The sequence below is a fragment of the Platalea leucorodia genome (assembly GCF_965183815.1).
Source record: "Platalea leucorodia genome assembly, chromosome: 3".
Lineage (NCBI taxonomy): Eukaryota > Metazoa > Chordata > Aves > Pelecaniformes > Threskiornithidae > Platalea > Platalea leucorodia.
Genome location: NC_138825.1, coordinates 113,146,998 through 113,219,086, shown reverse-complemented (window position 1 = coordinate 113,219,086; position 72,089 = coordinate 113,146,998).

Here is a 72,089-nt window from a genome sequence, read left to right as displayed (position 1 = left end):
AATAATAATAGATAATAGCATCAAGAAGTTCTGAAAGAAAGGAGGGAAAGATTTATGAATGACATCCTGTCGTCTGTGGTTTCATGTTCAACAGCAAAGACTTATAGCAGCATAAATAATCATGCACTCCCATTTTCTTGCACTCCATGGCATGCCATGCCCAATGCCAGCACAACTATTTGTAAGGTCATAGCATGGACCAGACTAGAAACTAAGTCAGTTAGTGGTTTTGGAGCTTTTTTCCTGACACAGAGCCATACAAATTTGTTGGGGACATGGACACTGGGATTGAGTGCAACCTCAGAAAGTTTGCAGATGACACTAGCTGAGTGGTGTGGTTGATACCATAGAGGGAAGGGATACCATCCAGTGGGACCTTGACAGGCTAGAGAAGTGGGGCCATTTGAAACTCATGAAGTTCAACAAGGCCAAGTGCAAGGTCCTGCACCTGGGTTGGGGCAATCCCAAACATGGATACGGGCTGGGCAAGGAGTGGATTGAGAGCAACCCTGCAGAGTACTTGGGGGTACTGGTGGATGAAAAACTGAATATGAGCCAACATTGTGCACTCACAGCCCAGAAAGCTAAACGTATCCTGGGCTACATCAAAAGAAGTGTGGCAAGTAGGTCAAAGGAGGTGATTCTCCCCCTCTACTCTGCTCTCGTGAGACCCCACCTGGAGTACTGTGTTCAGCTCTGGGGGCCCCAGCATAAGACAGACATGGACCTGCTCAAGGAGGTCCAGAGGAGGGCCACAAAGATGATCAGTGGGCTGGAGCACTTGCCCTGTGAGGACAGGCTGAGAGAGTTAGGGTTGTTTAGCCTAGAGAAGCAAAGGCTCTGGGGAGACCTTATTGTAGCCTTCCAGTACTTAAACGGTGCCTACAGGAAAGAGGGGGCAGGACTTTTTATCAGAGATTGCAGTGATAGGATGAGGGATAATGGTTTTAAACTGAAAAAAAGGTAGCTTAGATATTAGGAAGAAATTCTTTACTGTGAAGGTGGTGAGACACTGGAACAAGTTGCCCAGAGAAGTTGTGGATGCCCCCTCTCTGGACGTGTTCAAGGCCAGGCTGGGTGAGGCTTTGAGCAACCCGATCTAGTGGAAGGTATCCCTACCCATGGCAGGGGGGTGGAACTAGGTGATCTTTAAGGTCCCTTCCAATCCAAACCATTCTATGATTCTATGAAATGCTTAAATGGGAAAAACAAAGATAGTCCAGCACCAGGAAAGAGTAGATCGAAAGGAAAGAGATGGACATTACTCAAGAAACATTCACGAAAATTCAGGCTCAGATGCAGAAAGCAGAATAAAAAGGGTGAAAAAATAACCTAAAAAGCACTTTCTTGAAGTGAGACAAAGTGAACCTCAAATGTACAACAGGAGGATCCCAAGATCGTCTCTCCATGCCTTAGTAGGCATGTAAGTTCTTCATCACAGAAAAGTTGACCTAACAGTTGAACTGGCTGTTTCCTGAAAGTGGAGAAAAGTCAGGAGGAAAGTGGAGAAAAGACAGGAAATTCTTCCCATTCAGCCCGTTCGAAGTCAGTAGGAAGATGAAATGTAATTAAAGAACCCATTTCGGTGAGGAATGAGAGTGATCCAAGCAAGTTGTTATGTAAGAGTCTATCTCTTTCCTGGAGTTCATTGTGGTACACATATTTTACATGCTTTATAGTACTGCTCAAAATGATATCATGCTAGGAGTACACAGTACTATGTATGAATCTGACAGTCCATGTATGATTCACACCCCCTCCCCCAAATTTTTAAAATTACTTTCTTCTCAATGTAAATTTTCTCCATCCTGTTTGTGTAATCTAAACCATATGTTACGGCTTCTGAATGGATCACATTCAATTGGTTACACACATATATACACATAGCTATATATTATTGTATATATACACAAGCATTTTTTTCATTCAATTACTTAAAATGTAACTGGCAGATATTTTAATTACAAAAGTAATTTAAAAATAGCAGAAATACTGATATGCTTCAATCCCCCAGAAACAAACACACAGAAACAAAGTGAATCATATCTCAGCTTGGACCTTGAATACCACAAAAGCAGCTGAAGCTGCTGGCAGGTGCCTCTGGCAATCTGCATGCTCTATGCCTGGACATGCTGTAAGAACTCACTGCCAACCTGCAGGATACATGGGATATGTAGTGCTCAATAGTTCATCTTTTTAAGGATAACACCAGCTTCATCTGGCCTGTCTGCTAGTTGCTATGTGTATGGAAATCAAAGCAATGAGTCTGGTTTCTTTTCATCTCCTTCAAACTCCATGAAAAAAACAGGTCAGAGACCCTCATTTGATATAAGCTGAAGTTCAATTTCAATCCATCATCAGAAGATCAAGTCAGGTAATTATAGCACTGTGGTGGCATGATTTTTAAATCTACATTTAATGTTTCTGCTTATATAATTTATTGGAGTAAAACAGATATCAAGCTTGAATGCATATCCAAATCCCACGACATACAAGCATTTCTTTCCTATCACAATAATAGATACAATGCACTATAGATTATATAACAGATTTAACATAAAGTGCAAATGTCAGCTCTACTACTGCAAATAGTATCTTGCTTTTGTTCTGTTTTATCAATTATGTTTAGTGAGTACCAGGACTTGACAAGGCACTTCATAATTTTCTTTTGGACTATGTGTGATGCAGTGAATGTCAAATTCATGACATTGGGCATGTGTGGTTGTCATGTGCTGCAATCGTGTCATTAATTGTTACTTAATAAAGTGTTTAGGTACATACTTTGTGTATGTAAAGGTTTTTTAAGAGTATTTTCTATATTGAAGGTATTTCTAATGTTAATTTTTTTAAAAAGAAAATGAGATTTTTCAGAGCAATTTGGCATTAGTTCACCTATAATTTTTGTTTTAAGAGGCAAATTAAAATGCATCACAATGTCATCTAAACAAACCTTTCTCAAAGCAGCATGCCTATTTTGAATTTAACACAGAAATGGCTTCAAATACCACTGAAATACATTATCCTTCTGACTTATGTGGAGTAGCTATTTAACAGTCCGTAGAAGAAATGTGCAGCATTGTAGAGTAAGAAGTAATGAATAATTTTGTCAAAGATTGTAGCTAACACAACTTTAATTCCAAAGATGAGACATTATTTCATACCTGTGAAAGATCAGAACCTTCACCTTAAAGTTCTTATAGATTATCCAGTCCTAATTACTCTTATTTTACCTTCATCTTCTCAAACACCCCTAATAATATGCTCACTACTACTCACAAGTACTGATAAAAGTTTGAAAGCATATTCCAAACAAGCCAGAATTGAATTTACTGGTTTTCTTCTCAAGGATCTTTTTCCTTTCTGGAATTAACTGGAGAAGTCTTGGCATCTGTTATTTCTATTTATTTATTTATTTAAAAATATTACTTGATATTTATTGTCTGCTTTTTTTTCAGAATTTAGCAGTGCAAAAAACCTCTTTTGGCTTTTAGTCCAGCCTTTAAAAGCCAGATTCAGGCAAAAACCTCAAGATGGAGCAGTTACCTGAGGAAAGAGAAAGTTAAAAATGAAGATGAAATTATAACTCCATTCAAGTCAATGACTTCAATGGGGCTGGAATTTCATGCAGAGTGTGGAATTAAACATTTATTTTCCTGAAAAAGAAAATATACCCCCCTCCCAATGTCATTTCACTGTGTAAAGACAGTACCTCTATAGATTAAAGGCAAACTGCTCTTATCCTTCAAATACCTAATGAAAACACATTTCAGTGACAAGAAAACAATTTCCGCAAATCAGTACTGTATAACATTATAAGCTCTGCATTTAGTAATATGTGAGTTACACTGCAGAAAATAATGTTATATTAAAGTACAGACTAATAAAAGTTGGTGCCTTTGCCTCTAACTTCTGACAATGAGGGTTATAAGTCTTTTTAAACATGAGAAGTTTCAGTTTTATGATTTCCACGTAAGCTGCCTGATAAAAAGCACGCATTATAGCTCTCTTTCCCCATGTTATGCATAAACTCCAAGGCTCCTCACATCTTGGGGAGCTGAGCAATATTTTCTTCAGTCTTTCCAATGACTTGGAAAAGTTAACCATCTTTCCTGGGATGCTGTCAAAATCCCTTAATATCTAAGACTCTAGACCACAGGGCATGACAAAGAAAGACAATGTTTTATGTTGGAGAGACAAGAGAGAGAAGATTTTAGTAATAGCCTTATGAGCATAAGAATTGAAAGTTATGTTTGCGCATTGCATTTTCTTTTCCACAGTGCTCAAAAATGCTGCACATAGAATCATAGAATCATTTAGGTTGGAAAAGACCTTTAAGATCATCAAGTCCAACTGTTAACCTAGCACTGTCAAGTTCACCACTAAACCATGTAACACATCTGTACGTCTTTTAAATACCTCCAGGGATGGGGACGCAACCACTTCCCTGGGCAGTCAGTTCTAATGCCTGACTACCTTTTCGGTGAGGAAGTTTTTCCTAATATCCAATCTAAACCTTCCCTGGTGCAACTTGAGGCCATTTCCTCTCCTCCTATCACTTGTTCCTTGGGAGAAGAGACTGACCCCCCCTTGCTACAACCTCCTTTCAGGTAGTTGTAGGGAGCGAGAAGGTCTCCCCTCAGCCTCCTCTTCTCCAAACTAACCAACCCCAGCTCCCTCAACTCCTCCTCATAAGACTTGTGCTCTAGACCCTTCACCAGCTTCATTGCCCTTCTTTGAATACACTCCAGCACCTCAATGTCCTTCTGGTAGTGAGGGGCCCAAAGCTGAACACTGTACTTGAGGTGCGGCCTCACCAGAGCCAAGTACAGGGGCACTATCACCTCCCTGGTCCTCCTGGCCATGCTATTTCTGATACAAGCCAGGATGCCATTGGCCTTCTTGGACACCTGAGTACACTGCTGGCTCATATTCAGCCAGCTGTCAGCCAACACCCCAAGGTCCTTTTCTGCCAGGCAGCTCTCCAGCCACCCTTTCCCAAGCCTGTAGCATTGCGTGGGGTTGTTGTCACCCAAGTGCAGGACCCAGCATTTAGCCTTGTTGAACCTCATACAATTGACCTCAGCCCATCGACCCAGCCTGTCCAGATCCCTCTCTAGAGCCTTCCTACCGTCCCGCAAATCAACACTCCCACCCAACTTGGTGTTGTCTGCAAACTTACTGAGGGTGTACTCAATCCCCTCGTCCAGACCGTTGATAAAGATATTGAAAGAACTGGCCCCAACACTGAGTCCTGGGGAACACCACTCGTGACCAGCTGCCAAATGGATTTGACTCCATTCACCACCACTCTCTGCGCTTGGCCGTCCAGCCAGTTTTTTACCCAGTGAAGAGTACGCCTGTCCAAGCCAGGAGCAGCCAGTTTCTCCAGGAGAATGCTGTGGGAAACCATATCAAAGGCCTTACTAAAGTCCAAGTAGACAACATCCACAGCCTTCCCCTCATCCCCTAAGCAGGTCACCTTGTCATAGAAGGAGATCAGGTTAGCCAAGCAGGAACTGCCTTTCATAAACCCATGCTGACTGGGCCTGATCCCCTGGTTGTCCTGTATGTGCCGTATGATGGCACTCAAGGTGATCTGGTCCATAACCTTCCCCAGCACCAAGGTGAGGCTGACAAGCGTGTAGTTCCTTAGATCCCGCTTATGGTCCTTCTTGTAGAGGGGCGTCACATTTGCTAACTTCCAGTCAACTGGGACCTCCCTGGTTAGCCAGGACTGCTGATATATGGCTGAAAGTGTCTTGGTAAGCACCTCCGTCAGCTCCCCCAGTACCCTTGGGTGGATCCCATCCAGCCCCATAGACTTCTGTGTGTCTACATGGTGTAGCAGGTCACTAACCATTTCCCCTTGGATTATGGGGGCTTCATTCTCCCCGTCCCTGTCTTCCAGATCAGGGTCTTATTAAAGAGTGAGGCAAAGGAGGCATTAAGTACCTCAGCCTTTTCATTGTCCTCGTCACTATGTTTCCCCTCACAACAACTAAAGGATGGAGATTCTCCTTAGCCCTCCTTTTGTTGCTAATGTATTTCTAGAAACATTTTTTATTGTCTTTCACAGCAGTAGCCAGATTAAGTTCCAGTTGGGCTTTGGCCCTTCTTATCCTCTCCCTGCCTAAGCTCATGATATCCTTGTAGTCCTTCTGAGTTGCCTGCCCCTTCTTCCAAAGGTCATAAAGTCTCCTTTTTGTCCTGAGTTCCAGCCAAAGCTCTCTGTTTAACCAGGTCAGTCTTCTTCCCTGCCAGCTCATCTTCCAGCGCATGGGGACAGCCTGCTCCTGTGCCTTTAAGATTTCCTTCTTGAAGAATGTCCAGCCTTCCTGGACTCCTTTGCCCTTCAGGACTGCCTCCCTAGACTCTCTCAACCAGGCTCGTAAAGAGCCCAAAGTCTCCCTCTGGAAGTCCAAGGTAGCAGTTCTGTTGACCCCTCTCCTTACTTCTCCAAGAATTGAAAACATTAGCATTTCATGATCGCTATGCCCAAGACAGCCTCCAACCATCACATCACCTGCAAGTCCTTCCTGTTCACAAGCAACAGGTCCAGTGGCGCACCTTGCCTAGTTGGCTCCCTCACCAGCTGTGTCAGGAAGTTATCTCCCACACACTCCAGGAACCTCCGAGACTGTTTCTTCTCTGCTGTATTGTATTTCCAGCAGACATCTGGTAAGTTGAAGTCCCCCATGAGAACAAGGGCTCACTAGATTGTGAGACTTCTCCCAGCTGCTTATAGAATATTTCCTTGCCTATTCCTTCTGAAGAGTTTATAGCTGTGCATTGCAGCACTCCAGTTGTGCGAGTCATCCCACCATGTTTCTGTGATGGCAACTATATCACAGTTTTCCTGCTGCACATCTGATCTTTATGGTGTGAGTTCCAATTAAAAATAGTGAATGCTGAAGCTATATAAGAAGGTACTTTTATGATAGTGCTATTATATTTTCACAGAGTTGTATGGATATCTGGAAGAATTTTTGCACAGAATTTTGTGGAAAGATGCTCCACTTAAATGAAAGGGGAAAAAGAAAACTAAGGAAAAGGTAAAAAAAAGGTTGTCAAAACCAGAAGATATCCTCCTATGCCTATCATGCCAAGTAAACTTAGTAAGGCACTTCTAAAATCAGGTGGTTCATAAAACAGGAAAAGTGAAGCTAAAACGAAATTAGACAAAAAAATACTTATTGTAGGTGGAAAATAAGGATAAGTTTGAAGTGCATATCTTACGCAAATGCCAGGAAAATATGGAAGGATCTAAAAACATAGAAAAATAATCTGTAGAAAGTTCTACTTATTTGTGCAAAAAGCAGCAGATGTTTTTAACAACGTGCTTGAAGGAATAAAGTTTTCATACGCAGCCATATATTTTGTAAAAATTTTCCAGTTTAATAAAATATTTGCCATGGAGCCTTTGAATAAACACTTTGCAAAGTGTAACCTTGCTTCTTAAACCAAACAAGTGTGAACCCTATCATGTTTGCACAAAGGACACAAATAAGTTGAGCTAGTTAAAAAACAGCTGTTCCACTTACCACAGTATGTTGAGGGCTTTGAGTTTCTCTCTTCTTTATTCTATCATGCTATTAATAGCTGAACAGCAAACCTATTTAAAATAATAATCATGGCCAGTGGTGCACAGAAAAAAAACCAATGTACAAAACTGAAATATAGTAAATTCTCTTTAAACACGAGGAAAACACTTTCTTACTGAAAGTGTTATTGAACATTGGAACATGTTGCCCAGATAGCTTGTGGAGTTTCCTTCCTTGGAAATATTCAAAACCCAACTGGACACAGTCCTGGGCAACCTGTTTTAGCTGACCCTGTTTTCATCGGGAGGGTCAGACTAGACAAGGTGAGGTGCCTTCCAACCTCAGCTGTTGTGTATTTCTGTGGCTTTGAATATTTTAACATGTAAAATCCTTAAAGCAGCTGGTCTTTTTGGATGCTTAGCCTAAAGAAGCAACCAGTTTGACCCTTCTGAAAAAAAAGATGTATTGCTGGGTGAGAACTGCAAAATCTATGGGGATGCACACTTCAGTGAAGAATACCCCATGAAGTTTTTTATATGGTTCCCTGGGCCACTCCAAGTGTTGCCCCTAGTAACTGGGGGGTCAATTTCTTTCTCTTGGCCAAGAGTGAAATTGAAGCAGAGGAGAAGTATTACGCCCTGTTCTTTTAACAGGTTTCCTCGTTGCAATGCAGCACTAACCCAAGTAAAAAGGCAGCCTGGTTCTCACCTAGCTCCATCCTGTGCCAGTTAGTCAAGACTGAAAGCATCACTAAGCTCCACAGCATTTTTATTTTTTTTGCATGTAGAGCTAGAAGAGGAAGCACCTCAGTATGGGTTCCTGTTAACTGCAGCAATAATATAACTGAAATGATACTAGGGACTGATGTGTCTTTGTCTATTTATGTGTTTCTTGAGAGTGAGAGATCCTAATTTGCATTTTCAGGAATCTAGTAGGTTTTTTTTCTTTTCAGTTTGGTTAGTAATCCACTAACCTTGTGACTACCACCTACAGAGCCTGAAAGGTGTGTGTGTGTGTGTATATTGCACTGCTCTGCTGGAAGAATGGCAGTTCACATATGCTGAAAGCTCTGGCATTACAATCCTTGTCCTTACCGATCCTATTTAACCACTCTGACTTAGCAGATCAAAGTCATTTTTTTCTAAACTTCTTGGGCAACAGAGTCTCACTCCTGTCACACAGCCTCTCAAAAGCATAGAGTTTCAAATGCATCTGGAAATTCAAATGACCTATCATCTATCCCATTTCATCTATTTTTTCAAGAGATTTGCCTAGCTCAATTTTAAGACATTCAGGTAGGAGAGCTTCCTTCACTTTCATCTGGTGAATATTCCGCTGTTCAGACTGACCTCATTGACAAGGGATCTCTCAAGTCATCTCACTCCAGTCTTTTTTGAGTTTCAACTGGTTTTCCTAAATGTACTGCCTGCACTATCCTATCCTCCCCCAATCTGGCATTTCTAGCTTTCAAACAATTACAAACCATTACCCTGCAAATGATTACCCTACACAAAATAAATATAAAAAAATATTTAAGAGATCGACTGCAAAGTGCTAAACCTTTCCCCCCCTTTCCAATAGACAGTATTTTCCCATTTAGAGTATTGCCTGACACAATGTTGTACTTATATACCCTTGTAACTGCTTTCTGGAATTACCTTAGGTAGATCAGATTAGGTAGGTGATTGCTCAGAACCTCGCAGCTGAACAAAAAGTAAATTCTGTTCTCACGGAATGAATATGAAATATGCATCTCAGCACACTGAAGGGTAAGGTCATATTTCAAACATGTGAGCCTAAAGACAATCTCGTAAGTCCGTTTATTATAACTGTCAAGAGAAGCCAAACCCAAGACCACAGCGATTTTGCTTCCTAGCCTGTTTTCTGCTCTGTTCCCATGTGCAGTTTGGGTCTGAGCATGTATTCATAAGATCCAGATAGATACACATACACAAAACACACATCTGACCACACTGGCCAGAACAGGCAGAGAGAAGTGTCCCCCCAAAAAACTCAACAATATTTACATAAACATGAATGTTGAAGGCCTGATCCTGCCCTTCCTTTGATATTTGATCAGAATTGGAAGTTATGTGCACACACACACATTCTCTTGTTTCACAGGCATATCTACATTGAGAGATTCCTTGAAAATACCCTTGAAACTCCCTTGAAATCTTCTCAAAGCCCAGCTTTAACTCTGTCCAGTACCTCTGTCCAGCCCTCAGGCTTTTTACCCAGCCACTGGCTCAAACTCTGGGTCTTTCCAGGCCTGTGTTTTCTCCTACTCACCATCTAGTTCAGCTTGAAAGTTACTAATGAAACACATATGCACATACAGACTACAGAGTGCAGTTACACAGAAAATAGTTAGAAATAAGATTTAGTAAGACAGGACAGCCTGCAGTAATGAGGCACAGGGCTTGGCCAGAAAAGCATGCTGACCAGCTGCTGGTTTACACCCAGCTGGCCCCTTTTGTCCCCTTTCTCTCTAATCTACCATGCTTGTTCCTCCCTGATTCACTCCACTCCCTCTTTTTCTTTTTCTTTACCTCTTACATCTTTCCTTGTCTTTAAATCTGACATCTCATTTCAACATCTCATAATAAGTTTTGCGCAAGCCCACGAGCCCTCTCAAATATCCTGTAATAAGTAGGTGCTTTCCCATGAGACCCATGACAATCTGGCTTATCAGCTGCAAAATTCAGGCTGAACCTTGCAAATGCTACATGCAAGCAGGTTTTTCAACGGCCCAGGCATCAGTGACCTGAGAAGTCTCATCCTCATTGTCATCTATTATTTCCATTTACTAGGGTTTGTGTATCTGGGAGTTTATTGTTTTTCTTGCCTTTTGTTCTTTGTTTGTTTGTGTTTGTTTGTATGTGGAATAGCTTCTAACCAGATATCCTTACATCCTTATATTTGAGTATAATACAGAAAGACATCAAAATATCTATATTCATATTATATTTTGGTTAAATAAGACAAATGTAATTTATGTGTTTCAGTGTATATATTTAAAAATATTTTATTTGGAATCCAGTATGAATTAAGAGAAATACCACTGGAAAAAAACAACAGCTGTGAACCACACAGATTAATAGATGGCACATGAGTAATTTTTCCCACTCAACGGATAGCGGTACACATGCCTCTGAACACTACATACAGGAAAGACCAAAGCACTCTGTAATAGAAAGAGAGTTTTTTGACTTTTTGGGTATACCCCTTAATCTATTTTCTAAAATAAAAGTGGTTGCTTTATACTTAACTTTCATGAAATTTCAGTTAGTAGAACAGGGCTAATTGAAATTTTGTAATGTCATAATATATTACAGGGATAAAATAATTAAAAAAAAAAAAGAATGTTCCCAAAATGCCACAAGAAAAAGCATAGAAAGGCTCTCATTGAAAAATGCACACTCTGAAAGCTGAAAATTGCTATACATTTCAACAACAATTCTCCCCAATGTCTCACATAAAATCTATTGAAATCATTGATCTTCTATAAATCTTATGCCGAGAAAATAAAGGGAGTCCAAAAGAAAGTAAATGAAAAATATAGCTATACTTTTCCTTTAAAAAAAATAAAATAAAGAAACATTTATCAGGCTTGACAGTATGCTTTTGTACACAAATTGAACAAAAGCTTAAAATAAAATGATCATTTTCCATCTCACACCAGATAATAATAAATTTCCAATTCAAAGGAATATTTACAAAAGGATATATGTAGCTTGAAATTATATTTTTCTGCTGAAGATAAGCATTAATACTGCAGTCTATAATATGATCAAAAGTGAGCTTTTTACTATAGCATTTGTATGTGTCTCATTCAAAAGAGAAGCCAGCTTAGTACTGGATAACAATTTGGGCAGTCTAAATGTCTAAATTTCTAGTAAAAGTCTGTCTATTTATTTGATTCATTTTTCTGCCCATATTAGCTAACCAAAGATCATTTTAAGGCACAAGAAATGAATATGGAACTCAAAAAAACAGTAAGCAAGTCATTTTACTTGCAGGCAACTACAGACATAAGGACAGTTATAAATATACCCAGCAAACAGGAAGATACAGTAGCAAATTAATTCAAGACATTTTAAATTATCAGTGAAATCTATGTATCAATATAGTGCTTATTTCCTCTGTTCTTCTTTTACTTGCTACTTGCTTCAATGCAAGCTTATTCATTGGAAAAAAAAATCAGGCAGAAGCCAAGTTCCTATTTTCCTCTTGACTTTTTGTAGCATAAACCTAAGAGGGTGAGAATTGCATGTCTGAAAAGGAAACAAGGGGTGGGGGGTGGGGAAGAACTTTGTACAAGATGATATTACAGTTACCGTTACCAAGGGAAGGAGCATAGCTGAGCTAATCAGATACTAAAGTAGGACTTTGGGAAATCTGGTCTTATTCCCAATTCTGCTGCAAGTCTACTTGGTGACTTTAAACAAGTCACTTCCCTCTGAGCACTGGTTTCTCCATATACAGACTACAGATGCTCTTTTATGTATCATGTGTTGAGGTTCACGGATAGAAGTATTACTATAATATTAATAACCTTTTTTTCAGAAGGCCCTTATTTCAGCCATGGGCCAGTTAGTGCCAATTGACTGACTGGTGGGTTATAGCTATTTAACACTGACACAAGGGCACAGAAACATGCAAACAACCACATGAAAGAAATACTTATTGCCAAGATTATAAATACTTTCTGCAAAATATTTAGGAATACTTTGTGTGAAATCTACCCTGGAAATGTGTTGTTCTAAAAGAGCCACCTTAGCATAACATGTAAAACACACAGAAATGAGTGAGAAAAAAATTGGTCATTACTGAACTCTTGTTTCATCCTCAGAAATCGTAGACAGATGGGGCAAACATAACCCCCACCAGATGCTGAAAAATTGCAGAATTCCCCAACTCCTTGGAATGAGTTTCCCAAACAGCACAAATGCAGGATTTCCTTCTGCAAGGAAAGAAAGAAAGAAGATCTAGAAATATATTTTTTTTGTCCATTACCTAAATTCTCCTTCCAAGCATTATATTCCTATTAAGTAACAATTCACGTACGCAAGCAGTGTCGACAGTTTTGACACAGTTCATGCATGGAGCAGTCCCAATCACATATAAAATAGACTCATTGCCTAGAAGCGACCTCAAGAGGTTATATGATTATCCTTCTAGTTCATGGCAGGATCAGTACATGACAGATGTTTGCTGAACATGTTCTTAAAGACCTCCCATGACAGAGATTTCAAAAGCTCCTATGCACTTCAGTTCCCATTTTCTGTAATAAAAAACTCTTTATGCAGAACTTATATGGCAAAAGGATGGGATGTTTAGTCAAAATGGGAATATGAGGTTAATACGTGGAGAATAATTTAAGGTAAGACAGAATTTACTTCAGCAATTAATTTTGCAAGGTTGTTAGGTAAACTTGCCCTAAAATGTAATGTATTAACTAAACATATGCACAACCAGTATGTGGGTAAGAGCCTGTTTGTATTTATTCATTTACAATGGACCATTTTCCCTAGAAGAGAAGCAAGGAAAAATTTTAATAAAAACCTGCTTTTATTATCCCTAAGGAAGCCAATTTTACATTGCATAAGCTGAAAGATATATTAAAATAATTATTTTTATTGTAAACATTGTGCATCTAAGAACATTTTAACTTCATAAAGTCCAAATCACTCCAAGTTCTAAGACTTTTTAAAGTGTGATAAAGTATTTGTTCCAGCAAGAATCAACAGGCTTACATTTGACATGAAAATTTGTGGAGTGGAAATATGAGAAGCATTACATAAAATAGGCAAATAGTACAGGAGACAATGAGATGAGGAAAATGAACATCTTTCATTTTTAACCTTGCAGATTATGGATAAGATACAAGGCATATTAATCTTTCAAAGTAGTTCCTCAGTCATCTCCAGGAATGATTCATGTCATCAAATCTCAATGGCATGCTCTGTGATTTAATGCATTTCGTTTAGCACAAGGAGGACCTTCTCTCTCTGTCGACAAGGAAGTTATGACAGCTAGAGATGAGACATGTTGGGATTCACACCAACTCCCCTCTGCCTTAGCAATGAAACCTTGCCAGTCTTGCCACTGTGCAGAGGAAACAGCAGACACCTGGACCTAGAGAACAGGGAGCAAGTGGACATGAGTAGCTCAGTGATTCAGGACATACACCTGAAAAATGGAGTCTGTAAGTTTGACCCTAAGTCTATTTTTTGAATTGCACTTCACAGGGTTTGCAATGCAAAAGAAACTATGGAGCAGAAACCAGAACCCTGAGCTCACCTCAACCCAGAAAGCCACACTATCAGGCGTCTTTTCTCTTGCTTAACTTCTAGCCCCCATAATCTTGTTAATCCTGTGAATTCTTTGTTGGAACTCCAAAAGACTGCATGGATACCCTCAGCCTGCCTAGCCTTTCAGCTGCAGCAGGGTCCCAAAGGATTGGCTTGAATTCCCTCAGGTCAAGCAAAATGTATGACTGTTATCTCTTGTTCTCAGTAATTGCTCTAGTGGGCATCAGAGAGAATTATGTGTTTCTCTGACTCATGCAGCTGAGATAGCAAGAGCTAAGAGCTCAGATGTCCCTATAATTGGTTCATTTTACCAGTTGATATTCACTTAGCTTGCAGGTTTCTTGTACACCAGACTTGCAAGGAGCATTTCTAGGTGTCTCGTTCTCTTAGTTTGAATCACCATTCTGGAGCTAGGATGGTGTTCCTAAGCCTGGGAGACCCAGGGGGCTTTTACAGATGTAGCTCAAATGCACCTAACTGAACCCAGGTGGTTAAAAGTGAGGTAAAATGATAGTGGCTTGATGTGCTCTGTAATGCACCCCATGGTTTTTGTCCCCAAGTTCATATCCTGGTTAAATTCTGCGTCTGGAGCAAATCCTCTGTTCCTGGTGCCAGTCTTGGTCTCCCAGTTGCACCAACTGGACTTGACCTGTTTCATCACTGCACAAGTGCTGGCCTTTCTTTCCAAAGAGAACAGAAGTATGTGACAGAGGCAGTGCACAACCTCCACATCACCAAATAACCACCAAAAGTAAGTCTGCAGGGTACCCTGTGGCACCCTCCTGCCCCATAGTACCCACCATGGTTAGCCCTCTTCTCTCATCATCCTTCAGTCAGTTATAATTGTGTATTGGTTATTCAAGCCACTGATATTTGTTCTGATCTGGTATTGTTATACTGGTGGAACAGGGGAAAAAATTTTGTCCATTCTGTGTGGGAGGTACTGCACATAGATAGTGTCAGATACTCACCAGTTCACCTAGGACAGAAAATCCAGCCTCCACACATTTCAATTACTGGTACAAGAGAAATTAGATTGTTTTTCTTGTGCTTGTATAATCCTTTTATCTTGTTCTTGTTCAACTCTTCTTCGGTCTTTTTTTTTTTTGTTCCTTCCATGGTTATTCAGTTAGGCCTCGGGGGCGGGGGGGGGAGGGTTGCTCATAAATATTTAGAAATCTATTTGTTTGTTAGAAATGAGTTTCTTTCCAGCTACAACACTGAACAAAGTGAAACTGTCACAACCTGAACCTCCTACACTCTGTAACGATGTTCTGCCATGGCCATTATTGTAACTTGTCTTCCTATATTATATTGCCTCTTTCAAAACCCCAGATTTAGATGATTTCATGTGGTATAAATTGCTATATATGTTAGCAATTTTAGAATGTATGTTTCAGACAATCTGGTAGAATTAGTCTCTAAAAGGACTTCAGAGGGAAAAAAAGATGTATGTTCTGCTAAAACCTACATCCCCAAAAAGCCCACGAACAGCATATAAAAAAGCACAGCAAGGATTTATATAACCCACACGTCTCATTATGTATAGTTCCTTGAAATTAAAGTAATTATTCTGTTACAGTTAGCAATTAAAACGAACATACAAATGTTTAGAAGCTAGTGGAAACTCTCAGGTACAGCCGTTAATGTTTTCTGCCATATATTTACCTGTCATAAAATGTTTATAGCACATGGATGAATTAAAGACAAATTTTTATCAGAATTAAAAATAAGCAAAACAAACTGACATCTTGCTCTCCTCCAGCTGCAAGTTGAACTTCAAGAAATACAATAACCTAATGTTTAGTATTTTAAAAAATAACAAAAACAATAGTATTCTATTCTTATCAATTTATGGTTTAACACTGAGAGTAACTGGTTATAAGCTATATTCATAGTGGGGGAAAAACATGCTGAATTTTCCACTGAGGCAACCATCTCATTTTAGATTCAAACTTTTTTTCCATTTAGTGTGGTGGATAACTTTCATATTGGATACCAAGACAAGAATGAGTTACAAAAGTGTACTTAAGAACAGTGGTTTTTGAATAACTCCTATTCCTGCCTTTGAACCAGACCTAATTTTATTTTTCCTACTTACTGAGATTTAAGTTTCAAATATGCTGTACTCAGTATTCTTTTATCTACTTAGAAATCTCAGTGAGGTAGTTTGCTTTGCTTATTTTGGCCACTAACAGTGGAATTCACTTCGCAGTAGCCACTTAGGTAAGTAGTTTCCATTAGTTTTTCTAGGCTTTCTTTCTAAAGATGCTGTAGAGAAAAAGTGTGTTTTATTTGATTTCATCCTAAAACGTGTGCTGAAGGTGCATCTGATGGGTACCTGTGACCACAGTGAAAGCTGACACAGGCTTAGATGACTAATTCTAAAATGGTTACAATTAGGCGACATGAATCTCAGTTTGTGTGAGCCTTTTAGACAGACTTTCTCTACAAGTAAGCACAGGAGACAAACATACATGCAGAAAATAAAACTCTTACTTGAAAATCCCTCCCAGTCCTCCCTTTGGATAAGTATGGCAATACAACACTACCTAACTGAATTCGCAAGTGAACAACCTCTGCCACCTTTCATGTCTTCACTACTGGTTTGCTCTATAATAAGGCTGACTCAGAAAGGGCTGATTTTCAGGAAAAAGTATTTCTAGAGCTTTTGCCCACCATTTGTCAGAGAGGTACAGAAAGAGAAGAGTAATGGCATACAATGTCTCTTCTTTCCACAACATTACAAAAATCCCTGTTAAAAAGTTGTTTATTTTTAAAAACAAAACAAACCTTTGACCCACTTTTTCAAAACCTAGATGAAATTACATAAAGGGTAAGAGCCTAAGGGGCAGTAGAGTTTAGGGGGATCAGCGGCAAGACGTGCATAGTAGCAAGGGCTCTGAGGTAGGTCTCACTGTTTATCATCTAAATTGATATATCAAGAAGTAATGACACAATGTTGGCATGGCTTCTTGCAGTTTAAAACAGAAGCTACAGGCTACACATGAAAATACAGTAAGCTTTTAGTTTCTTTACTAGCTGCTTTAGTATTTTTTTTGTACCTTTATTAAATATTTATTTTTCATCTGTATCAATTTTACCCATGTAAATGGGTTCCCATGTAGCTCATCTTTTCTAATACTGGCAGGTACAGAGCAGACCAATACAGTATGCTGAGCTATTTTTACCTGTTACTGGGCCCTAAATAATGTAACCACTGAGCAAAGAAACTCAAGTTTCAGACTCTATGTGAGAAGTACATATGCATAACACACACAGTGGCAACATTAAGATGTGCTATTAGGAACTTAATGGGCACAAAAAAAAAATTAATTAGGCTACCCCATTGTACAATGGCAGCAACTATTTTGTAAGAGTATCCAAACACTGAAGTGACATGAAGTAGAACGTGAAAGCTTGTGGAAAGGGATGCTCATTGAACAAGTACAGTCAAGTTTCCCTGAAATATAGCGGCGTATTTGTCAATATGTGTAGCTCACAGTTAAAGGCACTGGTTTGTACCTGCAAAGCTTTAAAAAACCCCACAACAGGACACACTTCTGATCTTCCTAATCTACACTGCTGTGAAAGTGATCTCCAGAGGAGCTTCAAGCTAATAAATAAAATTTGCAGGGATTGATATCAGTTGTTCTTTCCATATCTCCCTGAGTTGATGCTCTTGCATTTACAGTTACGCCAATGCAAAACATCCCATGCATAGCACCATGGAAAGTCAGTATGCTCTTCTGTAAACATCAGCTATGCTAAGCCAAAACCAATGTAGGCCTTCCTTTTGGGGAATAAGAGGATAACTATAGACTTTACTCCACTATCTCCACTACGCCTATCAAGTAAGTGGTCTTAGAGAAGTTATACCTGGCACTGAAAGAGTGAACAGAAAACACCCTATGCTGCAAGCCCCACTGTGGCTATTTTCTTCATGCACATTCACATTGCACATACATTAAAGAGAATAATCCTATGCCCAGCCCCAGCAGATTTTGTCCCGCAGTCCAGGAAGTGAGGAAGATGCAGCTGGCTGTGCTGCTCAGCCAAAGGAGGGAGCCAACCATATTCACCTGCTGGGGCTCTCCAGTTGGCCCCAAAAAGATGCCTTTCATACACATGCCAAGATCCACCACAGACATATCACTTTCAGGATACAAGAGACACAGAACTCACTGTGTGTCTTATCTGAGGAACAGTGAGTGGAGACTTCTCTTCACAAGTGATACAGGTGACCAGGAATCCTCAAAGTCAAATCTTTCTGGGTGCCAAGTAAAAAGGAGTTTCAAGTCTAATGACTGAACAGCAGTATTCCTACTGTGATAAAGAGATAAACAGCGATGCATACTAAACTGTGTTATTTTCTCCCTTTTTCTTCCCATACTGTATTAATAACCTCATGAAAGAACATTAAACAGTGGGTTTTTCTGCATCCTGCTGTCATTATTTGCCAACCATCACTCCAAACGCTCCCTCCTCAGTCTGAGCAAGCCAAAAACTTCTCCCTTGATCATAGCAGAGTGAACTCCACCTGATGCGGAAGCTGAAGGAAAGCTTTCTATAACACTGCCCCTTCAGAATAATAAATATTAGAATCCTTTTTAATTAAATACTGTTTGATTTTTGTTTGGGAGATGATATGGTGAATGTCAGTGAGTCGTTATGAAGCTTAAATGAATTGAGCTTGTGCTACTGTAAGGATTCCTGTTTCTGCTGCTGGCAAAATTATTAAGAGAAAACACATCATGAACTGTGGCAGAGACATGCAAAATTATGTAAATGACGCAAAGGGACAGAAATAGAGAAAATCTTAATCTAAACCTTCCTTCTTTTTATTATTCTACCACCCTAATTCATTTTATCAGTGCTCCTATAATCTGCAATAGATGCCAGTCCATGAATTGTCAGTTAAACAAATAATTTAAAATAAATAATGTGAGTTTTCAAATTGGCATTCTGCATCCCAGTGGAGCTCTCTAATTAGCAACATATATCTTATATTTGGGGAAATATGCCAGCGTGGCATACAGTCAGTAAACAAAAATGCACTTAATAATAATTGGTGAGAATAATATGTGCATGGCAGACATATTTCACAGTATTACACATCTTAAAAAGTTAAGAATCAACTGATAGCTATGACTGAATATATTACAACAATAACAAAATACGTTACAATAATAACAACAAGAAGAATACACTAGTAGGGAAATGCAAAAAAAAAAGAAAAAAAGGTTATTGGACTAGGAAGAGGCTACTCTTCTTCCTACTTCTAGTTCAGAGGTAGGATTGACATTTGGAAACTATTGACTCCTAATGTCCTGCTCAACCTCTCTATACTACCCAATTATGAACACATTTATTCCCCTAATTTATCCTCATAATTTTGATTTGTTTTTATTTTTAAAGAAATATAATACTTCCCAGTTTCTTGGAACCTGGTGATAAAATGCATTCTATATAGAATACAATATAACATGAACTGACCTTTTAAGGCCAAATTCTGTTTCTGTTATTAGTCTGGCTCAATATTGTTGCAGTTATCTCAATGGCTCTGTCTACAGCATATGAAGCTATATGTTACGAGCTAAAGAACAGTGCAATGTATTAAATAAATGCATCTGACTGTGATTTTTTTTTAATTAAACTAATTTGCATTTGAAAATGCCAGTTTTCAGTGGAAAGCATCCATCCCACAATATCTATTTGAAGGACTCCTTAAGTTATAGTCTATTAAAAGCAACTTCAAACAGGAAATTATAATCTCTTATGCTTGTAGCAGAAAACTTAAATCACAAAGAAGAAAGATTTACATTAGAAGTTAGGAAAATTGTCTAATGGTAATAATAGTGAAGCTCTGACATGACCTAGCTGAAAACGCTGTGTGGCTTTTATCATCACAGGTCTTTAAAAGAAACTGGAAAAGCATTTGTCAAGAATGCTCCTGTCTTGGGGTAGAGGGCAGACTGGATGATTCACCAAAAGCCCCATCAACTCCTCTATGGGTATTTTATTTTATAAGAAAAAAGGGAAAGAACAGGTTGCCCAACTTAAGGTACAGTGAAAATGAAGACCTCTTTATACTCCGAGGGAGAAATAAACTCTTGTGGAAACAACCATCCTAGCGCTCACATGGACACTCAAATATCAGCTCCTTGGTACAAGTGAGCACTTGCACTCAGGAACAATGTACCTCAGATGTGTGCACCAGCTTTTAAGACCAGGCACTCACTGTGGTTTGGAGGTACAGGTAACGTTACCAAAGTAGCATATTTCGTAGCATAGAGCTTGGAACTGCCAGTGTCAATGATGCCATTTACCCTCACATCTGTTGCTTCCAATGAAAAAGTTTCGTTGTGGTTTTGACTTTTATGGACTTTCTTATGCATGATTTCAAATGCATGTGCACCTATAAAACCAAAGCAAAACATAAACATTAATATATTTTTGGTTTATTTTCCTATATTTTTCATGAAATGCAGAAAAAAACAATAGCTAACTAGCTCTCAAAATGTTCCCTAGATTGGTCACTGATTTCCTGGGCATAAGACAATGAAACATTAAACAATAATGCTAACAGGTGGAATAAAAATTGAACTATTAAGTTCATTAAGACTTTTATAATTATATTAGAAAATAAAATGACATTAATTGCTGTGCAAAAGAATCTTTATGTTTTCCATCACTTATTTGCTGACATTAGCCACTTTAAAAAATACAAGGAGTAAAGTAAAAATAGATAATGAACTCTTTCAGAATAATACTGCTAAAAAGAATTTTTAGTGCAGAAAACTCAATCAACCTTAAAGGGAAGGATGGGCTAATAAAAAATAAAAAAGTATCAGCATGAAATTTGATCATAGTGGGATGGTTGGATAGATTAACTATCATGAAGTGAAATTATAACATAATAAAGTGTTATAAGCAAGAACTTTCTGCTGGCAAATGTATTAAATTTCACCTTCTTTATCCATACATAAACAGATTTTGGTGACCTGACATCCTGTATTTCTTTTATGGCTAGTATAAAGCTTTGAAGTGTGCCAGAAATTAGGGTCACAAAGAAAGAGAAAAATAATAAAAGTGTGGGAGGACAGGTTCTCTCAAGAATGCATTTTCACAGCTCTGATCACAGAAGGTAATTGCTAGTTGAGCATGGCCTTGTATTTTTAACTTCAGAATGAAACAAAGAAACAGAAAAAGGTATTTCATCTTTGGTGAACTCCTGTTTATTTCCAATTTAGAACTCTTACAAGTAGCGCCAAACCCAAAACCATGATAATGTGTATGAACAACTTCTTTTAGTTGAGAAATCTTCCTAGTAACCTCCCTTGTCTTTTCACAAGATTTTTTTTTTTCTGTTACTGTTTTATTTATTTTTAGCAAACTTATACCACAGTAGCTTTTTTTTTTCCACAGAAAGGCAGATCTTCACTCATTGGATATGTGTTTAAAGTCTTGCTGAAATAATTTTAGATCTTCTGTATGAGAGGAGGTTTGTTTTGCAGACATCTTCTCAGCCAGAGAAAACAATCACTTCTACTTTAATTCTGCTGGAGTCATGCTGTTACACAGTCAGGATTTGTTTCTCTACCACTTTAGAGGTACTGTGTAGGAACTTCCCCTGAAACAAATTATAAAGTTCCTGTGACCTTAACGTCACAGATTGAAGGCCTGACAGTGTAACCTTATATACCAGGTCACAACAACATGCATCAGATAAACATGTAATCAGGTGTGAGAAGTATTTCTTGAATACAGAAAATTTTGAAGATTTCATATGCTGATTTAAGTATTAGCTAATGTAAATTGATGAATAATATGAAAAATTATGGATATCAATGCTGAGAAACACCATTGTTATCATAATCAAATCCAGCCACAGGAAATTGGAGAAAAAATTGGCCATACACTAAGGTTTGAAAAAGTAGTACTGTTAGTAAACAAACATACACATATACTCATAAGAGTGCAATTTCAAACCCATTGAGTATCCTTTAGCCATCAAAGAATACAAAGGCAATTTCATCGTGAAAAGTCTCCTTTCCTGAATCAATTTGCAATTTCAAATAGATCTGCCTTCATTATAATCAAAGAATGATACCTCTCTAAAGGAAAATACAAGTACTAACCTGAGCAGAATATGGCAATCATGGTACACCAGCAAGTGATAACCCCCTAGATCACAAGAGGTTTTTTTAGTCTTTGGCATTTTTTCCACTTTAAAAATAATGTAATAGTTTACCACAGAAAGGAATTAAATTTCATTCTTGAAAACAGTCAGTCATGGCACAGGTGGAGGCATACAGTTCTGAGGCAGTGGAATGTGTGTTAGCTAATAGCTGCTGCACTGTAGCGTCTGTACGAGAGGAAATAATAAAGCCTGGGGTTTTGTTTCATTTTTCAAAATTTCTATATACTGTTACTCAGCAATAACTCCAGCTTCTCCTTTTCACTTTACAATGTCACCTTTATCCATGCTGCTTCTGCTCCCCCAAACTCCCTCATAATTCCTAGCTACTCTTTCCCCTCAGTATTAATCTGCTTCTTCTGTCCTTTGGCTCTCAGCTGGAAGCTGACAGACAAACAGACAACCTAACCTTTAAGAAAATGCTGCTAAAAACAGTGCCTAATAAATCACCGACTTGTATGACATAACATTTGGTAGGAAGCTGGGCAAAGTTCTACACATTGCATTTAGAAAGATAATTCTGCCTTGGTGAAGGAAAAGTCTGTGCCACCTACTATGTCTTTTCTATCTTTAACCTCCCAGATTGCCTGATAGTTTATAATCATTAAAAAGAGATATGGGTAACTGAGTCATTCAAAAAGTCTGGGATGCATATTACTCTGCATGCAAGGCAGATTAGGAATTATTTATTTAAAATTAGGTGGTAAACCTGGAAAAACAGCCTGTCACTTCTGGAAGAACAATCTTGTCAAATCTTACAAGGAGAAATTTTACATTCTTACAGCTACCAACTGTTGTAGACTACATTTTGGTGGTGACCTGTATGTGGGGCTGGACAGGAAAATAAAGATATGCTGTCATCCACTTGCCCAGTTTAGGTTATAGCCTGTGTTTTGTGCACAGAGCACTGTAAAAAGGTAGCTTATTTGCCCACAGAATAAACAGAAACTACAATTTATTGAGGCTTTATGTCTTCTTTAGCTTACACTACTTACTTACCTTTCTTGCTGTACATACACTGCAAGTGGCTTGTTCCTGAGTCAGATTCTTCAGATCTCTTCTCTGTTTTTTTTTATACCTCATCAATTGACCCATGGCTGGTGTTCTCCCGAATGAAGTTCAGCAGAACAATTTATTTCACAAACTTCCATCACGTAGTGCTACACAAGGGTGTTTAGGGGGTAACTCTATCTGTTGCAATGTTTTCTGAATGAAGACTGGCTCCATAAAACTAATCTTAAGAGTATGATTTGTTTGTAGAGGAAGATCTTGGAGATGCTAGTACCTGCCCATTTACCTTCTGGCAGCTTGTTGTCTTGCCATGTGCAGTGGTTTTTGGCCTCTGCATATTTTTCAACCTTGGGGCAGGGCGGAAACTGGTCATCAAACTCTGTAGTGGAGTAATCTGAGAATTCCCTGCAGCAGCATGTTTCATTTACAAACAGCTTTGTTTCAAAGCCCTTTTCAACGAAACAACATAGCTGGAGCTATCTAATTTGTGTTTATCTTTTTTCTGCTGGCAATACTGAGCACATACAGAAGCTGCCAAGCACTCTTTGAAGGAGGAAGGACCCAAGGCCCATTTCACAGCACTATAATGTGTGAATAATCCTTCATTTACATTGTAATATTTCCATATGGTAAGGGATATTTCATCAATACCTGTTATAGTATCAACACTCCAGGGTAATGCTATACACATTTTATTTTTGAAACATCTGTAGAATATTGATTTACAACATATTTGTGAGGCTTCTGAGACATTTTGAGATCAGTTATCTTAACAGACTGCAAACAGTATTCTCAACATTTGTATATAAGGCTCTACAGAGGGATCTGGACAGGCTGGATGGATGGGCTGAGGCAAATTGTATGAGGTTCAACAAGGCTCAGTGCCGGGTCCTGCACTTGGGTCACAACAACCCCATGCAACGCTACAGGCTTGGGGAGGAGTGGCTGGAAAGCTGCTTGGAGGAAAAGGACCTGGGCGTGTTGACTGACAGCCACCTGAACATGAGGCAGCAGTGTGCCCAGGTGGCCAAGAGGGCCAATGGCATCCTGACTTGTATCAGGAATAGTGTGGCCAGCAGGACCAGGGAGGTGATAGTGCCCCTGTACTCGGCACTGCTGAGGCCGCACCTCGAGTGCTGTGTTCAGCTTTGGGCCCCTCACTACAAGAAGGACATTGAGGTGCTGGAGCGTGTCCAAAGAAAGGCAATGAAGCTGGTGAAGGGTCTGGAGCACAAGGCTTATGAGGAGTGGCTGAGGGAGGTGGGGTTGTTTAGTTAGGAGAAGAGGAGGCTGAAGGGAGACCTTATTGCTCTCTACAACTGCCTGAAAGGAGGTTGTAGTGAGGTGGGGGTTGGTCTCTTCTCCCAGGTAGCAAGCAACAGGATGAGAGGAAACAGCCTCACATTGTGCCAGGGGAGATTTAGATTGGATATTAGGAAAAATTTCTTCACAGAGTGGTTAGGTGTTGGAACAGACTGCCCAGGGAAGCGGTGCAATCACAGTCCCTGGAAGTGTTCAAATAACGTGTGGATGTGGTGCTTAGGGACATGGTTTAGAGGTGGACCTGGCAGTTAGGTTAACGGTTGGACTCGATGATCTCAAAGGTCTTTTCCAACCTTAATGATTCTATGATTCTATAGAGAGAATCTCAAAAGCCCCTATCAGGTAATAGCTTGCCTTATACAGTGTTATTTGCCAATATCTACCTTTGAAAATAAATGTTCGTTATGTAAATGTACCTGCCTTATGAGTTAATATTTTTGTATTGTAAATATTTGGTAGTGGGCACTTCTTAATACGCAAGTTACCTAAATTTAAGAAAACATAGCTGCACTGGTTTCTTAAAGGCTACCTTGCTGTTCATCCAGCGTGAGGGGTCTGACTTGAACACTGTTCTTTTCTTTGCTAGTTTGCTTCATTATTTGCTTTTTTTTCCCTTTTTTTTTTGCTTTAGTTCCTTGAACGCTTCAGGAAAGGTACTCCGGTTGCTGAAGCATCTCAACCTTCTCTAGGTATAACGTGGCTGCAGGGTGTCACAGTCCTTCAGATGAATACTACAGGAGTTCTGCTGGCAGGCTACCGTAGCACATTGGCTATTTTGAATGCTTTTGTTCTGCCTCAGTGTCTATCATGTGAATCATTTGTCCTAAGTTTAGAGTCAGTAGTTCATGAATTCACTCATTTTAGCTGAAAGGGATGGCTCCTTCATTTTCCACAGCACCTGAAATTTCAGGCTGTGCACTTTCCTTGCTCTCCTATATCTTATGTACATCCTCCTATGGGTAATATGTTCTTATTTAAATTATAATTTGGCTTTGCTTAGTTGCAGTATACTTCTTGAATAAAATTGAGAAAGCTGTTTCAAGCTAGAGCACTCATCCATACACCATTCTCTATTTGGCCTTCAATTACCTGTTTGTTTTTATTCTGCTAACTTGTGCTTATACTTTGTGCTACTGCACACGCTACAAACCTTTTATTCTTCTGCACTAGTTACATTTATGCAAAATCTCATCCTTCAACTAATTGCTTGTGTCCCCAATGTGATGAATTGCTTTTCTTCTCTTTTCTTGTCTGCCTGCTCTGACATAATGGTTTTTAAGCTATAATTAATCTAGAGATAGGGCATTTTCCATTACAGTTTTCTCCGTACCTTCACAAGTTTGCCTTTGCATGCTGTCATCATTGCTTTATACTTTTAAATTTTCTGCTGCACAGATTTTGATGTCTTGCCCCCTTTATCTTCCTGTTTTCTTTGTGCCTCTCTATGAATTATCTTTGTGTGTATTCCCCTTGTGCTTTACATACAGATACAATTTTTTCTCTGCTTCCTCCTGTGTCAGTAGCTTTTGGAGAAGCTACTGTGAGAGCTGAACATTCTTATTCAGGATCTTGCTATTAATTTGTGCTGAATTGTTTGTTCTTGTTAATGCTAGTCAGTCATTTCTATAGTTTGTCCGTATACAGGAGTATTTTTTTCCCTGGGTTCTTGCTTATTCTTTTCAAAAAGCAAGTCTGTTGCACACACATCTTATTGTGGACTGAAAATGCTCTCACAGTTCTGGGCAGAACCAGCCATCTCTCCACATAGTCTGCTGACACAAGAGGCACCTTTGACTGTCAGGGCCAATAGTAGAGTTCACTATGCTTTCCCCAGATTAGGCAGACAAGACATGCAAAGATATGATGAGCATGTTGTAAAACCTGGGGTTCATATTCCTTCACTCACCCCAAAAACTCTTCTGTGTCTATAGAGATTCAAAGGAAGAGGAAGGCAGGAGAGAATGCATGTGAAGGTCTCCACAGGACAGAGAAACACACAGGCAAAACCAGAGACCTAGAAAGCAATCATCCACAAATACCCCCATGCAATTCCTTCAGTACATAGGAGTAAAGATGCTAAAGTGTAGGTAAATGACATTCTGGCATAAAAAGTGTAAGAGACAGTTAAGACAACTCACATCATCACCTGGCAACTAGATTTCTCACCTTCCTGGGAAGGAAGCCATGAGTATAATGTTTGTGCTGCTTCAGGCCAACTCATTGGTTACCAATGACAGGTACCAAGACTGAAAAGGCAAAGGCAGCAGTGAGGAACAAATCAAAAATTGCACAAGGCTAACATCTGCTTCAATTTCTGATATGAAAGTGGGTCTTCCTGAAGATTTGGATCTGACTTGGAAGCAGCAGAAACAATAGGGATCCTTATTTTTTCTTCTAAATAAATGAAAAATGTAGTAATATTTGGACCCAATTTTATCTGTCCCTGCTTGCATTTCGTACCTTTAAACTGAACATAGCAATGTTTGCAGCTGGTACACTGCCAGTGTTTTCTTTAGAAAGATTATATCACTTTGCCAAGAGCTTAGCTGACTGTTAGCCAGTCAGATAATTCTGTGGTCTATAAAAACAATAGCAAAAGAAAGAGATGTATGAACTTCCTTCTCAAAGTTTATTTTTTCCTATCAGGATTAAGTAAGAGATGGAGCCAAAGAGATTGGGACCATTCCAGAAATGTTTCTTTGCTTTGTTTTTCCAGTATTTTAGTTTGTAGCCAACATGCTGTCTTTATGACTTTAACATCACTCTATCATCCTTAAAGGCAAGCAAATAACAGCTGAAGTTGGCCAATGGAGGTTTAGCTGTTAAAAAGAGAAGTAGCTGTATGCTATGTATGGAAGCAATGCCTGTTGTTTTAAAACATGCAGAACCCTCTGGATCATTGCCTTCAGAGATGCCAGATGCAGCTCCAGGTGGCAGTGAACTTGAAAGCTCATTCTCATTAATACCTTTGCCAATAGCACAGTATTCTTAAGCAGCATAGATCACATTAAAGGCCTTGCTGAATTGTACTGTTTGTTCCAGCTTCCAGGGACATTATTGTATTCAGTGAAAAGAGAAGATCTGAGCCCGTGTTAACTTCATTGAGGTTTTATTGCCATTTTCAGATGTTTAAGTAACACATTTGCCCTACGATGTAAGTCTGAAGACTAAGCAGTAGCTTTATACAGATGGCTAACTTATTCAGGGCCCCCAGTAGTATTAAGACATCACTGGTTATTACTAAAAATTGCAGAACAGAGATATAGACAGACAGAAGATGCTAGTGAATACTCTGCACGTTTATTTTTACAGAAGGCCACACTTGCATATAACATTTCTATATTCTTTTTCAAGCAGGGGTCTAAGCAAGAGAGGATAGAACTGCCCAGACACATCACAGTGAGCAATTCAGCTCCTCTAAGAGTCACCACTTCTCAAACTCTCCTCCTTTGTGAGCCTAATGCAGCTTCTCTAAGGAGGTCAAAATAGATTTTGAGATCTGGCACTTGATAGCATTTGGAGTGTCAGAAGAGAAATTACTTTGAAAGAAGGATGAAAACCTAACTTCTTAGTCCTGTTTTTCAGCCTGCTTTAGAAAAAATATTCATATTGCAGTCCACACCATAGAAATCACTGTAAATCTGTTTGTGCTGCATTTTACTACATCCTACTGTATTTAATCAGTTTGCACTTATCTTTGAACATTCAGATTGTAAATGCAAGTGAAGATTCACGCACATTATTTATACAAAAGGTTAGTTAATAATAATAAATACAAGAGTACCTTTTAGAATGAAAAGGACAAGCTGACCTTGATTTGTTCTTTGTCTTGTGTGGGTTCTAATTTTGTGGAAACAATTTTGTACCTGTAATTTAGGTTGCTTTAAGATGTCTGACAAATCATAAGGCAAGATGACTAAGTCAGTTAAACTGCAGGCAGAAATAATTGTGGGCAGCAGTGACAACAGTAACCCTGAAAGAAGAAAGTAAAAACAAAAAAATGTTTTATTTCAAACTTGTAAAACTCCTGGTGTTTTTCTTGCAATCTCTAGAATATTTTGGCAGCCTTAAAGGTATTATTATTTGCAATAGGTTTTCTTCGAAGAAAAAAAAAAATCTCTTTCTTAATAAGAAGAGTTAAACCACACAGAAATGGGGCCTGATTCTTCAACCTAAAGAGAACCAAATCCTGAAATGATTTTGTGGCTACTGGAGTTCTACCACTTCTGTCCTTTATGAAGAGTTTTAAAGTATTCTTGGAAATTGAAAGAAAGTTTCCTTTTAAGCTATATGAAGCTCGAAAGAACCAACCAGAGTACTGAATGTTCACTACAGTGTTAGCCCCTATAGAGTTAATGACAATTCTCTACTGGTGGCTGGCAATGAAGAGGGTACCACAGAGACCAGTACTGATTCCTGTACTCTTTGATGTCTTCATCAGTGATTTGGATAATTAATAAGACACAGGAAAAATTTTAGAAAGGGTATACTAAATGAAGGAGAAGTGGTTGTCAACACACGGCTGAACTTCCTCTCAGAATGACATGGACAAACGTGGGGAATGGCACAACAGGAGCCTCATGGGGTTCAGTAAGGAGGTGTTCCCACTTCTGCACTGGGGGTGGGATAACCCCACACATCAGTGCAGGCTGAGGGGAACACCGTGCTGACACCACTGTGGACACAACGTTGAACATCATAAGGCAACAAACAATGCATTCTCATTCCATAAGGCAAACCTCCTACTGAACCGCATTAAAAAAAGGGTAGCAAGCAGATTGAAAGAAGTTATCATCCTGTTCTATTTCCACTCAGGAGGGGTGCAGAGAAGCTGGAGAAGGTCCAGTGGAAGGCACTACGTAAGGGATCTAGGCCATGAGGGGAGATGTTGAAGGAGCTGGGCTAGCATAATCTGGTGACAAGAAGGACTAAGTGTCCTCCTAGTACCAACCTACAGATGCTTGAAAGGAATCACAAAGATGATTAAGTGGCAGATGCAACAGCAAAGAGCACCAGCCACACACTGCAGTTTGTGACATTCAGATTGGATTTTAGGAAAAACTTTGTCACCAGGAGTGTGGTGCGACACTTAGAAGGAGCAGGATCTCTATCCTTGCAGGTTTCCAAGACTCCCCTAAACAAACCCATGGCTGACCTGATAGTTCTGCTTCAAGAGGAAGGCTAGACGAGATGACTTGCAGAGGTCCTTTTCAATCAGCCTGATTATGTAAAACCAAAATATTTACTGCTGTGTAAGAAGAGGTACATTACCACTGGGAAATATCATTTAAATATGAGAGTCTGAATTAATGACAATTCATACATATAGTAGAAACTGTGACTTTTGATACTTGTCCAAGAAATACTTGTCTACTAGATAGTAATTACGCAGTTTCAATAAGCAAGGTAATGAAATAAAGCATTTCTGACAATGTTCTTCTGAAAACACTTCAGGAAGGCTTCAAGAATGTATTTTTGTAATGCCGTTTTGTGGCTTGATTTCTGCTCGAGGCTTGATTGTGTGATAAATGACAGCTTGACAGAGATGCATAACTACCAGTGATTTTGAAAGCTCCATTTAGTTCTCATTATATACTGTGCGCATCACTTTGGTTTTATTGGACTTTTCAGGAAAGGGCTACACCATCATTCTTTAATTCTAAATAGAAATGGAAAGCTGTAAATCTCTATACAGAATGACAGCTTACAAAACGTGTTCACTTCTTCAATTCACTTGGCAAGCACACATTTCAAAGTTGAAAAAGTAAGAGAAGCAGCAGGTCAAATCCCTAGCACTTTTGATTATTTTTCATCCTAGAGAGGTAGACAGAGAGAGCATTTAAATCCTAAACAAGAAGTATTTTAGCACACTTTTGCAGTTTCATTACCATAAGTTTGTATCAGTAGCCTCAACAAGAAAAAGCTTATTTAGGCTTATATAATTTCATGCTGAAAGGAATAAAGCCCAGTCATTTCAGTACTGGTACATTATATGAAATGCAAATGCAGTGATAAAAAAATGTCATTGCTCCTCTGACCTAAGTGCATTGGTTGCAATTTGGGGCCTTTAAAGGTTATTTCAATTGGAATGAGAAAATTGCAGACATCAGTCAAACACACAATTTCATGTAACTTTATTTACTTAAAAAAAATACAAAGTACTATTTCCCCAAACACAGCATGAATAGAGGCAAGCAGCTCTATAGCTCTGAATTCTCCACTTCTGCTCCTCAAACTACCGTGTACTTGTGAAGCCCTGTCTCTTTGCATCCTCGTTGCTCATTCCCAGATTTCTACATCCAGTGCATGAATATCCACCATTTCCAGCTGACAAGCTAATCCCTCGCTAGTAGTTTGAGACATAGTCATATTGCCCTGCATTATAGTTCCTCAGGGAGAGCTCCTTCTTCCCCACTCCCATCACCAGATGCTTTTATGGCATAAAGAGGCTTCATTATTTCTTTTTTTTAAGCCTGCAAGGAACTGCTTGGCATACCTAAGGTTTAATAAGAGCTGTTATTGTCTTTACAGGCAAGGTATAGCAGCTGGTAGCCATCAACCCCTTTTAGTAAAAAAACACTTTAAATGAAATTATTACTGTTCCAAATTGTTACTATAGGCTGGTGAGGTCTTTTCATGTTGTGATATATTGTTACAAGGCATGGCTCAGCGAGACATGGCCATAAAAACAAGGTGCATCTTTTAACATCTTTAGAATTTTAAAAAGCCCAGTGGGCCTTCAGTGGGGCCTCCTTTTTTAAAGATGGACCTGGAGGAACTGTTATAAGAGCACCCTGCCAGGGCTTTATTCTATTCCTTTTCACATTGACATTTCATTTTCTCTTCATATGCTATGCCAGTGCTTAAACCCTTTCCTCTAGTCTCATGTAATTTCCTCTGATCAGTCAGAATACCTGTCATCATTTACTGCTATTACTACTATTGCTTTTTCATTATTACACCTTGATCATTTTTCTGATAAAACTTTATTTTGATTTCCAGATGTAAGGTTCTTTTTATTGTAAATAACCATATTCTACACACTTTTCCTTGGAAGCTAATAATTCTGCTGAGAAAAAATATAAACTGGAGAGTCCAAAGTTAGAAACTAGGCTTTATAAAACTAGCAAAACAACCTCAGAAACACTCATTCTTTTTTATGTGTGAAGTAGTCTGAGTTAACTAAATGGAATGCAGCAGCAGATCTTTGCTAATACAATACATACACATCCAAGGATATAATTGAAATTAATTATAAAATGTAGATTTATTTTGTTCAGAACTCTTAAGCTATTTTGTTAGCAGTGGAGAGCAGGGGAAGCTGACATTTTAACAGGTTGTTATTAACTAAGAGTCAGCTCCTAACTTCAGGACCTATTTAGACTAGTCATTGCGCTTGCTTAAGAGGAGCACAGGAGGAAAGAAAAAAACTTATCCTATGATCCCATACTGAGGAAATGATTAAAGAAGTGTTCCTTCCTCCATCCTCAAACCAGGACCCACAGGAGTCACAGCTGATTTCTGAAGACCAAAGGGACTGCTGAACCCTACATTAGACCCCTGTTATCTGTCTGTTCAAGAATGGCTGGAAACCATCACTTCACTCATTAACCTGATAATCTAATTTGAATTCCTCAAAATCAAGTTAGGTTCATGGCATGAAACAGTTTACATCAACTGGAAATCAGTAAATATTTTGAGGGATTTGGCAATCTCTGTAAATTTCATATTACACAAAACCTGCTGAAGCATGTCTAGAGAAATTCAAGAATGCCAATCCGTGAAGAGTCATGTAAAGCTCTCACTGTAAAACATAACTCCTATGCAATCAAATAAAAAAACCTCTGTAATTTCTTTGGATTTTGTTTTAAAGAACCACTAGGGAAAGAAAATAAAACAGGATTCTCACTCATCTCAAGAGGGAATTCAAGAGAGATTTCAATCAAAAAGAGAATGGTAAAATGTCTTCATAAATTGATCTTGACAGACCTAAATCAGGCCCTGGAGTAAGAAAAATAATAAAACATGATATAATTACTTCCTTCCCTTGCTCTCTTTTCTGAACATAGTTACATTGTTTTAAACTATCTATATCTTCTGGCTGATATTTCATTCACAAGGTAATCAGACTGAGGGCACAGTTTAATTGGTTAATTTGTCTACCACACTCAAATTTGACTGATATTTGTCAATACATTTTGAAGGTATTGGGTGGAACTAACTTTTAAACCCCATTCCTAATTTTCTGCAATTCTTATAAAAATAGAGAGCTGGGTAATAAAAATCCAGTCTTCTCCCCCACGTTACCTTCATACATTGAAGGAGAAGAAGACAAACAAGCTCATAAAAAGCAAGAGAAAATGAGGCAGCACAAGTTCTGCTTACAGAACAACACCTTCCTATGGCACAACTGCAAGAGCACAAACATTTAATATTTCGAGAAACCAGACAAATAGATGTGGAAACATCAAAGTGGAAACCAGGGGGATATCTTCTACTCAGCTGCTTTGGCACAAGGGTTTTGTTTCACAAGATCTTTTTGACAAATTCTTCCAACAACTGCCTCCAAAAATCGCAAGATTGCTGCCCAATATACATTTTGAACTTAGAAAAAATAACCAGAATAGCTACATTTACAACCTAGGGATAGGTAATTGTTGACATATTATGGTATCTAGGAGCCTTTAGGACTCTGGGCTTCTGACTTGCACTTCCAGTGAAGAAATGCAAATGTTTTGTTAGGATTTTTCACAGAATTTTCCCCAGACAACCACTGACAGACAATATCCCATTAGTGATATTAGTGTGATCCTGGAATAGCACCCAAGAGAGAAGAGAATATCAGCTCACCATTTTCTTTTATTGTTGACCTTGTACAGAGGCAATAGTAAAGCTTTCTTTCGAAACAGTTATTTCTGCCTTCCCAAGATTATTAGTCTTTCCCAGTCCATGATTTATAGTCCTTAAAAATAGCTGCCAATAAACCAAATCCCTCAACACACTCCTCTAGGATTAAAGCCTTCACTTAAAAGAAAAACCCAAAAAACACCCACCAGAAAACAACCCTCCATCCCTTAATTTCACCAAGCATTTGACTCTTTTTCCTCCTACAAGACACATAGCAAGGCAAATTTAAAATGAAACAAACCTGCAGAATTCATAGAGGAACTGCTGTTCCTCAGTGAGACAGCTTGGCAACCCAGACTGAAAGAAATAACTGTTAGCTATTGAATTCTATACATCAAAGAAAGTCTAGTAGGGGCTGGTGTTTTCTCAGTCTTGCTGTGTTAACTCTCTCTTTTCCAGAAAGAATATCAACCTGGAGCTGGAGAGTTTCTCCAGGTTGGAGTTTCAGGGATTTCTGAGGTCCATACAACTGCATCTTCCTCAAAATTAGGTGGTTGATCTTGATCTTATCCTATAAAAATGGAATCTTTTAAATCCTTGAGTTTTGTCCACATATACATGTCTAGTGCCCTAGAGTATGCCAGTCTAGGGCCAATACCATGTTTTGGCTTTACCTATTTATGCTGCAGTTCGGGAGGAAATAGCATGATCAAGTATTATTGCCTTCCTCTAGCATGAAAAGAGGCCCTAAATTCAACCGTAGGCCGAAGTAAATAGAGACCTCGACTTTGAAAATTAAGCAGTGCTTTTCCATTGCACCTGAGACTGATTCCATTGTGATAAAATTCATTGTGACAGTCTAGTTTAGTAACTCAGGAATGCTTGTTTATATCTCGTTTATCTGAAATATTTCACAAAGCCCACTACTGATTTACTTACAATTACATTATAACTGTATTGCTTCTCATATCTTTTTACCCAAATATTTAAGAGACTGATGGCAGAAGACAACTTAGTATTACATAGATATCAAAAGTCTCCTTTCTGAGAGAATAACATGAAAGGATTCAGGATTTTATTTGGTTTTGTAACACTTTCCATTCATTTGTTCAAAAATATTTTATGTTTATAGAAATTGGTATATGGACATGAATTTAAAAGCAAGTTTAGTGCTTTAGTCAGAATACACTCCAAGAGGAAAAATGGCATTAATTTCCAGCATACATATATCTTTAACATTTTACAATTACTGGTTTTCATTTTCACTTTGTTAAAAAATAAATTATTTTCTAGTTTGAGAATAAACTAGAAGTATAAATAAGATTATAAAACAAGCATAAGAATAAATACAAATATTTAAACCCTCATTCAAATGTTACACATATGCAAACATCAGAAGGTCCATTTGACAGTGATAGGGATGAGGGTAGTTGTCACAAACTAACTGACTGACCAAAAAAAGTCTGGTGATAGTCACCTTTATGTTTCCTTGTACCATACTGCATTTGACATTACATCTATTTTATGGGAGCAGGGGTTCATAACAGGAGTCACAATAGCTGACAAGATTGGGATAGAAACTAAATTCAGTCCCAGAGCCTTTTTCTAGTGCCAAAAGCTTTTGCCCGCTCTGTATAATGGACAAACAATTTTTCATGTTGTGAATCTGAGAGATACTTCCCACAATTTAGTTAACAAAGGAAAGTTAGCCTTAGGAAACTTATAAAAAAACAAACAAAACCAAACAAAAAAGCCCACTTCTTATAAGGCCCAGACCCACTTCACTTCAAATTAGTCATCATAACAAGCCTTTTAAATTGGGGCAGACTGCCCCTGGTTCCTCCACTATGGAACAGAAAGAGTCATGTCCAAACTTCAGTTCTGCTCACTTAACCTCTGAATCAGCCTTGGCAGAAGCCTCTTTCTCTCTCTGCACCTACTGCGTGAGAAAATTACAGGGGCTATGCTCCCACCTTAGGCATCTCACGCTGCCATCGCAAGACAAAGCTTGAGTGCTTTTACTCAACCTCTTTCCACTCTTCTTTAATATATGTACATGAATCCTACATATAATTTGGGGGAACTAAAACACAAAAATATAGCACAAAACCATAGTTGTCCTGTACTACAATCCACAACACCTTAATTATCCTATTACTTTGAGTGCACAGCTTTATTGCAGTAAATCCTCTGGCACAGGAAGAGTAAAGCTATTTAGAACTCCTATATTATTATGCAATTCAACAATTTGTCACTTCTGTCAAAAACCACAAGACTCTTTAAAGTGTGTTTGTGTTAATTCAGGTTCTGTAACATTTTTTTTTTGTTTCTTAGATTGTTTGCACTGGCATAAATAGCTTCAAATCCCTTTTGGGGCCAGAGACTTAAGCAGTAATTAAGGCCTTGCATATTACTGAGCGGAACACAACACTGAAGTTGAAGGTCAAAATCCAAAACACTGAGTCAAACCTTGTGCTGGTGTTAGTCATAGTTTTCTACAGAAATGTTCCTGTTAACAGCAAGACTGAATGTTCCTATGTGTTTTGCATAATCTCCCACTGAAACGATTAAAAATTTGTTTTTCCAAACATACCAATTAACAGCATCTCCTACTGGTGCTGTCATATAAAACCTTCCAAGGCTTTTCTCCCTGCATCCCAAGCAAAAGTTCATTCTTGGCAACACATACTGGAAGTTGTTATTTGCTTTGGTTGTGCTAGTGAAAGTGAGAAGCTGTGACACGCTGAAGGAAGATTTACTCTCTATTTTAATTTATCTACCCACGATTTGAGGTCACTTTACTTTCTGGGAATGTGTCATGGAAGACAGGCTAAGAGTCCTGAAACATGTTTGTGACTTTGTCTGTTCCAGAACCAGTCCACATGAGTGCAACTAAAGAAAGAAAACAGCACCCACAGTATAACCAAAACTCCTGCCACTGATTCCGCTAGGAAACCAAGCTGTAGAGCAAAGAGCATCTACTAACCCTGAGCAGCAGGCCAGCTATAGAGTCCTGTCATTATTTATTTAATACAAAACAAGAAAATGTCATTGATGCAAACTTCATTTCAGTAAAATGTTTAAGAAAGTGACAGCTTTGTATGACCTTGGTCTAATCAAACCATGAATAGAAAATTCAGCATCGCATAAGCTTTCATAAGTGTTTAACAAAAAGAAGATGTGAATACCAAGAAGAGTGAAGAATTGTCATGCAAGTACAAGGCAGTATTTGAAAGAGTACTGTTGTGAAACCATCAGTGCAGACTTAGCCTGAACATTAGCAAAGTTTTCTTACTGGCAAAACCTTGAGCTTGTTTATTCCAGCCTAAAAATCTAATGGGATCTTACAATTCTTTGCAATTAATTAATGGGAATTAAACCACCACTTTCCCTTCCAACGTTGATGGATAAAGCATACTTTAAAGAGTTATTAGCTAAAATCTCTCATGTATTCATTTCTAACTATTCATTCATGCCTGTGACTTTTTGACGTAGAAAGTGCACTGGCACACATGCACACTTTGCCCTTTTTTCTCATTGCCTCATAATAACCCTGCCCCTTTCCCAATTTGAAAGCATGCTGTGATGTCTCAGTGAGATGTGTATTGTTTCTGAAGAACGTTATATTAACATGCTCATCTTCAGGAATACTAACCAGCTGAAGCGTGCTCTATAGATTAGAACACGGCATGCAGATTACTTCCACCCTGGCAGAGGCTATGTGGCACATCTTGGGAGACTATTATACTGACTAAATGCTTGTCTAGACTAGGATAAAAGGTGCATTTTAAAAACATGTGCCTGACAAATTGAAGTTATGTCAACAATAACTAGTGAAATGCTAATAGCTAAGGCAACAGCTAAGGACCCTGAGATTTATATTACCCTTTTTGTAATGTGAATGCTTTCCTTTTGTGGGAAATTTAATTAAAACACTATTTTGGGGAATTAGGGGACAGCTTTTCTTTGTTTCTATTCTTTGCTTACGATTATGACTGTTCAGCCTTTTAAGTGATGCAGAACAAATGTTAATGGTAAATTGCTGGAGTGTGATAATTGATTTCTTTATTAATAAAGGAGATTTAATGCCCCATGGAAAGCTTGATCTAACTCACTGTTAGAGATTTTGCTTTAAGAGTCATCTGCAAAGTGCAGTTCTTCACCTTGAAGGATGCTTATTCCTCTTACTAAGCATAACTGCCTTTGCACAACTGCTTATCATATGTGGGATGTGATATTTTGGAATCGCTAAGCGCTTAACGCTGTCATTAACTTCCTGTGGGATTGTGCTCAGCACTTCTAAGAGCCAGTTCTGTGGAAAATGAACCTGTTCTGCCATTAAACATGTGGATGATTAAAGTGCAAGGAGACCCACAGCAGGCTTATGATGAAGAAAAGCAGGGGGCAGGTCTGTCTTAATTTGAATGTGCATGCAATAAGCCCCTTTGGCAGGTATCCCAGAGCACAGGCGAGAGCACGGTGGAGGCCTCCAGAGGACAGGCACAGGATAACATCAGAGACAACGGTACAGACACAGATCAGCAGCCATCAATTACTGGTCACTAAAAGAGTACAACCCAGAGAGATTCATAAGCTCTATCCTATCCTGGTTTAGGAGGTTACGAAGAATGCATATCCCACATATATAAAACATCACACATTTGGTGAAAACACAGAAGAAGTAACCAGCACCTATAAAAAAAGCACAGTCACAGCCTCCAGAAGAAGAAGAAGAAACTGAGGGTTTGCTCCACCACTGCCCACCCTGATGCAGGACACCAGGCCTGACCATTCTGCCATTTATCCACAGCACCTTCACCTTCACTGGACAAAACCCACTGTTTTCTGATTTACCCTTCAGCACATTTTACCTCTGCAGACCCAACAATTGTACGTACAGCATTACCGTTTACTATATCTTTTAGTAAGTGCATTAGAATTTTAAAGAGGTGTCTCTCTCTCTGTGTGTGTGTGTGTGTCCCCAAAGGACAAGTTGATCAGTACTGAAGAGGAAATCTGGAGAAAAATCCTTGTCCTTTCACTCCAGTATGAGCATTTCCCACACTTTGGTCAGTACCACAACAGAAAATATGGCAATAGAAATACTGGAAAGAAAGTATCTGTGCCTTCCAAACAAAACAACACAAAAAAAGTGAGAGCATTTTAAATTCAGATACTTTCAGATGCCAGAAAAGCAACCTTTCTTGTTTAAAGGTGTACTTCCAAGATGACTTTAGTACAAGCCAAGCTTTCATTCTGATAGACGTTATCACTGCCCCAGCTGGCCCGTGTGCACACACTCCAAGGCCGTTTGTTTAAATCACCTCCAGCTAACAAGAGCTGATATGACAATAAACTAGGAAGTCTGTGAAAATTTCCTGAGGGCGGTTATAAATGCTATTTAAGCAATAGTTTTTCTAGAATACACCAAAGGGCTTTCATAAGGGTGTCACAGAGCTATTCCAGAGGCATATGTAGGATGCCAAAATGTTTTAATATGTGTAACAATATGAAATATTTATTCCCTGCTATATTACAACTTGTGAGAATTATTAAATCTTATTTTAGAGTTACCAATGACTCATGTCAAACAGACATAAAAAATGTTAAGAATCAAAACTCCAGCTACTGTAGTTCAACATATTCTGAATAAATGGAGCCTCAAGTGCCATCTAGCGTAAACCTGACTCTACAGTTCTAGCATAAGTTTACTCCTCTCATGTTACTTAATTCCTTAACATGTCTATCAAAGGAGAAGATGTGTTGCTCTTTTCAGTTTCTGCAGACACTAAAGAATATAGTTAGTATTTCAGAAATATTATTTAACTTCAAATTCTACTATCAGTAAGATAGCAATTTTGGCAAGATGTTATTTTTGGTTAAATTTTCAAATCAGAAAAAGGAAAATTTCTTTAAAACTCACCTATTCTGTTGTTCAAGGAGAGGAATTTGTAGCACAGGCAGGTATATTAATTTGATGTGATTGAAAGCCAAGGATTAATACAGAACTGAGAAGCCTCATATCCTGTGACACTCTGTCCTATGGATTGTGATGTCCAGTATTCTGCTAAGTGAAAGCAGCAGCCTCTGCTTGGGTCTCTTTTCTCTAGCCATAGAGGAACTTGCTCCCTTTAAGAGCACTTCATACTTAAACGTGACTGAAATTGTTCCACAAGCTCAAAAGAATACTAAGGAGAGAACAACACAGAGCACAACTGAAAAAAAAAAACAAACCAAACCACAAACGTGATAAGGAAACTAAGTCAATCAACTAATGCCCTTGAAGAAGAGAAGGCCATGAATATAAATAATTTAAAAAAAAAAATTAAAAAAAAAAAAAATTAAAAAGTCAGTTCTGATTATGCTGTGTCAGAAGTGTGGCCTGGAACTACAGCTCAAACAGTTTCAAATGTTATCAACACTATTATACTCTACATGGTACTAGTTATTGTTTTAAGGAAATAGTGGCAGCTTGCTAAACAACTTTGAGGGAAAAGACTATTTGATATTTAAGTATTTTACTGATAACATATGATATTCATAGTCTTACATCCATTGAGAGTAGCTTGGGCACTTTGAAATCACATTTTATCATTGATACATCTAGGTTTTACATCTTGCTTTCTCTTTGTTTTTACAAATGAGTGCAAAACATATTGTAAATAGGTCCATATATAACATTAAAGATAACCTAAATTACACACATGTAGAGAAAAAACTGATCAGATAATTTACTGTTTGTTACTTAATTTCAGCATGTACAGACATGCTTTTCCACAATAGAAAGTATTTTCTATAAAGTTCACTAAGGATAGAAAATATTTCTCAGTAAATCGATCTTTATTCCAAATTCAAGAAGCAGACAGGCAATGAAAGCAGAACAGGATTCAAGTACAGTATTACCTACGTAATCTGCATACCAAATTTCAAGACAGTTTTTTGTCTTCATTTTATCTTGCCATATTCATACATTCCTGCCCTTATAAGAAGGCTCTGTTTGGCCTTCACTAGTCGTACAAGCAAGGGAGAAAGCCTACAAGACAGAAGGAAATGTCAGGATCTAACCGTTCATCCTGAGAACACTATTCCTACAGACCTTCAAATTTACACAATGCTTTTTGGCTGATTTCTCCTATTTCATATCACACAGCTTAAACCACATCAAGAATTTAAAATTATAACTTACTATTTGAAGTGCTCCCTGAAACAAAGCAGAAGGAAGTACAAAAGAAGAAACGTTAGTTCGATGAGCTGCGAAAGCCATGAAAAGTGTCCTGCTTCGACCCCTGATCATTACATGTAGGTATATACAGATGTCAAAATCCAGCTGACTTCAGCAAGAGTCCTGTACTTGGAAATGCAGAAGAACCCAACTATTTTTTTTGTCTTGATTAGATTTCTTCCCTTCTTTTTCTCTAATTATGTGTAAAAAATCAGAATCTCTTCCAGATTTCCTCATTGGGCAGTCATTCCTTGCTAGTGATAGAATAGAAAGCTCTAAATCAACCAGCTTTGTGGCCAAAAGCAGATTCTAACCTAAAATTAACAGGATGCTGCTGAAGTTTCTAAAGAGAATTGAGACATATCTACATGTAGAATAATTATGATGATATCTCATCTCTTCATGATACCAGTAACCTAGGACTGGATTCTGAAACAGAGCTACAAATTCATGTCACATATGAACTGGACTAAAGCCTTTTTTGGGTACTGATGCTTTCAGCATGGGCAGACAAGAATTCATCCATGGCTCTAAATGTTATACTAGTTTATAAACATACTATTTATTCCAAATGCCAGAGTACAAAAAAAAGCATGACATATGCTCCCTGGTGTTAACAAATAGGGATTTTCTGCAGCAACCAGGTATAGTGCATGCAACCAGGTTGGCTTATAACTCTTCAACTCTCTAAAGCTGTCTGCATTACTTGCAGTGCAAAGACAGGTGGCAAATTAAAAATAATAATTAAAAAAAAAACAGCAATGAGGTGAGATGATTCTTTGTTTTACTTATATAAATGAACCAACCAAACAAGTTAAGGTCATGCTACTCATAGCTTTAATTTTGCTCCTGCAAAATGTGTTTTCTGGCAAACAGAAAATAAAGCATGACAAATTAAAAGTTTTCCTTGCAATTTTTCCTATGGCTTCTTTACAGCAGTTTTCATGTCTGATTTAGAGAGCTAATAATTTGAAATCATCTACTCATTAACACTGCCCCTTTATGCAACCCCTGAAGTGCTCTACCGTTATGGCACATAAAACTCACATAGCCCGTTCCCCATGGAAGGAGCAGGCATAGCTGCTGTCTGAAGTAGCTCACTGATCATTTCCTATGCATGACAAGAAACTTCATTATCACCTTATTTAAGTGAAATTATACATTTCTGGACTGATCTATTTCAGTAACTAAAGGCGTCAAAATACTATTTGGTTATTGGTGTATGATGTGGATGGTTAGAATTAATACTAATAACTTTATTATCATCACTACAGTGTGTATAACATTTTTATATATGCATATAAATACATACGTGCTCTTCACCAGCTGGAGATTAATGACATTTTCTGAGCTATATAAGAAGGGAAAGTACAATATGGTGTTTTATTCCTTGCAGAATGACTTTCTCTCTCAAACTAGGCCCAAGAGCCTTGCTAGATTTCCCATTTCTATGAACTCTGTTATTACGAAGACTTACTAATTGGTCATATCTTCTTGAATCAGCCATCTATACTGTCTCTTATTACAGCAATAGTATATATTTTTTATGCTTAGGGCTCATTACAATGTGCTGCTTTTCCTCACAACCATACCTCTTCATTATTACACCTTGTATGCTCACTGTAATTTGCTAATATTTATATTCCACTCCAGAACTCTAAACTGAGAGAGTAAAATCATCATTATTGGGACAGTTTGCCAAACAGAACAGGCAGATGTCCCTATGAAGAGAAGCATTTATTTAAAAAGGAAATCTACAATGGCTAAACAAGAAATTAAAACAAAAACAACCAACCAACCAACCAACCAAAAACTACACTGTGCTGAATGAAAATAACTGCACGCCAAGCCAAATTCATTGCAGACACAACTTCATTGACTTCAATGGAATTGTATCTAATAACACTAGGGATCATTTTCAACTATTGTCTTTATTTCTTCACTTAATCTTTATTTCTTCATTTAATCTTTATTTTAAAAAGACCAGAATTAAGAGAGAAGAATAAAAAAATATAATTATTTAACATCTGGTTAAATTCTACTTAAACAGTTGCCACTATTTAACCTCCTTTACATGGTTTGGGTTTCTTTTGTTTGTTGGGGTTTTTTTGTTGTTTTGTTTTGTTGTGTTTTTTTTTTTTTTTTGCGGGGGGGGGGGGGGGTGTTTGGGCTTTTTTTTTTTTTGTTAAAACTATCCCAGATCAGTGTTAATTATGCTTATGAGTGTCAGATTAAATTGGTTCTGAAAAAATAAGCATCTGAAAAATACAATGCAGATATCCAAGACCATCCATACCATTGCATTTTCACCTTACCAGATCACCAGATCATTGCATTCGTATCTTCTTGAGACTTCCTAGACCATACTGTGTTTTTTTGTCTTATAAATTAATCTTCTCTTGAAGCTCTAGATGTTCCACATTAATAAAGGTTCCAAAATAGATGAAGATGGATGAAGTTTTTTTCCTTAGACCATCATGGTCCCAGAGAATTAGTGTGAAGTTTAATGCTGCATTTAATCAGATCTGATATCTGTCAGTTGCCAAATGAGCAACTGTAGTGCATCTTTCCCTGTGCTAGGTCATTCATCTGCCCTCAAGGTAACCCAGTTCAAAAAGCCACACCAAGCAAAAAATAATCCTACAAAAAGCGATAATAGTTTTCTACTGGTAGCAACTAGCCATAAGATTTCTCTCCAACATCAGACGATATCTGTTGAGTGTGTTGTGTCATGTTTCCATCTGCAGCTGCATGCTCCCGTCTCTTCACGTAACCACCAAGGAAACTGCGGCCTGATAATGGAAAAGACAAGACAAGAGACATTTTCAATAGCATGATCAGCTTAAACCAAACCTTCCTCTGAAAATCCAGTGAAATGTTATTTCTGAGGTTCTAAAACTAGAGACCATGATTCAAAAAGGGATTTAGAATTTAGAATTTAGAATTTCCAAAGTGGAGAAATGATGGTTTCACCCTCAATATACACAAGTCTATTGGAACACTGAAAGGTGTCATAAAGCGAAAACACATTTGCAGACACTTTTTAAGATGTAGGTCTAAATCAAGAAGTTCTAACATACCATTTTGGTGGTTCCAGTTCAAAATTAAATCTCATATATTAAATAGTTTGTTAAATATTATACTTTGAATCAAGATTATATCCTGAACAAAATATTTATTGGTCAGGTACATCAAAAATAGATACACTGGTTGTAGGTTTTTTCTAGTTATTCATTGATGAGAGCCATTCTGTTTCCCTTTATTATGTATGCTATGGTTAATGTAGTTTCACTCATTTTGTACAGCAATTGAGCCTCAAAATTCCCTGAGGAATACCTGTCAAGAAATACCACTTATTTTTTACACAGCTGAACATTTGCATGAGTGAAGAGAGGAGCATGTTTTTTTTTAATGCTTACATTGTATATAGTTATGCTATATTCTGTTCCACATTATACTAACCTTAAAATAGCAATTTCAGGTGACCAAATGGGTGTTTTCTGTAATTTTTTTCTTAACTTCCAAAGTTGCCTTTCATTGCTGTTAATTTAAATCAGTATTTAGCCTAGGAGGTCAGATCTCAGACCACACCCAAAAGGTTTCCTGCCAGACTTCAGCAGGACATGTACATTCACCTACATACCGTAAAATATTTAATTTTCATTAAATTAAATATCCTGATGAAAGAAGATGGAATCCCTTAAGGTTGATGTGAAATACTGCAAAAGGTTTTTAAATTTTGGGTCAGCACGTCCACAGGCTCCCATTTAAGCACATGCATAGATCACTGCAATACAAATTTAAAGGCATGTATCTAAGCAAACCAGGCTGCAGAATTAACTTATCAACATTATGGACACTCATATTTTATTGTTTTTCTTCTTATCATTAACAGTATTTAACACATTAATGGTAAGCCTTTTGTATGTTAGGGTAGTACCAGAACTTATTTTTTTCCTCTTTTCCCCAGATCAGTATCAGGGGCTTACAGTGGGATTCATCTCACTGAATTTGTACCTAGGCCATAAGTTCCTTTTGTAGTCAACAGAGGGTAAAAGGGATCTCCACATTACAATTAATCTGATCTATTGAAGCTGAGGAATCTTAATTATTTTAAAAGGAGGTGTTTTACTCTCTGGGGGTACTAGGCCACATTTGGCTTTTTTGATGCCTAAAATAAGGGAAGTGGTTCTCACCACCCTTCACTAGCACAGCACACTTCCAGGTTAAGTTAAAATAGAGATATTTCAATAGACTGACTGAATCTAAATTATGGTCACAAACACCTAATACAAGTCATTCATAAAACCTAAATCTACAAAAGGAATGCAAAACCTAATGTCTCTTTAAATGCCTATCCCCAGCAAAGCCACCTTCAGCCTAGAGTACTTTTGTAGACTGGGACTTCTACAGACTAAAAACATTAATAAATTCCAAGTGTGCACGTATGGAAAGTTTCAACTGTTAGATTTAAGTATGATTTTGAGTAATGGGAGATGCATTGATCAGTAAAGTTTAGTGACCCAACTACATATTTAAAGCTTGGTTTATGTTACCCAGGGTAGACCAAGAGGGTACAAAGCAGCATGTTCATCTGCTACACAAGTCAAGGTGAAGTCCCACAGCACAAAGTCTTTGCAACACAGCAATGCACCTGTTGTAAGGAAAGGGAGTTAGCTGCTTACCCTATATATTGTCATGGATTTGTAGTCCTGCCAGCCTTTAGTATGATTAGAGGTTGCTAAATTCAAAAACAGCTTTTCTCACAGTGCTTACTATAATATACAGGCAATATATTGGATTTTTTTATACAGGAACATTGTTAATATAGTTGTATATATTGTCCATGGGCAGGTCAATAAAGTTACAGGTTTCCAGCAGGACCAGAGTACCTATGAGAATGCAGTAAGTATAGAACACAGTCACAATGAGGACTGACGGCAAATGTCATTAATTAAAGAACCTATATGTAGTTGCAGTATTGTCTATGCATATGTATAGGTGTGCACTGTTGGTCTCTAGTGGCTTTTTCACAGAGCAGGTTCACTATCTAGAGCAGCTACAGAAACTGTAGCAAAGAAAGTCATAGCATTTTTTATTTTAGGAGGTTGGTGGTGAGAATTTTGGCCTTAGCTCCCTGAAATGTGAGAGAAATACATAATACCTGCCTCTTTTGCAAATAGTAAGAACTTTTACAAGACAAGAATATCAACATCGCATAAACAGATCCATCTTTTCTGAAGGTAAATCACATCTTTGCTGTGTACTCTAATGCAGACAACAGGCAGGGAATGTTAATAAGAGAATATGAATATTACCAGTGACTCAAGGGAGGGCAGCAGTTCTGAAATAGATGTGAAATAGTGTGCACATGCTAATACCTGTCCATACTGTTGGAAGAACACTGTGTTGCTTACACTAAACACACAATTTTCAGCCAAAAAACCTGTCAGTGTGATGTAAATGCAATAGCAGCACAATGCCAAATTTTACTCATAAAATCAATGACAACTTGCTTTGCAAATCCTATATCTGGCATCTGGCAGTACAAAGATACAAAGCTTCTTTTCCCAGTTAGTTAGAGAAATCCACCTTCCCTCACTAGTTTAATTTCAAACTTAGGCATTAGCAAATATGACCTAGGAGCAAAGAAATAGAGCTTGACCACTTCTGCAAACATTTGCTTTAAACCGCAATCAAAATCACAAAACTCCAGGTGATCTATCTACATTGTCCTCACAAACATTACGTTTTTCCCCTTATCCTTTGCAATTCTGAAGAAATGCTACTGTCCTCTTTTCATGGACATGTGCCAAGAGAAGGGGTTGGAAGAGGTAGGTAATGGCAAGAGACTGTAACAGAACTGCTCTAACAGCACATGCAGTCTACTCTACCTAGTCATCCTTATCTGCTCTTATGCAGAGGAATGAGGTTAGCCTTTTTATCAAGCCCAATGGCCTAGTATTGAGAAATGGCACAGGGCCCATAGACAGTGCAGGCTGAAGTGGTTTTCCAGAAGTGCCCATTAGAGAAGATGCTGACATTTTACGGAGATTATTAGAAACGCATGAATTGTGAACAGTAAATGTCAATGGAGTCATTAAGGAAGAGCTCCTACTTTGTCTTAGGAGACGTAAGCAAGGAAGTCTGCTTTTATTATCCCTTGGTCTCAAGATTGGTGGCCTTCTAAACAGGCATGCCAGTTACAGATTATCCATTTATTTAACTGGGAAAAAAATGAAACAAAACCCAACCAATGTTCAAAGATTCTCACCCAGCTCTATGAGAAGCTCTTCTAATATGTAGAAACGTGTAGTTTGCAAATTCTAATTCATCTACCAAGGTCATGGATTATGAATTTTAAGCAGACTATATATCAACCCAAAATCATTCTAGGCAAATGACATCTTCACTCAGTTTGGGAATTGCTCCCAAAGTAATTGCTGACTTTAAGATTCTGTGTGAAAAATGATATGCAGATTTTTAGGAGAAAACATATCCATTTTAACCTTCCTGGGGAACTGTTAGAAGTACCTTCATGATTAAACTGAACTTGTATTTGTGGTTTTTTAACTATGAGCAGACTAAAAAAAAGTAAAAAAAAAAAACAAACAAACATAAAAACAGATTTTTACCAAAAAAAATATTTAATTTACTATAGCCATGTCTCACATCGAACAACAGTATTTAAAATATCATTACAGAGACAAATACAAAGGGCCACCAAAGACAGACTGTACACTAACCTAACCTTAACTCTGCCATTTAGGCAAATTGTTTGTGTTATTAAGTAATGGATTTTGAATTTTACTTGTGACCTAATGCCATTCTCAAAAGGCATTAGGAATCATAAGATTAATAAGAAACTAATGATGTATGGATTTGTAACTCACTTGTGAAACTGTATTGCTCAGGGGTTTTAACTATGCTATTGTCAGCCAACAAAGTACTATAAGTTCAAGCTGAACTTCAGCTTGAACTACACGTTGGAGTTATTTACACACATCTGCTAATGCTTTTTTATTGGCTGTAAATTTCTTCCCAGAGAAAATTATTGAGAATACCATTTTATCTGGGACGCATTCTTCCCCGAGCCAAGGAAGAACCAATAAACTTGTGAGCTAAACTTGATTTAGTGGCAGAACTTGTTATTGACTGAGATGTGGCATGAGTTCAGTTAAAATCTACATTGAGGGAAACATGGCATAGAAGGTACCAAAACCTCACAAACATAAAATGTTTACTCACATAAGCAGCCATGTTGCAAATTTGCAGAAGAAGAAAGGCTGGAAGCAGCAGAGGGAGGACACTCTGGCCAGATGATAAATGCTGAGCCTACAACTGTGTCACACATAGAAAAGGGAGTTACATAGGAAAGTACGGAACTATACATTGAAGGTATGTTGAAGAAAGCAGCTATTCAACAGTGAGAAGAGGACCAACTTCAGCTGTCGCAGACCAAAAAAAAAAAAACACCAACCAACATAAAAAGGCATGAGCATTGCCATTAGAGCACAAAATGGACAGAAGCCTATTAAAAGGTTTCAATCAAATCCTGATTTAAATGTCAGTGTAGTGCCCACAGAAGCCTAGATGCATGCAGAACACGCCGCTCCAATCCTCACTTCTTAGCAAAGCACCAAACTGATTTTACCATTGCATGCAATTTACCTCTCTTTTTGTAATGTATTGTCCCGATCCAATGTCGGGAGAGGTTTCGATATGATCCCAAGGACGAGATTAAGACGCAAACGAGGTCAAATGCCGTACAACCTTTTGACTTTATTTTGGCGAACGAACGGGTGAGGACCGGGTAGGGAGATGGGGGGGAAAAAAAAGAAAAAGGAAAGAAAAAAGAGAGAGAGAAAAGAGAGAAAAATAGAAAGAGCGTGCTCAGGCGGGTGAGAAAAGAGCCATGTAGGGGAACTAGCTACCGCCACTCCGAGTCCGGCGTTGTCCCGTCGATCAAAGGTCCAGTCGGTCCAGTCTCTGTGTCCGCAGGAGCAGCTTCCAAGGAGGTGCGCGGTGAAGGACGAGAAAAAGAGGGGGAGAGCACCTCAAAAGGCGCATGCAGTCCTTTTATAGGGCCATGCACATGCGCAGAACAGGTCTGCATACATGCAGTTTGCGCTTCTGCTTTTCGCGCCCTGGTGTCTGCGCAGGCGTGCGTGCAGTCCATGGCCCCGCCTTTCGTGTCGTGGTCTCTGCATGGGCATCCATCCTGTGGTGGTTTCGTCGGGGGCTGGATGTCGGACCCAGAAGATGGCGGTAGAACGGCAATGTCGAGACAATTCTGGCTAGTCCTCGACACCACCCCGTGGCTCAACATTGCAGTCTTCACAGTGGTAGGAGAGGTGGGGAGAGAGAGAGAGAGAGAGAGAGGACAGAGCAGAGGTGGAGACAGAAGCAGAGAAAAGGGGGAACTGTAGAGGAGAAAGGTGACATGGCAAGAGTGTTCAATTGCAAACAAACAGGAACATTGTCCAATGTAAACACTCTTTTTCCTTAATCTTTCTAAGTTTATCAATGTTCAACTTTATAGAACAACCCTGAGAAATCCATTGCACGAGGTAGTTCACCATTATAAGAAGTATAGAACAACTAGTGAGTATGACATGGGTAGGAATATTCAATTTTTTTGTTTGAGGTCTAAACAATGGTTATTGTGGTGGGTTCTACCCGGTGAACGGCACGGATTTGTTTTATGCCCTCGGGTGAGGTGGTAGGTACGAACTGCATATTAGATACCACATGTCGTATTAGCTGAACAAAACAGGGTATTATACAGGGTAAAAACATTAAAGTGGCAAACGCACATAGCAAATATAACAGCAACTGTTTCATCCAGGGCGCCCCCGGCAGCCAGGACCATAAATTACCATTCCAACCGTTCCAGGTCTGGACGGGGACGTGGGCTATTTTTCTAATGTCTTTGGTTAATTGGAGAACTACTTCACCTACATCGTCTATTTCTAAACAACAGTTAGAGACATTTAATTTCCCACATACCCCTCCTTCAGCCAGTAAATAATCTAAAACCATACGGTGTTGAAGGATTGCCGTGCGCATTTGTTGAGACTGTTGAGTTAAAAGATCTATAGCATTGGCAGTTTTATTGGTAACAATTTCTAAAACCGCTTGTAATCGGATTATACGGTTCAAATTATAGATTGGTTCCCTTGCCCCTGATATCGGTTCATTGGGGTTCCAGGTGGCAGGCCCGTAATGTTAGATTATTCTTTCAGGAGGCCACTCATTTTCCCCCATTTTTGTGTTCCACCTATATTCACCTCAACAGCTCGCTTGCGGCAGGCAATCTTTCCATCTTCCAGATTATCGTACAATCTTATCCCCAACTGAGAGCCACCCGTTTGTGGAAGAAGGAAGAATAAAGGCCGGATAATTCCCACATAACAGACCCCTGACCAATGCGCTGGCAGTCGTTTATAGGCAGTATGTCCACAAATCCAATAATAGCCCGTTTTAGCTGTGACCCCGTTGGCGAATGGTCCCGCTGCATCCCCGGGGAACTGGAAATACTTTGTTTTGTCGTTGCCCACAGGGCTAAAAAAAGACAGTTGGGTTATTATTCATCCGGCCGGTGCAATACCAGGCCCCAAAGCTGCTTTTCCACTCACAGGTTTGCTTGTAAGCGTGGTCCCTAGATTGCTGAAAAATTAACGTTTCATTTTTATTTGCCCAGTACCCTTTGAACCCTCGACTGCGTCTGGCACTATCAAGCCATGCCCATATGGAGATACCCCTATCTGCATTTACCAACTTGTTCGTAAGTGTCCATTGGCACTTGCTTTCTCCCACATAGACCCCTCCCTTTTGAGTACGATTTAAACAATATTGCCCCACAGCAGGAAATTGAACTGGCCACGTTCCACTATCACCCCAAGTGTCATTCGTGATTTCACTATAATTACTCACAATTTGGGCTGGGGTGAGGGGTGTGAATATCCACGGCCAACTTGACAGCCCCAGAGGTCCCCCACAAACCCAGCAATGACTTAAATTAAAAGCTCGGCTTACAGCTTTGGCTAACAATACCGATTCATTGTCCTTAGAGGGATCAAACAGGTCGGGGGAGGGTGAAGGGATTAGTCCTCCGCTGCTTTTATAGGTACATTCCCAAACTAGTATAACCATGAGTAACATGCGCATCTTGATCTTCGGGTGGTGTGTGTCCGGATCAGCTGCTCCCTCCTGAAAAACAAAAGTAGAAGCAAACCCGCTTCTCGGGTCAGAAGGAAGGAACAGTCCATTTAGCGTGAATTTTGCTACGCATTGGTAAATCTTCGCCCCCGCCCTTATGGGAATTGCTTCCAGCTCCTGTGCTAGAGCGTGGTGGGCTAAGGTGGGGGAGTGCTTGTATCCCTGAGGGAGCCGTGTAAAGGTGTACTCTTGCCCCTCCCAGGTAAAAGCAAAGCGGTCCTGGTCCTGCGGCTGCAGAGGAACCATAAAGAACATGTCTTTAACGTCAATAGTCGCCATAATAGGGTGTGATTGCTCTTGAATGGCGGCTATAAGCTCGGCAATGTTCGGTACGGCAGCTATTAATGGGCCTGTGTTGGCATTCATCCTCCGGTAATCTACTGTCAACCTCCACTTGCCGTTTGGTTTTCGGACAGGCCATACCGGGGAGTTAAAGGGGGAGTGGGTGGGAACTATAATCCCCCTCCCCTTTAAGTCCTCCAGCACTGGCACGATTCCATCTCTTGCTCCTATCGGTAGCGGGTAGGGTTTCACGTTTGTCAGTTTGGAAGGGGGGAGGGGAGGCGCCGCTTGCAACAGGCGCACCCCCACGCCAGGGGCTTCGGCCAGCCGCCTGATCTGCGGGACGCCGAAAGACCATGAATTTCCCTGGGCGTTGCCCTTTAAAACGTCTATGCCCAAGAGGTTCATTTGAAAGGATCCTATGGCCGCCATGGTGTTCACCGGACTCTCATCTCCTGGTAGCCATAAGGTTACCGGGGTTATGGGCACAGATTGGGTTTTCCCTAGGGCGTTTAATACTATCAGGCGCTTAGAAGGAGTTAAGATGCCGCACCGTTCTGCCTCGCTTTGTTTTATTGCTGTAATTTGGGCCCCCGTATCAATTAAAAAGGTCATGGGCCTCTTCCTCGGCCCTACTGCGACGGTAATGAGGAGGTCCCCTTTACTGTTGCAGGTGAGTTGTCTAATAAACATCCACTCCCCACCTCCCCCCTCACCCTGAGGGGGCGGAGGTCTTAGTTTCCCACCACTCTTTTCATCCTTCTTAAACCCTTCCTCCCTGTCCAATGCTGGCGCAGAAGGTGGGTTCGGTTTGGGAGGGGATCCTTGCCCGGACCACCTCCGCACCCAGAGCTTCAACTTTTTGGTGGGGAGCCCATCCATCAAGTCTCGGGGCACCCCCTTTTGCAGTCCCTTCTGCCACAATTCTTGTCGGAGCAGGGGTTTTTCCCTTTTTGTTGGGTCGGGGCTTGTCCCCGAAAAAGCCAGCGGTTTATTTGCCGGCTCCACTGCCCGCACGGCCCTAATTTCCACCTTGTGGTAAGTTCTGCCTACTGGCCCGTATTTCCTCCCATAGTTTATCAGTTCCTGAGCTATCTCCCCCCAGGTCCACACCTTCCTCCCCCGCTGCCGCTGTTCGGGGGTTACTGTTCCCTCCAGGGCAGCTGCAATTCGCTCTTCGCGAGGCACATTTTGGATTCTCCCCTGTAATTGGATCCCGATAGGTTTTAACGAGTCGGGGAGTCCTCTTATTAGCGGTGTGAGCCGCTCGGGGTCTACCGGTAACAACATCGGAGAGCTTAAATTTGGTTTAAGTTCCCGGTCATACATCATTTGCAGGCATGCTGCCTTTTGTACGTTTTCTAGCAGTTGCTCAACCGAACCAGTTATAGCTAGGGGATCCCCCCTTTCTAATGGGTTCAGCCCCCCCGCCCAATATGCTGCCCTCTGGGTCAGAGACCATGGGGCCCGGCGATTGCCCGTGGTGAGGAAGACGCCGGGGCCCCAATACCCCTCTGCTTCTTTTTCCGATAGCATGATCCCGTCCCCCCCCGACAGGGATACCCTCCACACATATTCGGTTTCGGACTCCCTTGCCGTCCTAGCAAAATCCTTTCGGAGTTTAGCCAGTTCGGTGGCGGTAAAAGGGATTTCTTTGTTTACAACTTGGGGACGGTTGTCGCTATCGTCCTCATATATATATTCCGTTTTTACCAGCGGGCACATATGGGGGGGGTTATCCACCGTCTCCCTTAATTGCTTTAAGTCTTTCTGGGGGTAGATTTGGCGTACCCCTTTCTCCTCCAACACTACCTCCGCCTCAGCAAGGGTGTCTGCCTCCCTCAGGAGCTGAACCCTCAACTCCTCTTTCAAAATCATATTTTGGCGCTTCTCCTCCTCTAGCGCCCGTTTGGTCTCTAGTAGTTGCTCTCGCAGCGGCGCTATCGCCGCTTGCAACGCAGCGGCCACAGCCTCCGATTGGCAGGGCGCTCGTTTCTTGTCCTCCACAGCCGCTGCCAGACACGCTCCTAACACAGCACAAACAACAGCCTTCCCTTTTCCCTTCTTCGCTCTAGCTTCTTTATGCAAAACCGCTATTCGGTCCATAACCCTTTGCAGTTGGAACCAATGGTCCCGTGCCCAATCTCGTCCCGGGGGTGAGGGGCGAGAGCGGTATGTTTCTAAAAACTCATATAATTTCTCTGTCTCTTCACAAAAATCGCCTGCCTTTTGGGCGGCCATATCCTACAAAGGCAGTTCGTCCCGGGAGGGTCAAACCTTAGAAAAAACAAGTTTCCCCTATACGCTCCCAGGAGGCCAGTCCGCGCACTACTACAAGACAAAGACGAGCCTACAAAGGGGATATCGTCCTGAGGGGGTCACACCGTACAATCCAAACTTCCCCTATACTCCCCCAGGAGGCCAGACCATAAACTAGTGTGAGACAGAGCAGAGCCTACAAAGGGGATATCATCCTGAGGGGGTCACACTATAAGATTCAAGTCTCCCCTGTACGCCCTCAGGAGCTCAAATCACAAACTGCTACGCGCGTTTCAGTGCAAAGGTCTCAACACCCACTCCGTCCTTGCGCTTCGTTCGTCTCCGGCTGCTTCCCTCGCGGGAGAGCAGAACCGCGGATCGGAACTCCGCACTCGCTTCGTATTGCTCGTACGTCTCGTTCACACACACTCGCTCAGCACACCGTAAGGTTGTATGACACTCTCGTCTCAAGGGATCCTGTCCGTGACGCCAAATAAAATGTCCCGATCCAATGTCGGGAGAGGTTTCGGTACGATCCCAAGGACGAGATTAAGACGCAAACGAGGTCAAATGCCGTACAACCTTTTGACTTTATTTTGGCGAACGAACGGGTGAGGACCGGGTAGGGAGATGGGGGGGGGGGGGGGGGGGGGGAAGAAAAAGGAAAGAAAAAAGAGAGAGAGAAAAGAGAGAAAAATAGAAAGAGCGTGCTCAGGCGGGTGAGAAAAGAGCCACGTAGGGGAACTAGCTACCGCCACTCCGAGTCTGGCGTTGTCCCGTCGATCAAAGGTCCAGTCGGTCCAGTCTCTGTGTCCGCAGGAGCAGCTTCCAAGGAGGTGCGCGGTGAAGGACGAGAAGAGAAAAAGAGGGGGAGAGCACCTCAAAAGGCGCACGCGGTCCTTTTATAGGGCCATGCATATGCGCAGAACAGGTCTGCATACATGCAGTTTGCGCTTCTGCTTTTCGCGCCCTGGTGTCTGCGCAGGCGTGCGTGCAGTCCATGGCCCCGCCTTCGCGTCCTGGTCTCTGCATGGGCATCCATCCTGTGGTGGTTTTGTCGGGGGCTGGATGTCGGACCCAGAAGATGGCGGTAGAACGGCAATGTCGAGACAATTCTGGTTAGTCCTCGACATGTATGTAAGAAGTTACTGAGTAAGGCTGAGTTCCAAGAGCAAAGATGACTCATGGGTAGTATTTGCTTTAAATATGAAGAAGTTATGGCCTGAGCAAATCAAAAAGGAACAATTTAATAATGTCATGTGTTGTAATCCTAAAGGTGCATGTGGAGGCATAGGTAATGAAAAGCACAGTTTATTAGATGAGTTATACTCAGAGGTTGCTTCATCAGTTGAATTACAAGTTTAGACTGTACACCACCATCAGGCTGAGGTTTAGTGTGTTTTGTAGGTTAGCATAACTGTAAACAAAGGAATTTACAAGTCAATTATCTTCAAAGGAAAGAATTTACAAAACCTGGGAAAGCCATATTTTTCCGGATTATTGCTCTTCTCTTCCAAACACACAGCCTAGGGAAATGATATGCAAAACATCTACAGTTAATGAGCCAATATCAACCAGTAACAGCAATGACAGAAATCAAAATCAGTAATGCCAGAAAGTTCCAAAGTCACACTTTCTCCCACAGTTTTGACTTAGCAACATTATCCATCTGTGGAGTTCTGATTTTAGTTTCTGCATTAACTATTCACTTTCTTAATGTCTTATTGTTTATTAATAAATTCTAACAGATACAGTGCAGCCAGTTTTTAGTGCACTAGAAATGCTATCAGAAGTTCAGCTTCTAGAAATTCTCATTGCAGACTTTTCAATAGCCATAATCTTTTGAAGTTTGAGTTCATTTAACTAGAATTTATACAGAGTTTGGGAGAAAGGGAGGTTGCATTATGAGAATGTTACACCTGTATTGCTTTCACCTACATATAAACACTGTAACACTATACAGCCTTTCTCCGAAAGATGAAAATCTACAGGGAAGTTCAGACTGAAATACTCCTTTTGAAAGGAGAAGGAAGCAAAACAGGGGAGGACGTAAGAATATATGTAAGGAATAGCTGGAATGAGCTTCCTGCCCTGCTAAATAAGTCAGTGCTGCAGCCAGTGTGAGGTAGCAACCATGTTTATACCTCTGCTGGGGGAATTGATGAGCAGGGCAGATCCAGATTACTTTTGCACCCACTGTGCAGTGAGGTGGATCTAGATAATTTGATCTTAGTTCTCCTTCTCCAATAGACAAAATTTTCCCTATGCAAAAAGCAAGAGTGTTAAAAGAAATAAAAGGAGAAAACACAAGATCAAGGGAAGAATAGGCAGAACAGAGCACTCGGTTCAGAAGAGTGAGTGGGCCACTAAATACTCCAACACAGAAATATCAGGGTATAACTTCCACCACTTTTTTTGCAGTTCCCTATGTTTACACATGCCACATCCCTCTTTAGTACCTTCATGTGATCTCCCTCCCTGGACTAGTTACCATCCCAAAGATTGCTCCAGAAATACATTAATATCGCACAACCACCCTATGTGCAAAAGCAATTTAAACTACTTCAGGTGCAGCCAAGTAGAGCGCACACATCCCCAGACCATCAGGTGGTCAATCAGCATGCATTTAACTTCAGCAAAGAGAAGCACCCTCCACTTGGCCAGGCCACCATATGCAGCAAGCCAGCCCTGAAGGAGGCTGCTTTAACTTCCCAGTCATGAGTTTCACCTACTGTCTGATTTGGCCAGGACTGAAAGAAAACATTGACTGTTTGCACAGGCAACCAAGCCAGCTGTGAACAGCTCTGCTGTAATAATCCTCTTTATAAGTAGAAAAATAGCCTCTAAAAGTAATAAGACAACAAGTAGCATTTGAAAACCTCTATAAATAATGCATATAAATAATATCCCATAAATGTAAATTCCATTGCTTCTTGGGGTGAAACTGGAGTTGATTTTACTCATTACTCATCAACTGCTAACTCCAATGTTTATGAGCAATTTTAAATGTGAATATGTAAAGTATACAGCATTTATTATATTATGCATTGAATGACATTTACAGACATCTGCTTCTGATTTTTGATTCAAGAAGGTGGTTTCTGTCAATGTGAGTTTACTGTAATACCTGCAAGATTAAAATTCAATGCAGTTGGGTGTTTTTGCCATTTTATTATTCTGTATTTCTGCCAGCCCAGACATCTGGCTTCTGTAACAAAATCTGAGTGGAGGAGGAGTGTACAAAAATGTCATAGTGAGTTTTAGAGAAAATACAGACAGGGCTAAATATCAAGGCCAAACTCACAGGCAAGGGACAAATACTATACATGAATGTATGAATTAAGTCTCTCCAGAGTTTCCATCATGCATCTATTTTTATCATGAACGCTGCCAGTGATCTAGCAATCATTTTCAAGAATGCTCTGAGATGGTTTCAGCCCTTCCTGTCCAATCACTTCTAGGCAGTAATGATATAAAATTGCTTCTCTTCTTTTAAGTGCCATTGCCTCTAACATCCCCCTCACCATATTGTCTACGTTTAGCTACTGACAAAGAACTAAGAATCAGGGATACTAGTTTTGATACTGAACAGCTTATCTGAATTTTGTGTTTACTTCTAGCATTATAAGCAATACTTTACAGTTTTTTCCAGCATCTCTCAGTTATTGAGGTTTAGATGAAAAGACAATACCTGAAACTGAGCCATGACCCTACTGAGCTATTTATTAGGAGGAAGGTTAGTAGTATATACTTTATTAATAGCTTCAAATTTCTAGAGAAGAAATTATAAAAATGTGAAATAGCTTCTCTTAATTTTAATTAATTTTAATTTATTAAAATTGTTCCATTTATTAAACCTCTACTATATTGTACGATCTGTAATATAAGTGCAAATATATTGATTGAATCACATCCTCATCATGCACTTTCACTCTTAAAAATGCATCACTCAGCTGCCACAAAAATATGCACTATTACATATGCAATGCAAGCCATGCACTGTTGAATTGATTTGTTACAATAAAGGTCCTCAAGCCTGAAGCCTAAAAAACATCAAATCCAACATCAAAAGGTATGACAGAATGAAAAGCCAGCTGGTATCAGTCATTATATCTGACTTTTGCCATGGATACATCTGTGAGAAGACAGACCTTGTTTTGAGAACTCATGTATACTTCTTGTTGTGTATAAATATTATTAGTGTTGGCTCATAAAACAAATGCTAATTAAGACAGCTGAATTAAAAAAAAAAGGTAAGGGGAATCTATTCTGCTTAATCTGCATGGATAATTTTGTGACTAAATCTTAGGCACTTCATGAAAGAGTTCTTTCTTTAAAATCAGCACTTAAAGTCACAGTTAGTCAGTGAAGAGAGGTAACTTTGAAGCTCATTAGAAGAATATGTCTGCCTACATCAGGGCTGGAACGTCTCACCTACCTTTAGCTATTCAGTAGTGCCGAGACTTGCCCATGCCAACGAATTAGATTTAATTTGCAGTCAATGGAGAGAAAAGGGCAGATTGTGCCCCATAGATTAAATACCATCTATCTCTTTAAGATTAATTGTTCCCTGAAAGAAACTGTTTCTTTCCAATGTCTGTAACACAGCCCAGATTATTAGCTTAGACTAGACCCTTAACCTTAAATGGCTATAAACACTGGAGATGAGTTACATCCTAGGTGCCCAGGACCTCTTTGGGGAACCACCTACCACTCTCCATTTGTTATGCAGGGAATGAAATCTATTGTATTAGGGCAACTGCTTCACTTGGTGCCTAACAAAGTTTCTCAGGTAAGGAAGCTAAATCTCAAACAATATTTTTTGGAGCTGCCAAGCCATATTCAAATCTGTGCTGATTGTGCTGCATTTCTTACGCTTTGGTGAGCATAGCTCCATTTCAATTTCATTGATAATTCCAGTAAGACTCTTCCCCTCTGAACCTGTTGAAAACCAGACAAATTCACTGTTTTTTTTTCTCATAGTGTTTTCTCTTCAAACTCATTTGCTGTAGTTTTAGATTACAAAGAAATAATTTTAAAATGTATCCCAGCATACCAGTGACAGACTAACTGATTTACAACTTTTAAAGTATGTTATTAAAACTATATCATCCAGGACTGTGTTCCTCACAAAAGCTCCTTGACTGAATGTGTACACTCATTTCCAGCACAGAATATAACTTATCATATAAGCAGCAAACTATCTCCTTCGGAGGCCTATATTAAGTAAAGCATGTTTACTGCTCTCTGTCCCTTCCTTTCTTTTTTCCAGCATTCAGTATTCTTTTTTCCAGCATTCAGTATTCTTTTTTCCATTTACACAGTGAAGGATGCACACCCATTTGGTGCTTCGACTTACCGCCGTACGTGGCAAGAGTGCAATATATCTGATTAAATGTAGACATCTACACTTTAACTAATCACTTCAAGTTCTTTTTCTGGTCAAGAAAAAAGAATAGGTACAGTTAGTGCACCATTGTTCTCAAAATGACTATTTCTCTCCCTTGACTGTAATGAGAATTCAGGGAGACTAGCTCAAAGACAGACAACTACTCTGTAGATCAGTGTATTTGCTGAAGCGGACCTCACACACAAAGTCTCTCCAGAGGAAAGAAATGTTTTCCCTGTCTCTCAGTGTCACACAGGATTCAAGAGAATATTAGTCCTAGTGGTGTGGGTTAACCTGGGCCAGCAGCTCAGCTCCACACAGCCACCTTGTGATCTTTATTATGCTAAACTTATCTGGTCACTTGACTACCAGACATGCTAATCAGAGGGTGATTTCTTTTTTCTTAGTAAATAATAAGCAAATGGGCTGGTATTCTAAAAAGTCAACAAATGTACTAATCTGTACATTTCAAGAAAAATAAACAGCAAATTTGTATTTTCTTGCATCCTTTGCCACTTTTTTTTTTCTTGCATTTCCCTTTTTTAGAGGGGATAAAGAGGAAGAAAAGTACATATTACACTGACATATGACATATATCAGTTTCAGGCACCAAACAGGTGCTAAGGACTGCTTACTTTGATTTTCTACAGCTGGATGTGAAAGAAACCTATAGATCATGTAATGCTTAGGGACATGGTTTAGTGGTGGACTTGGCAGTGCTAGGTTAACAGTTGAATTTGATGATTTTAAAGGTCTTTTCCAACCTAAGCGATTCTATGATTCTATGATTCTATCATCTAATCTCTGTCATCTGGTTATTATTCTGACGATGCCTAAATGTGCTGCTTGTGGATTCTCAAATACAATCTACTCAGAAAGACTCAAGCATAGACCTTTCGTTCGTTCACCTGCAAATGCATTACACAGTCACAGAGATACTGTCATTCCTGCATGCTTCATGTTAGTCTAAAATCTCAAGTAGTCCACTTCAGTCCAGCTTCAATGTCAGACCATTTATAGCTTTACTGTGGTTATTACTCCTCTTCTGCCGTATCATACTTTTACTCTCTTGAAATTTGTGGTCAAGTGTATTCATCCTCTGAAAGCTACGGAGAAGTTCTGTAATAAAGGTGCAAAAACCCCCAAGTTTTTAAAAACATTTTAGCATTATACAAAAATACATGCTATGTATATGTACTTACTTTTTTTTTAAGCCTTTTACTTAAATAATTCAATGGCTGTCTTTTTGAGTCTACATATTGAGCCATTAGCATTAAGACAAGTATATGCATCATGCTTCAGTATGCATTAGATAAGATTTGTTATGAATGAAGAAGGTAGTAAATTTTACATTTAGAGCATTAGTACCAGATGACTTTATTAAATTACTTCAGCAATAAGAAATCAGTGGCATCCCATGTTACTTTTATCTGAAAAACAAAACAATACCACACCAACCTATTTTTCAGCAGTGAAAACTTGCATTTCCACATGCTATTCTTACTTTTCTAAGACTTATACATTGTGGCACTCCAATTTGGACTCATTATCTTCTCAAACTCTACATGAGAGAACATGATTCCACTAATTATTCACCTACATAACGTTAAGCCCATGTGCAATCATAGTAAAACATAAAGCAATACACAACCAAAAGTGTTCAATTATGCGTGCAAGTGTTTCTGGCAGCAGGATCTTCAAATAATATTTTTTTAATAATAAAATTCCATGTCCAGCTTTGCACTGTATAGGTATCACTCATAAAGGCATAAACATAGAGGTAGACCTGAAACCACACCAAGCATTTTGTGAGCTGAGAAATAATCAACATATCTGGCAAGGATACGGAGAGGTAGGTCAACATTTATGTAAACACTCTATGTTTTCCCACAGAAGTATTAATATTTGCAAACTGTTACGTAGCTTGCCACAAGTGATCAGTTCCTTTTCATTATTGTGAAGCATTGTAGCCTGCTTGCTGAGTTCAGGAAAGGTGATAAGCCAGAAATCAGGTAAAACCGTAACTCCAAATCAAATCTGTTCCCTGGCAAATGTGAGCAGACAGGAGGAGAATAATTTGCCAAAGGGATTCTAGATATCTATAGAGTCAGGTGCAGGTTAGTTTTACCCATTCTGCAAGATGATGGGCCATATTGAAGGTCTGGCTGTTAAATTTGTTAGCCAAAAGTTGCACCTGAGTCTTAGTGAGACAAGATGTGTGCTCTAGATGTGGAAACATAGTGCTTCCTGGACAGGAGGGGCTTGGCTGCTGCAGATGGAGAGGCACTCCTTGCCTGCCACCTCACCACAGATGGATTTCTTGGGGAAAGGGCATGGGGTCCGGATCTCAGCAGCTTTTCCACATGATTTCAGATCACTTCTGAAAAACTCACCCCATGTCTCTGAGGGTCAAAAGCCAGGCAGACCTGACAGTGTTTTCATTCCTGCCTGAAGAATAATCCCACAACTCTTGGCATATCATTTGATTTTTCCTGGTTTCATCAGACAGGGAAGGGGCAATGCTGCCTTTCTTGTTCACAGTGTCATTTAGTCTGTATCTTAGTGACATGAGGGACAAAACAAAGGCAATAACTAATTCATTACTTCATAATATAGCAGTGTTTGGCTACATTGACCTCACGCAAACATGTTGGATAATATTGGATCTCTCAATTAAGCCAGGTATGGTTATAGTCTTATCAGAGGAGAAAAGGGGCAAGATGTATTGCTTGACCCAAGCAGATGAAGAGTGGGGGCTCCTTCACATCTCCAGCTGCTCCTCTTTCCAGACTTAAAGAAGGATAAAGAAGCTATGATAAACATTTTCTGACCATTCAGGTGCTTTCTGGAAAGGAGTTTTCTTTAAATTTCCTGCCAGATTGTGTCCCAAACTAAATGCTAACTGCGTGATAGTACTCAAAACTGCCATCAGAAGGGAGAGAAATGAAGCTGAAGCAAGATGTCAAAGAAAACCAAATGAAATAATTTTCTTATGTTATCTTCACAGATATCTAATTGTTACTGTGTTGTAGCTTCATATGAAACTATGATTACTTCTCATACTAAATCCAAAACACAACACTATGCCAACTACTAGGAAGAATATTAACTCTATCCCAGCCATAACAAAGACAGCTGGGTAAAAAACTGGCTGGATGGCCAGGCCCAAAGAGTTGTGGTGAATGGAGTTAAATCCAGTTGGCAGCTGGTCACAAGTGGTGTTCCCCAGGGCTCAATATTGGGGCCAGTTCTGTTTAATATCTTTATCAATGATCTGGACAAGGGGCTTTGGAGATATTTAAAAAACATGTAAATGTGGTGCTTAGGGACCTGGTTTAGTGGTGGACTTGTCAGTGCTAGGTTAACGTTTGGACTTGATGATCTTAAAGGTCCTTTCCAACCTAAATGATTCTATGATTCTATGATACTCGGTGAGGTGCTGGAGAGTACTGACTAGTGGGCTTTAGAGCAGAGGTACAAAAACGGGGCTGTCAGTGATAAAGTAGACCATAATTATGCCAGTGATGGTGTTTATATGTATGTAGTGTAACATATATATACTGTCTATTGATTGCTTTACTTTTACTTATCTGTTCATGTGGGTGATGTGGACTGACAGATTGCACAGCTATTGCACTTTGACATTCCAGTGAACAGAGCATCTCTTTTCTGACTCTTACATCTTGTGGATTAATTCTTAATAACCATTTTGCAGAAATCAAATTCTTCCCTCTTGAATGAAAAGAGGCAACAGCTTGTCTTGCCAGGTAGACATTTTCATTAGAGCGAGGCTGAGTAGAAATTGTCTTTTCCAGAAATTGAAGACTATTACTATCTCCTAGTGCAAGTACCAGGAACTTTTAAAATCTTTTCTCGTCCAATGTAAATAGGTAGCAAGATCTACAGCTTTGGAGTGGGGGAGATGTTGTTCATTTTAAACTGTACATATACCAGTGTTTCACTGCATATGTTTTCTCCCTCTGATGGCAGGACAAAATAAAGAACATGAAAGATCTTTTTTGAATTATCAGCTCACATATTGATGTTAAATGACTAAAATGATTTAAGAGTTTATGGAGAATATTACAGAACCCAAAAGGGGAAAACTATTTCATTCTACTCAGCAGTCCAAATGTGGTGATTTTTTTTCCATAAATTAATTTGTTTTGGTGTTTTTTTTCAATTTGTATCGTTATAATAGCTTTCCATATTATTGCAGTGCTCTTTACAGATTAGTAAATAGAGCAATATGTTAATCAGAATTCAAACTCTTCTTATAATCAAGAAGTTTATTAATATAAGAAGGCTGTTGTAGCCTCTACTGAAGAGAAAGTAATTTTAGAGATAATACAAATATTTGAACAGAAGTTTTGAATTTAAATTGCACTTAGTATGCTACATTTCAGTCTTAGTGAAAGGAAAGAGAGTTTTGCTATTAGTTTCTAATACTGACATGACTTTAACCACTGTACTGCACTGACATATGTATTATGATAGGTAGGATGCATAAGTAGTGAATGACATAGCCACAGGCTCATTTTGGTATTTCTAGTCATTATGTTTAGCTCAAGTATGACAAAAAGGCAAGCAGACAACTGTGGAGTTCTATGCCAACCCATAATTGCACTACAGTAAAACTGTTTTTCGGTTGTTTAGTGTTATAAACTTCAAGCAAGAGAATGAATGTGGTTTAGGTGTGGCAAAATACATTTCGAAAAAATTGAAACTCTCATAAGGCTGTGATTTATTTTTACTTGAGCTGTGATTTAAAGCACACCATTCAGCCAAATATGAAGAACATGAAGAATGGCACAATTTGGGCATATATAAATCAGATAGCACTCAGTACTTCTATGCTGTAAATTTAAATAGATTTTCCTCTGCAAACTTTTAATCTATATTAATTTCTATGAGAGATGAGCCTAAGTGATGCATTTGGGATGTGGATTTGGACACATTTTCTCCTAAATTTTAAGGCTGACATCTGCGCATGAGAATGGGCTGATTTTTTGTGCTAGTTCTGAACTTCTCACTTTTACAGCCTCTTTGTTTATTCCTTTGTTACTGTACAACCCCACTTACAAAATGTTGCTGTTCTTTTAACATTTTATAGAGTCTCCATTGTGCCTTTGAGAGTATTTTGGGTTGTTTTCTTTCTTCCCTACTCCAGTCTCTGAACTATAGGAGGTTTGATTGCTATGCCTTATCAAGAAGTTCTTTCGTAATGAGTATTTCCTATTTTCTCTGAACCTGTATATGTTTGCACAAGGGATTTTTACTCTTGTAATATACTTCTTGTATAATAAAACTAAGAAGTATTAAGGAGAACTCTTCAAATTCTACTGCTTCTGATGCCACCTGATTGGTTTCTCTCCTACCTATCAGATTTTATTCTTTCATCAATGTAATTCTCTTGCTGTCATAGAATCATAGAATCATGGAATCATAGAATGGCTTGGGCTGGAAGGGACCTTAAAGATCATCTGACTCCAACCCCCCTGCCATGGGCAGGGATGCCACCCACTAGACCAGCTCATCTCAATGATGTATTGCCTGTGTGATCTGTAGTAAGTAGCTTTTACATTGTTGTAGTATTCTAGGTTGCTTACCTTATCTATTGACATTTTCTCTATATTACTGTTATGGTGAAGTTGTGACTTTGCAGAATTCTTTTGTCATGATTGATAGAAGACCAATAAAGAGTCAGTGATTCTCAGACAGATTACACTGTTGATAATTAATCCTAAGAACCTTTTTTCGGACAAAGAGGTCAGCATATATCTGAAGCATATGGCTGAACTTAAAAGTTGTAAAGTTATTTCAAGAGAGGCCAGAAGTATAAAGACTTGAAAGAGTGGAAATTATGTACTCTTTTCGATAAGTACTTTTTCTGAATCACAAAACCAAAGGAAAATTACCTGTATATAACTTAGAGGTGTTTAGAAATAAAGTTAAGATCAAGTAACTATTTCCTCTTAGACCTAGATAGTAACATTTTCAGAGCATTAAAGTGGGTCTTCATGTCTACAGTGTGAATTGGATGAACTTCAGATACATAAATTCAGCCCTGAGATCCTGAAAAATCCTTCCCCGTTGTTGCCTAACACAAAATATTTGCTAATAACTTCCTTAGACATCTACTTTGTATCTATTTTACAGCATCTTAATCTTGACAACACATGGCTTATGTGGCAAAGTTTTGGTAGTGAGGGGGCTGCAGGGATGGCTTCTATGAGAAGACACAAGAAGCTGCCCCCATGTCAGACAGAGCCAGCCCAGACAGCTCCAAAACAGACCTGCCGCTGGCCAAAGATGAGCCCACAAGCGATGTGACAACATATTTAAGAAAGGTTAAAAAAGGCTGCACAGCTGCTGTGAGAGAGGAGTGAGAAAATGTTTCCCTGCAGACACCAAGGTCAGAGAACAAGGAGGGGGAGGAGATGCTCCAGGTGCCGGAGCAGAGATTCCCCTGCAGCCTGTGGTGAAGACCATAGTGGTGCAGGTTGTCCCCCTGCAGCCCACAGAGGACCACACTGGAGCAGATATCCACCCTGCAGCCCATGAAGGACCCTATGCTGGAGTAGGTAGATATACCTTGAAGGAAGCTGCAGTCCCTGGAAAGCCCATGCAGAAGCAGGCTCCTGGCAGGACCTGTGGCCCATGGAGAGGAGCCCACGCAGGAGCAGGTTTTCTGGCAGCACATGTGACCCATGGGGAACCCATGCTTCAGCATTTTGTTCCTGAAGGACTGCACCCTGTAGAAAAGACCTATGCTGGAGTAGTTCTTGAAGAACTGCAGCCTGTGGGAAGGACTCATGTTGGAGCAGCTCATGAAGGACTATCTCGTGGGAGGGACTCCACACAGGAGCAGGGCAAGAGCTCTCCTGAGGTGGAAGGAGAAGCAGAGACAGCGTGTTATGAACAGACTGCAACCCCTATTCCCCATGACCCTCAGCTGCTCAGGGGGAGGAGGTAGAAGAGTTAGGAGTGAAGCTGAGCCTGGGAAGAAGGGAAGGGTGAGGGGGAAGGTGGTTTTAGTTTTAATTTCTCACTGTCCTGCTGTTTTACAATTAATTGGCAATAAATAAAATTCATTTCCCCAAGTTCAAGTCTGTTTTTGCCTGTGATGATAATTAATTGGTAAGAGATCTCCCTGTCCTTATCTCAAGCCATGAGCTTTTCCATAGCATTTTCTCCCAGTCTTGTTGACGGAGGGGGAGTGATAGAGCAGCTTGGTGGGAACCTGGCAGTTAGTCAAGGTCAACCCACCACACATGGCAACACAGTACCTATCTCATTCCCAAACATCCCACATGGCCAAGAGTATATTGCTACATCTCACATCTGCTGAGTGCGAGAAGGATCAAATTTGGGGCACCTAAGATAAATGACAAGTATATCTCCCCATTGTTAAACCCAACTATTTTTCAAAGCAAAGTCAGTCCAGCTTTGAAACCTCTCTTATTTCTTGTAAAGGTAAAATAAGCTAATTCTCACACACTTATTCTCCCACTATTTTTGTAAAATTAGTTTGGGTCCTGGACATTAGTAGTATGGTATGTTAAATAGTACCACAGCCCTCTGTGAAGCCTGAAAAAAGTGCACAATGTAGTGCTGAATCACTCTGGCAGGCAAAACTTTAAACTATACTCAGAATATATGGGAAAACCATGCCAGTTTTCTGACTGACTGCTGAGAGAAAGGTACCTCTGAAAGGATGGCCAAGTACAGTGAAGTTCAAGGAGGAAATTTAGCCAGAGGCTTATATTGTAGTTATTTTTCTTACACTGAGTAATCTTAGCATCTCTATGAGGTATATTGAGGGTGTATTAGTCTTTTACATACTAATAGCGTGGAATGTAAATAACTTTGGATCTCTAGAAACTGTGGTAACTCTTTGCTTAAACCCAGATTTATATTATAAATGTAGGTACAATTACTATGCTGATGACTAATTTTCTTGTACAGTTGCTCAAAAAATGTACAAATAGTCATTAGCCATAGAAAAATTCAAGAGTGACTGGGGGGCGTGTGGTGTGTATCAACAAAATCTGTCTTCCTTTCACTACTTTCTTTATTATAGAAAAATCCAACCTATTTAAAAAAAAAAAAAAAAAGCTGAGAATCTGATATTACATGGTAGTAACTGTGAGAGATGCTTCCCACTCTGTGCACTTTCAGGCCACTCTGCTGAACAAAACAGATAACGTTTGTTTCAGAGTAAATGGGTGTATCATAATTGCCTGAGACTTTAATTTGATCTTAGATGAAGTGCTCGATAGAAACTCTAAATCTTCCAAAAGACACTTAAAAGTGACAAGTGTTATTAAGGTTTAGTGGGAAACAATGCTATAACTGATGTTGGTTCTCATTTTATGTATCTTAGTCCATTGAGTAGATAGAGATTATGCATTTTACTTGAGGCTCATCAGCTTTGCTCACATACAGATTTCTTCTAGCTCAAACTAATACAGGGTAGAAGCGAAACGTTAGATAGAAAGACGACTTTTATAGACTGTATTCTGATTTCTGACTTGCAATTTGAGAGATAAAAATAAATTGGCATAAAGACAGAGATTAACTGTACCTATTCTAAAAGCAGAACATTTTACAACCTCTAAAAAAAAAGAAGTTATTGAAATGTGGGTAGATTAATATATATTCTGTTTAGCCATCTGTTATATTTTGAAATATGAGAAAATGTTTAATTGTGGTTAGAAAAATCTCCTATGCAATATTTAAAATAAATTATCAAGGATATAGATTGAGTCAGATAAAAAAGCAAGGGTATCTAGAAAAACTAACATAGTCTTGAATCTTTCTTTTTCACTTGCCAAATTTATTCATGTCAGATCCAAATCTCAAAATCATCACACAAGTAAAACATACAATGAATCTGCAAAGGTTTTCCCCAATAAGACAGAGAAAGGTTTTTTTTGGACTTTGGTCCAAAGGAATATGGAAAGGACAGGAACAAGAGATAGGACCGTAAAACAATACGAACTTCGATAATGTTCGCCAAAAGGTAACTCACCTTTTCTGGAAATTGATAGAGAAATGCATGCACATAACAGAAAAGGTGTTCTTCTGCCATGCTATTTCAAAAACTGTCCTGCACTTTTAAAGCTCTAGTGTTTTCTTTTAAAAAGCTTTTCACCACTGCATTATGTACAAAATCTTTAATATCTTCTTTGGTCTCTTTACATGCTATTACAAAACATAAGGGAAAGGAGAGCAGAAGTTGGGTTGTGAATGACAGTTTAAAAGAACAAATTGTTACAATGAAAAATGTTGTGAAACTTTTATATGTAAAAAAAGTCCTCAAAATGTTGTCTAAGTTGTAGAGATGAACCACAGAGATTCTGAAGCCTTTTGCACATTCCTAAATTGCACAAGCCTCAGAGTAACCCTAGAGGCTTTAAGCCACAATTACTATTTAATTTCTTTTGGCTTAGAGAAAGAGAGAGCAAGTTATCTTCTATTGATCTTAATCAGCAATAAGTTAGCTCATCATCAAGGCCATTCTGATCCATCTCTGTTACATTCAAAAAGAAAGTAGTGTTTAGTCTTTTCACACTGCATAGCTGGATGGATATTATGCCAAAGTCCAAGTAGAATACTCAAGAAATTCCTGATGTCTTTGCTATTCTTGCATCTATTTACAGTCCAAGCCCAATCCTTGGATTGAGCAGGAATTCTCTTCTTTATGGCCAATGCATTTATTATCCTAATAATGAACAATTATAGAGCTACAACTGTTCAAAAGGACCTTGGAATTATGGTAATAACATTCTTCCATTTTTGCAGAACCTGTGTATTTAATGCTGTTGTCAGCATAAAAGTGAAAAAAATAATATTAATAGGAGCACACTCACTGGAATTAGAAAGTAAGTGGTGCCATATCTATTATACGATAGAATTACTCAGTGCAAATATTAAGTGCTCAGCTACTGCTGACACTATACAAAAGCAGGAAATCAAAGGTGAAATAGATAAATACCTTTTGTGTCCTAGTTATTGAGTACAATAATAAAAGATTAAAATGTAATTTAATGCAAATGGTAAGTTGTGCTATGAATCATTCTTTAGAAGCCAAAGTTATGAAGAAATTAGACTAGCACTGGAGGTCAGACAAAATAGAGAAGTTAGCTCCCTGCATGGTGGTAATGCTCCTTCTTCATAACCATACAGAAGCCCTGAACATAAAACCACTCCTCTAATTCCCAGCACAGTCCATGACAGAGCATCATAGTTATACCTTGTACACACATTTGTTCCCCTCCTGCATCCTTTTTCAGTGGTTTAAGTTTATGTAGCCAAAGTAGAGGCCTGTTACACCCATAAAGTAGAAGCAAATTAAGCAAGATATAATCAATATTTGCTTGCCTTAAATCTAAATATAACCATACTAAAACAGCATAATCAGCAGTAGTGTATAATAATTTTATCACATTGTAATATTAATTGCATTTTGTAACACTAGTGCATAACCATTTATAAATATATATATCATTTACATATAAATCTTTTATATATAAATCATTTGTATATAACTATATATGTCATTGTTGTATACACTAAAACAATAGTGTATAATCATTTCATTACACTGTAATACTATTAATTGCATTTTGTAACACAGCTAAGCATAAATATATAGATAATATGTACTATATTCTAATATTTATTGACACAGCTGCAGTCAGTATCTGTATTTCAGCTTATCTGATTTGGGACATCACAGTTCTGATCTCCATCCAACCTCTTAACCCAAGCTCTGACAAAATACCCAATACAAGAATAATGATCTTCTTTTCTTCTTTGTACTTAGATCACATAGTCCACTTACACTTTGGCTGTACTGTGTCTCACACTGCTGGAAGCATCTTTCTGATAGTTGCTGTTTCTCTCCTTTTACAACATAGTAACTGTAAAATAGAACTGATATAACACCACTGATGGATAAAAATGTTGAAAAATACAATCAAAAAACTCCACATCTATTAGTCATGGAAAGCGTAAATTAAAAAAATCTCATGACATAAAAGCACGATGTTTGACATTTCTGAAATCCATGTTTCATTATTGTTTTATCTTCCTATCTTGTGTTAATGTAAGCATAGCTTACTCATAGAATCATAGAATCGTTAAGGTTGGAAAAGACCTCTAAGATCATCGAGTCCAACTGTTAACCTATCACTGCCAAGTCCATCTATACCATGTCCTTGAGCACCACATCTATCCGTTCTTTAAATACCTCTAGGGATCGAGACTCAACCACTTCCCTCAGCAGCCTGTTCCAATGCTTGACCACCCTTTCGGTGAAGAAGTTTTTCCTAATATCTAGCCTAAACCTCCCTTGGCGCAGCTTGAGGCCGTTTCCTCTCGTCCTATCACTCGTTACTAGGGAGAAGAGACCGACCCCACCTCACTACAACCTCCTTTCAGGTAGTTGTAGAGAGCAATAAGGTCTCCCCTCAGCCTCCTCTTCTCCAGACTAAACAACCCCAGCTCCCTCAGCCGCTCCTCATAAGACTTGTGCTCTACCTTCACCAACTTCATTGCCCTTCCCTGGACACGCTCCAGCACCTCAATGTCCTTGTAGTGAGGGGCCCAACACTGAACACAGCGCTCGAGGTGCGGCCTCACCAGTGCAGAGTACAGGGGCACTATCACCTCCCTAGTCCTGCTGGCCACACTATTTCTGATACAAGCCAGGATGCCATTGGCCCTCTTGGCCACCTGAGCACACTGCTGCCTCATGTTCAGGTGGCTGTTCACCAACACCCCCAGGTCCTTTTCAGCCAGGCAGCTCTCCAGCCACTCCTCCCCAGCCTGTAGCATTGCATGGGGTTGTTGTTATCCAAGTGCAGGACCCGGCACTGAGCCTTGTTGAATCTCATACAGCCCAACGATCCAGCCTGTCCAGGTCCCTCAGTAGGGCCTTCCTACCCTCCAGCAGATCAACACTTCCACTCAACTTGGTGTCATCTGCAAACTTACTGAGGGTGCACTCAATCCCCTCATCCACATCAGGACCAGCCCCAACACTGAGCCCTGGGGAACACCACTCGTGACCGGCCACCAACTGGATTTGACTCCATTCATCACCTCTCTCTGGGCTTGGCCGTCCAGCCATTTTTTAACCCAGCGCAGAGTGCACTTATCCAAGCCGTGAGCAGCCAGCTTCTCCAGGAGAATGCTGTGGGAGACTGTGTCAAAGGCCTTACTAAAGTCCAGGTAGACAACATCCACAGCCTTCCCCTCATCCACCAAGCAGGTCACCTTGTCATAGAAGGAGACCAGGTTAGTGAAACAGGACCTCCCTTTCATAAACCCATGCTGGTTGAGCCTGATGCCCCGGTTGTCCCGCACTTGCTGCATAATGGCACTCAAGATGATTTGTTCCATGACCTTCCCCGGCACCGAGGTCAGGCTGACAGGCCTGTAGTTCCCTGGATCCTCCTTCCGACCCTTCTTGTAGAGGGGCGTCACATTTGCTAACTTCCAGTCATCTGGGACCTCCCCGGTTGACCAGGACTGCTGATAAATGATGGAGAGTGGCTTGGCGAGCTCCTCTGCCAGCTCCCTCAGTATCCTTGGGTGGATCCCATCTGGCCCATGGACTTGTGTGCATCCAGGTGGAGGAGCAGGTCAGTGACTGCCACCTCTTCAACAACTGGGAATTCACTCTGCATCCTATCTCCATCTCCCAGCTCAGGGGCCTGAAAACCCCGAGGATGACCAGTCTGACTATTACAGACTGAGGCAAAGAAGGCATTAAGTACCTCTGCCTTCTCCTCATCCTTCATGGAGACTTGGGCTTTTTATTGTTGGTAAATAACCACTTTCTCTACCTGAATCCAAAATAAGATTTTGTTGTAAAGTGAAACTGTGTAGATAAGTATGTAGCAGCTTTAGAAAATATGATATTCTTTGATTCACCAAAATACACCTGTTAATCACTGGCATGTCCCTCTGCATCATTCTAGAAGTTGTCTAATCATCTTCCTCTCCTTCCGATATTTACACAGGAATCCCTTGCATGAAGATATACTACCAATATGAAAACGAATTCAGATATACCTTTCTCTATGAATTATTCAAAACAAAAATGCTTGCAAGCTGTCAATATCCACAAACTCCATGTAACTGGAATGAAGTTTTGATTGACCTCTTGGACTGAGATTAAGGGAAACAAAGTACTTTGTAATTCAATTATGCAGGACTGAAAATCTTATTGTAGACCTTCGACATTTAGTTAATTGGAACAAGTTAGGTGAATATTTTGTTTCCTTTACATCCAGTGTTCAGTCTTCACTTTTCACAGAATGTGAAAGTACCTGACTGTTAGATCTTAGTTACTCTTCACTCTGCAAATGTACCTACATCCATACAGACAAATAGATATGTATTTATATTTATCTCTGTATTGGTATGGAAGAGTATATGAACATGGATATAAATGTACTGAGAG